This window comes from Xenopus laevis, chromosome 9_10S (assembly GCF_017654675.1).
Source record: "Xenopus laevis strain J_2021 chromosome 9_10S, Xenopus_laevis_v10.1, whole genome shotgun sequence".
NCBI lineage: Eukaryota > Metazoa > Chordata > Amphibia > Anura > Pipidae > Xenopus > Xenopus laevis.
Genome location: NC_054388.1, coordinates 48,990,157 through 49,042,053, shown reverse-complemented (window position 1 = coordinate 49,042,053; position 51,897 = coordinate 48,990,157). Strand labels below are relative to the sequence as shown.

The window sequence follows — 51,897 nt, the reverse complement described above, 5'->3', positions numbered from 1 at the left end:
AGTGGTGCAGTTATAATCTAATTGCATTTCCTTGTAAGGATGTACCAAGGTGTTGGAGCAAATCAGATCATATCTGGCTCTAATGGATGAACAAGCTCTGGATGAAATAATATTAACTGGGAAAATGATGCGCAGCTCTGAGGACACAATAGGACTCCGACTGAAAGCAAGCGACAGAGCAATGCTGAGCAGAGCTGTGGTGTGTAATCAATAATGCAGACTATTATATAGCAAGAGGTTCAGCACTTAGAGATATTAGTGTCGTGCTCGTGGGCCGGGGGGGGGCTCTGCTATGGAGACTCCAGAGCACATTTCATTTCATGCTTCAGTTAATGCCTGCAGACAAATGAGCTGCCCCCCTCCCCTGATGCGATGTGGCGACGAGTAACCACTGGAAATGAGCCATAAATTTATCAACGTCCAACAAATATTGGAATAAAAGGAAGCGGAATGTTAATATGGAAAATAAAAACACAAATGACTGACTTTCTATAACAGCATTGGAACGGTCATGTTGGAGCTGAGCGGCTCTTGGGGTAATAGACAAATAACTGTCTCAATATTAACATGTATTAAGAAGGTAATCAACCATTTTACCACTGTTTAGACAACCTGCTAGGCTGCTACTATTGCTACAATAACTATTGTGTTATAGGAAAACAATACCCCTCAAACAATGTACAGTAGGTCTCTATAAAAGATATTGCATAAAACAGATTATTTGTAAAACCCTGCTTCATGTATATAAACCAATTTCATAATAATATACGTTTTCAGTAGTAAGTGCCATTGGGTAATCATAAATAGAAAACTGCCATTTTAAAAAATAAGGCCCGCCCCCTGGGATTCTATGATTCACGGTGCACACAAATATACCAAACAAACTACACTTATTAGGTCACATGGGCCAATCAACAGACAGAGTTCTGTCTTTTGCTTCCCCACTTCTTCCTGTTACAGTTAGAGTTGTAGTATTTCTGGTCAGGTGATCTCTAAAGGCAGCACACAGACCATCACAAAATGGTGGTAGCTTTTCTTTAAAAAAAAAAAAATGAAACGATAACTTTACTCAAAATCTTTTTTTTACTAATAACAGAAAATGTGATCCTAAGCAATTTTCCAAAATACATTAGATCCGGAGCTGTATTTAATTTTTTTCCCACACTCTTAACATGTAACAAAAGGTTGGTCCTTTTAGAGGGTGTGGATTTGGGTGTGCTCTGTGATCTTTTTGAATGGTATGCCCCCAGCTTCTCGATAGCAGCAATGATCCAGGACTTCAAACAGGGGGTCACCATCTTGGAAAGTGTCTGTGACACATGCTCAGTAGGCTCGGAGCAACTGTTGAGATGCTAAGCTTAGGTCATTGTAAATTATCAAGCAGAAAATGAGGTTGGTCTGTAATATAAATTGATGCTACAAGATTGACTATTAAATGCTAGTTGCACTGGTTTCTGTGCTCCCATGTAGTAATTGTCTGTATTAATTACTAATCAGCCTTATACTGCGACATTTCTATTTGTACTGTAGCACAGAGCATGTGCAGTGAATCAACAGAAAAGAAGATGGGGAGCTACTGGGGTATCTTTGGAGGCACAAATCTTCCCTGCTAAAGGGTTGTGGTTGCCTTGGGCTGGTACAGAAGCCCATAACATAATGTACAACATTAAAGCCTACTTCTTTAGTTAAGCTTCAGTTCTCCCTTAACAGACAGCAATAAAGAAAATTGGCATTGGTTACATTCTCAGTGCATTTACCTTTTAATACCTTTGGGGATAGGGCCAAGTTTAAAACATAAGAAACTTATGTTTGTGACCCAAGATTCTGTTTCATATAATTAATTGTCTTAATTATTACTGTCTAATGAAGGAAAAACTTTGCCTTTATTAAAACTGATTCATCATCACCCCCTCTGCCCGTGGCACACAGTGTAGAGCTCCCATTGACTTCCCAGATTATAATACAGAGAATCAGATTCACTGTGCCCCACTAGGAGTTGCTCTGTCTCCATGCTGAGCTCATGTATTGCTGAGATATCTCCATACAAAGAAGAGAAATGACACCAAGGCAGCGGTGCAGGCAGGAAATTTATATCTTGAGTTACACTCTGAAGGTGACGGCTAATGCAGCCCCATGTTATCCTGCTGTGGAGCCAGACTCTGGAACACAGATATTAATAGCACTCGCATCTATGGCAAGCATCGTGGCCCAGTATCAGGCTTAAATATAACCAGAACCTGATTTTCATCTCCTTATCACAAGGATAAGGGGGATTTGTAGGGACATTGATTTTATCTATATTCCTTTTATTTCAGTTCAGAAGTTATTCCCTGTATTTCAGTTTAGTAGCAGTTACTGTCCTAATGATATACTGGGGGAGACAGGCTGGCGGGTATACTTGGGGAGAGAGGGGCTGGTGGGTAATACACTTGGGGGAGACAGGGTCTGGTGGGTCACACTCTGGAGAAACAGGGGCTGTGGGTCACACACTGAGGGAGACAGGGCTGGTAACAAACTGGTGGAGACAGGGGCTGGTAGGTAATACACTTGGGGGAGACAGGGGCTGGTGCGTCACACTCTGGAGAAACAGTGGCTGGTGGATAATAAACTTGGGGGAGACAGGGTCTGGTGGGTCACACTCTGGAGAAACAGGGGCTGTGGGTCACACACTGAGGGAGACAGGGCTGGTAACAAACTGGTGGAGACAGGGGCTGGTAGGTAATACACTTGGGGGAGACAGGGGCTGGTGCGTCACACTCTGGAGAAACAGTGGCTGGTGGATAATAAACTTGGGGGAGACAGGGTCTGGTGGGTCACACTCTGGAGAAACAGTGGCTGGTGGGTAATAAACTTGGGGGAGACAGGGTCTGGTGGGTCACACTCTGGAGAAACAGTTGCTGGTGGGTAATAAACTTGGGGGAGACAGGGTCTGGTGGGTCACACTCTGGAGAAACAGTGGCTGGTGGGTAATAAACATCGGGGAGACAGGGTCTGGTGGTTCACAATCTGGAGAAACAGTGGCTGGTGGGTAATAAACTTGGGGGAGACAGGGTCTGGTGCATCACACTCTGGAGAAACAGTGGCTGGTGGGTAATAAACTTGGGGGAGACAGGGTCTGGTGGGTCACACTCTGGAGAAACAGGGGCTGGTGGGTCACACTCTGAGGGAGGCAGGGCTGGTAACACACTGGGGGAGACAGGGGCTGGTGGGTAAAACACTAGGGGGAGACAGGGTCTGGTGCGTCACACTCTGGAGAAACAGTGGCTGGTGGGTAATAAACTTGGGGGAGACAGGGTCTGGTGGGTCACACTCTGGAGAAACAGTGGCTGGTGGGTAATAAACTTGGGGGAGACAGGGTCTGGTGGGTCACACTCTGGAGAAACAGTGGCTGGTGGGTAATAAACATCGGGGAGACAGGGTCTGGTGGTTCACAATCTGGAGAAACAGTGGCTGGTGGGTAATAAACTTGGGGGAGACAGGGTCTGGTGCATCACACTCTGGAGAAACAGTGGCTGGTGGGTAATAAACTTGGGGGAGACAGGGTCTGGTGGGTCACACTCTGGAGAAACAGGGGCTGGTGGGTCACACTCTGAGGGAGGCAGGGCTGGTAACACACTGGGGGAGACAGGGGCTGGTGGGTAAAACACTAGGGGGAGACAGGGTCTGGTGCGTCACACTCTGGAGAAACAGTGGCTGGTGGTAATAAACTTGGGGGAGACAGGGTCTGGTGGGTCACACTCTGGAGAAACAGTGGCTGGTGGGTAATAAACTTGGGGGAGACAGGGTCTGGTGGGTCACACTCTGGAGAAACAGGGGCTGGTGGGTCACACTCTGAGGGAGACAGGGCTGGTAACACACTGGGGGAGACAGGGGCTGGTGGGTAATACACTAGGGGGAGACAGGGTCTGGTGCGTCACACTCTGGAGAAACAGTGGCTGGTGGATAATAAACTTGGGGGAGACAGGGTCTGGTGGGTCACACTCTGGAGAAACAGTGGCTGGTGGGTAATAAACTTGGGGGAGACAGGGTCTGGTGGGTCACACTCTGGAGAAACAGTGGCTGGTGGGTAATAAACATCGGGGAGACAGGGTCTGGTGGGTCACAATCTGGAGAAACAGTGGCTGGTGGGTAATAAACTTGGGGGAGACAGGGTCTGGTGCATCACACTCTGGAGAAACAGTGGTGGTGGTATAACTTGGGGGAGACAGGGTCTGGTGGGTCACACTCTGGAGAAACAGGGGCTGTGGGTCACACTCTGAGGAGACAGGGCTGGTAACACACTGGGGGAGACAGGGGCTGGTGGGTAAAAACACTAGGGGGAACAGGGTCTGGTGCGTCACACTCTGGAGAAACAGTGGCTGGTGGGTAATAAACTTGGGGGAGACAGGGTCTGGTGGGTCACACTCTGGAGAAACAGTGGCTGGTGGGTAATAAACTTGGGGGAGACAGGGTCTGGTGGGTCACACTCTGGAGAAACAGTGGCTGGTGGGTAATACACTTGGGGGAGACAGGGTCTGGCGTCACACTCTGGAGAACAGTGGCTGGTGGGTAATACACTTGGGGGAGACAGGGTCTGGTGGGTCACACTCTGGAGAAACAGTGGCTGGTGGGTAATAAACTTGGGGAGACAGGGTCTGGTGGGTCACACTCTGGAGAAACAGTGGCTGGTGGGTAATAAACTGGGGAGACAGGGTCTGGTGGGTCACAATCTGGAGAACAGTGGCTGGTGGGTAATAAACTGGGGAGACAGGGTCTGGTGCTCACATCTGGAGAAACAGTGGCTGTGGGTAATAAACTTGGGGGAGACAGGGTCTGGTGGTCACACTCTGGAGAAACAGGGGCTGGTGGGTTCACAACTTGGGGAGCAGGGCTGGTAACACCTGGGGGAACAGGGGCTGGTGGGTAACTCTGGGGAGACAGGGTCTTGCGTAACACTCTGGGAAACAGTGGCTGGTGGGTAAAAACTTGGGGGAGACAGGGTCTGGTGGGTCACACTCTGAGAAACAGGGCTGTGGGTAAAACTTGGGGAGACAGGGTGGTCAACTTGGAGACAGGGGCTGGTAGGTAATAACTTGGGGGAGACAGGGGCTGGTGGTCACACTCTGGAGAAACAGTGGCTGGTGGTAATACACTTGGGGGAGACAGGGTCTGGTGGGTCACACTCTGGAGAAACAGTGGCTGGTGGGTAATAAACTTGGGGGAGACAGGGTCTGGTGGGTCACACTCTGGAGAAACAGTGGCTGGTGGGTAATAAACTTGGGGGAGACAGGGTCTGGTGGGTCACACTCTGGAGAAACAGTGGCTGGTGGGTAATAAACATCGGGGAGACAGGGTCTGGTGGTTCACAATCTGGAGAAACAGTGGCTGGTGGGTAATAAACTTGGGGAGACAGGGTCTGGTGCATCACACTCTGGAGAAACAGTGGCTGGTGGGTAATAAACTTGGGGAGACAGGGTCTGGTGGGTCACACTCTGGAGAAACAGGGGCTGGTGGGTCACACTCTGAGGGAGGCAGGGCTGGTAACACACTGGGGGGACAGGGGCTGGTGGGTAAAACACTAGGGGGAGACAGGGTCTGGTGCGTCACACTCTGGAGAAACAGTGGCTGGTGGGTAATAAACTTGGGGGAGACAGGGTCTGGTGGGTCACACTCTGGAGAAACAGTGGCTGGTGGGTAATAAACTTGGGGAGACAGGGCTGGTGGGTCACACTCTGGAGAAACAGGGGCTGGTGGGTCACACTCTGAGGGAGACAGGGCTGGTAACACACTGGGAACAGGGCTGGTGGTAATACACTTGGGGGAGACAGGGTCTGGTGCGTCACACTCTGGAGAAACAGTGGCTGGTGGGATAATAAACTTGGGGGAGACAGGGTCTGGTGGGTCACACTCTGGAGAAACAGTGGCTGGTGGGTAATAAACTTGGGGAGACGGGTCTGGTGGTACACTCTGGAGAAACAGTGGCTGGTGGGTAAAAACTGGGGAGACAGGTCTGGTGGTTCACTCTGAGACAGTGGTGGGGTAATAACACTGGGGAGACAGGGTCTGGTGCGTCACACTCTGGAGAAACAGTGGCTGGTGGGTAATAAACTTGGGGGAGACAGGGTCTGGTGGGTCACACTCTGGAGAAACAGGGCTGGTGGTAATAAACTTGGGGAGACAGGTCTGGTGGGTCACACTCTGGAGGAAACAGTGGCTGGTGGGTAAACACTTGGGGGAGACAGGGTCTGGTGGCGTCACACTCTGGAGAAACAGGGGCTGGTGGGTAATCAACTTGAGGGAGACAGGGTCTGGTGGTACACACTGGGAGAGAACAGGTGGCTGGTGGGTAATACACTAGGGGGAGACAGGGTCTGGTGCGTCACACTCTGGAGAAACAGTGGCTGGTGGTAATAAACTTGGGGAGACAGGGTCTGTGGTCACACTCTGGAGAAACAGTGGCTGGGGGTAATAACTTGGGGGAGACAGGGTCTGGTGCGTCACACTCTGGAGAAACAGTGGCTGGTGGATAATAAACTTGGGGGAGACAGGGTCTGGTGGCTCACACTCTGGAGAAACAGTGGCTGGTGGGTAATAAACTTGGGGGAGACAGGGTCTGGTGGGTCACACTCTGGAGAAACAGTGGCTGGTGGGTAATAAACTTGGGGGAGACAGGGTCTGGTGGGTTACACTCTGGAGAAACAGTGGCTGGTGGGTAATAAACATCGGGGAGACAGGGTCTGGTGGGTCACAATCTGGAGAAACAGTGGCTGGTGGGTAATAAACTTGGGGGAGACAGGGTCTGGTGCATCACACTCTGGAGAAACAGTGGCTGGTGGGTAATAAACTTGGGGGAGACAGGGTCTGGTGGGTCACACTCTGGAGAAACAGTGGCTGTGGGTAATACACTTGGGGAGACAGGGTCTGGTGCGTCACACTCTGGAGAAACAGTGGCTGGTGGGTAATAAACTTGGGGGAGACAGGGGCTGGTGCGTCACACTCTGGAGAAACAGTGGCTGGTGGATAATAAACTTGGGGGAGACAGGGTCTGGTGGGTCACACTCTGGAGAAACAGTGGCTGGTGGGTAATAAACTTGGGGGAGACAGGGTCTGGTGGGTCACACTCTGGAGAAACAGTGGCTGGTGGGTAATAAACTTGGGGGAGACAGGGTCTGGTGGGTCACACTCTGGAGAAACAGTGGCTGGTGGGTAATAAACATCGGGGAGACAGGGTCTGGTGGTTCACAATCTGGAGAAACAGTGGCTGTGGGTAATAAACTTGGGGAGACCAGGGTCTGGTGGCATCACACTCTGGAGAAACAGTGGCTGGTGGGTAATAAACTTGGGGAGACAGGGTCTGGTGGGTCACACTCTGGAGAAACAGGGGCTGGTGGGTCACACTCTGAGGGAGCAGGGCTGGTAACACACTGGGGGAGACAGGGGCTGGTGGGTAAACACTAGGGGAGACAGGGTCTGGTGCGTCACACTCTGGAGAAACAGTGGCTGGTGGGTATAAACCTTGGGGGAGACAGGGTCTGGTGGGTCACACTCTGGAGAAACAGTGGCCTGGTGGGTAATAAACTTGGGGGAGACAAGGGATCTGGTGGGTCCCACACTCTGGAGAAAACAGGGGCTGGTGGGGTCACAACTCTGAGGGAGAACAGGGCTGGTAACACACTGGGGGAGACAGGGGGGCTGGTGGGGTAATACACTAGGGGGAGACAGGGTCTGGTGCGTCACACCTTAGGAACAATTTCCAGGGGGGTAACATACTGGTGGATACGGTCTGGTGTGTAAAACATTTGGGGAGACAGGCTGGTGGGTAATATACTGGGGGATAGGATCTGGTGTGTAAAAAACTTGGGGATACTGGCTACTGGGTAATTCACTTGGGGAGACTGGCTAGTAGGTAATACACTCGGGGAGATGAGCTAGTGAGTAATAAACTTGGGGGAGATGTGCTGGTGGGTAACACACATTGGAGAGACATGCTGATGGATAACACACTGGGGATGGATAACGCACTGGGGGACACAGGGCTGGTGGGTAACATACTGGGAGAGACAGAGGCTGGTGGATAACACACTGGGGGAGACAGGGCTAGTGGGTCTATCAATCTTGCAATTAATATTGTGCAAACAGAAGAACTTCCATTAATCGTGTAATATTTAATTACAAATGATAATGAACTAATGAGTATTGCTCAGGAGTACACAAAATACGGCTTCCCGCAGCTCATTTTCGAGCAGAGTAACTATAATAAAACTGTGAAAGGAAAACACACGAAAGGAATAAAAAGCCGATTAAAAAGGACTTTCCAGACATGAATCAAGGTCAGGTTGATAATCAGCCTCAGAACATGCTAATTTGTCCTGCCAGCTAATTGTCAGCCTTTTTATTTTGCACAGGAGACAGATAACGTACGACACACACTACAGCAAAGTTATCACAAGGAATGGAACATCTTGCAGAGAAACATCAAATAGGCTCCATTAACCCACTCACTGCCAGAATGAGAGGCATGCTGGGAAATGATTATGATCTGAAAGGGCAAAAATATTATCTCCAACCAAAGGTGCGGGCTAATAGAGCTTGCACTCCGTTTGGGGGTAACAGTAGTTTTTTGTTGTTTTTTTTTTAATTTGCCCTTCACTAGGACTGTGGCTGTCATTGTGGTCATACTTATACTGTGCATACTTCCTGGTATCTTAAAAGTGAAAGCTTACTGTTGTGTAATGCCTGCATGACTCTGCTAATAAAGCATACTTACAAGTTATACTCTACTCATCCTCGGCTACCCAAAACATAACAAGGACACTCGCACGGGAGGGAGTTCCCAGTGCGAATGCTCATGTTGTGTATAGTGCATGCAAATAATCTGCTTCTGATGTCACACGCATGCAGGGGCGGACTGGGGGGCCCGGGGCCCACCGGGACTACTGTCAAGGGCCCCCTCCGACCACCCAAACGTGATGCGCACTGCGGGCCTGCGTGACCGCGCGGCTCGACGCTCCTGCTTGAAAGTCGCCGCTCAGGGCTCTGTATGAATGTTGCTGCGCGCATGCGCAGATGGCGCAGCGCGGCGCCTAAAGAAATCTTTTTTTATGGGTCGGAAGAGGGGTCCCTGCCTGGCAGGCGCCCAATGAGGGTCGGGGCCCACCGAGTTTTTTCCCGGTTTCCCGCCGGGCCAGTCCGACACTGCACGCATGGGCATAATTTGCTCGTTATGCGCATGTGTGTGCCCCAACATAGCCGCTTGTACAGGGGGCAGTTTAAAAATATTCTTGCCCAACAGGTGTCCTTTAATAACACACTGAGAATCAGTAATCATGGGAGACTGATGCGTGCAAGAAGGGGGGATGTCGGACTGGGGTGTCATGAAATGTAGCAAAATCATGTATTGACCATTAGGATACACAAAACAAATTCTAGCATTTCCCAACAACCGCTTATTCTTTACCTGCAGCATCTCTGCTTAGTCTTTAAACCCCACCACCAGGTATTTGTAGTCTACATAAGCCTGATATTCAGAGGATCACCAAAGATTATTTGAATTTCCATTTACCCACTTCTGGAATTGCCCCAGGGTGCACTGTAACTGCAATGGGTTTCAAACTGGGGCTCTGCAAGGAAAGCCAAACAACTGGGTGAGTAAATGTTCATAAAGGAAATGGTTACTATTATACACACCAAAGAAGGGCAGCAGAAGCCACCATGAAAATCTTCCTTGTTTCATTTAATATTTCATGTTCCTTGGTTAGAAGCATCATTTAGAGATTTAGATGCTTTGGGGGCAGCAGGCACATTCCCTGGATGTTGGTGTCAACATTGCAGGATTGCTCAGGTATTCAATGCTACAATTTAAATAATAAATAGCGAAGTACTTGTGTGCATGAGGGTTAATATACTGAGAAAGGAGCATCTTACTTCGAATTGGTGCCCTGTCAGACCTTTATTCCCCCCATATGTGATTACAATACTGTGATTATAAAGAACTAAAGCCTAAAAAGATTATCCGATATTAGATATTCAGTATTTTCTATACCAAGGTCAGAGGTGCAGCAGCCCTATAACAGTAATGACCCATAGCTTTTATATTTGCCTCCGGCAGCTCCCCATCTTTTGATCTTATTAGGCGATTATTTGGGCGTCAGTTGCACTGAATATGCAAAGTTTGATACAGGGCTAATTATGAATCAATTCTGATACGCTGGGGATTATGGGTAGAAGAAATGTTTAAAAGGTCATTTTCTTCACACTGTTTGTAACTTGCACCAGAGGAAGGACCCTAGAGGTCCGAAACATGTAGTGCTTGAATTAATAAAATCCATTCACATTTGAAGACTCTCCGGTTTCTGTTATACAGTACTTCAGCTGATGCAGACTGCACTGACTTCTATGTTGCCATCAGGGGCGTAACTATAGAGGAAGCAGACCCTGCGGCTGCAGGGGGGCCCAGGAGGTATAGGGGCCCCACGAGGCCCTAATTCATATACAATTTCAATAAATATTGGAGAAACAAGTCAACCTCTAAACATGAAAAATAATTTGCTGTGGGGCCCAGTAATATCTAGTTACGCCACTGGCTGCCATGTTTGTGTTAACTGTTTTTGTTAGCACAAAAGAGATCAGCAACACTGGGATTTTGCAACAATCAAAAGTGAGTACATACAGATAAAGCTGGCCATAGATGTTAAGATTTTTAAAAGATCCAATCATTATCGTGAGACCACGAATATTTTGAAACAATCATTTAGATGTACGATGTGTCCATCAACTAAAAAGACCATTTCAGGCGATATTGCCAGCAAAACTAAAGCGTACCTGCCTGCTTGGCCCTGCACATATAGAAAGATTGCACTGGGACCGATAAAGATTTTTTAACCTGGCCGATCCATTTTCTGACAGATGTCGGCAAAAGAAAAATCTTTGCGTCTATGGGGAGCTTTACGTAACGTTTTGGTCCCTATTGGTGGGACAGTTCAGTTGCTTAATCGAAAACTGTCCCTGAGCTCTCATAACTGATAGTTGCCCATGCGCTATGCAATAGGAGTCCATGCCCCTAGCCCAATCTTGATGCAGAAAGCTTTACCTCTAGTCCTAAAAGGAGGCTGCAGGTAAGTGATTCAATTGATAACATTGATTGATAAAGTTATGATCTGCAACATTTTGTGTTCTTGATTTCTTTGTTGTTCAGAGAGTTGGGAGGCAGCAGGTGTTTGCAAGAGAGGAAAGTCTGTTACCCCCCCCCCCCACCCACACACACACACACTGCAGTAGAGGGGTGCATGCAATCTGTCAGATCCCTGTCTTGGTCTAAGATGATCAGAGACGCAGACAAGATGAGTGATCATTAGTTTGGCATTCTCTCTCTCCCTGCAGCAAGTACAGGGTTCAGTCATGTTCTGTGTCAGGATGAAGAAACATATCACCTTGATGGTTATAAAGCTCAGGCAGAGCTGCTCCATGAGCTCAGCGTGAGAACAAGGGAAACCCCTGCAAATATATCTCTTCACAAACCACAATTATCAGCCGGATATTTAACTCTCTCTGCTAGCTGGAAAACACTAGATGGCCGGATATGTCCCAAATGCTGATGGTGGTTCCTGCTACATTGTACTGTATATAAGTGACAGACAGTCACTTTTTATTGGGCTGGTGGCTGGCTGTTTGGGCCTAGCTATGTGTATTTGAAATTTGACAAGGTATCTCTCTGTATAGGCTATAAGCAAGCTCCTGCTGAATTGTGCTTAGTACAGAGGAATATTAAAGCAGTTGTGGTTTTATGGTATCCCTTTGTGCAAACAATAACCAATCTTAGGGGGTTGTTCCTATTAAATGTGCTTAGTACAGGGGAATAGCCATGCTGGCATCGGTTTATGGTATGAAATCTCTCTGTATAGGTTATAAGCAAACTAAGGACCCTTACACACAGGTGTTCTTTTATGCCTTTTTCAAACACATGCTGAGCCAGAAAAAACCTGCAAATATTGAGTTTATATGCATGCATGTTTTTTTTTTAATGCAGCTATGTACGTTCTTGCCAGATTCAAACACAACCCTCTATTCTGGTTTCTGAATGTGCCTCAGGTGCAAGAAAATGCTGCAAGTTGTGTGTAATCAAACTCCAATGGAATGTGAGTAAAATGCAGTACATTAGAACAACCATGCAGAATATAAAGGAATCAATTAGCAGATTAGCTCAAACCTGCGTCTCAACGTGTGCCAAACACATAATTAAAAGGCCCATCTGTATTAGGTTGTTCCTGCTGAATTGAGCTTAGTACAGGGGAATATCTCTGCTGGCCTGGCATAGCTGGTATCTCTCTGCATAGGCTCTGAGCAAACATAAGGGGGTGATCCTGCTGAATTGTGCTTAGTATGATGGGGTTACTATGCTGATATAGTTTGTGGTATCTCTATGTACAAGCTATAAACAAATAAAAATGCCATCTGTATGTAAGGCCACACCCAGCAATGTCTTTTTTTGAGGGGATATGGCACTACAGAAAGACTATGGGATGGGAGAGAAAAGAAGAATGTGCCCAGAGCAACTTAGAACTAAAGAGGCCTATGCAAGACTGAAACTGCAGTCAGTGAATGCAAAGGAAAAAGCAAGCAGAATATAATTCTTACTATTTATATTTCTGGAGTGAATGAAGGAATATATAACCTTTAGAACTCTTCATATTGGAGACTTTTACCTCAGTGACAGTGGCGTAACTACCGGGGGAGCAGGGGGTGCAATTGGGCCAGGGCCCGCACCCCCGCAGGGCCCCCCGGCAGTCACGCTGGCTGGAGTCGGCTGCAGAACCGCACGGACGAGGGTGGGGGGCGGGGCCTGGCTGCACGGCCCGCACCAGGGCCCGTCCCCACCTAGTTCCGCAACTTCGGGCAATTATAGAAAACGCATAGCTGTGTGTGCATTAGCGCAGGTGACTTTTCATTGTAGCCTCTGGGGAAAAACGCTGAGGCAGTTTGGGGATATACTCGCTCAAAAGACAAGGCGATTAGTCACCAGGTGACAAAATCTCCCCGAATCTCCTCATGTGGACTAGCCCTAAATGTATGATTTGTCCATCAACTAAAAAGACCATTTCAAGCAATGTTGTCTAGTTGAAGCCAGGAAAACTGAGGGTAGCTGCCTGCTTGGCCCTGCAAACAATTGGACAACAGACAATGAAAATTTTCTAACCTGGCCAATCAATTTTCTGACCTATGTCGGACAAAAAATCGTTAGATGTGCAATCGTTTGATTCCCACTAACCTCACGATAATTTGACAGATTGGTTGGATTGAACTAAAATCAGTCGTTCATCAAAGAAAAATCTTTGCGTCTATGGGGACCTTAAGATTCAGGATAAGATCTCTTGTTTGCTAAGGTAAATGACCTGTTGCCAAATAATGAGAGTCACACTGTCACTCATTGGTGCCCGCAGGCTCTTATTTTTTTTTTTTATTAATAACATTGGGTTCAATCATAATTTTTACCAGTCAGGCCGGTAAAATACTGGCCAGATGGCAACCCTAGACTGCATATATAGTAGGGATAGATGGTGCCTATAGTAGCAGTGGGATAATAGCCCCTGGCAAGGGACTGTGGCTGTGGGATAGCAGGTATAGTAGGGAGAGATGGTGCCTTTAGTAACAGTGGGATAATAGTCTCTGGGAAGGGACTGGGGCTGTGGGATAGCAGGTATAGTAGGAAGAGATGGTGCCTATAGTAGCAGTGGGATAATAGTCTCTGGGAAGGGAATGTGGCTGTGGGATAGCAGGTATAGTAGGGAGAGATGGTGCCTATAGTAGCAGTGCGGATAATAGTCTCTGGGAAGGGACTGTGACTGTGGGATAGAAGGTATAGTAGGGAGAGATGGTGCCTATAGTAGCAGTGGGATAATAGTCTCTGGGAAGGGACTGTGGCTGTGGGATAGCAGGTATAGTAGGGAGAGATGGTGCCAGTAGTAGCAGTGGGGATAACAGTCTCTGGGAAAGGACTGAGGCTGTGAATTCCACATTCCTGTATATTACTATTGCCCATGCAACACTAGAGATGGCCCTGATTATGCCACTTTTACTACATATTCCCAGCAGCAATATCATATCAAGAAAAATCCTTAAAAACATAACTCAGCCTTAAAAAAATGACTATTTTACTATGCCAGAGATCTTGCATTTAACAGCAGTGCTTACACATTACAGTGGCTCCTGATTTACTAACAAAGCCTGTTAAAAGTTAACTGTTTTTGGATTGCAGCTCAGTGCAATAAGTGTAAATCCTTTAGCATCTCCCCACAAGCCATAAAGCGAACGCCTCGATGATCGATAGAACAAGCAGAATAAAATCTCACTAAAGCACCAACTGATTAAGTAACGATGGAGAGAGACATGTCTATAAAACTTGGCAAAATAGATGCAGTTCCCTGACGCTCGACTCCTGGATGTCATTAGGGAGGCAGAAGGGAGAGAGGCTGCAGCTCAATCACAAAGGCACAGGCCTCTGGCAGCAGCGAAAGTTAAGATGGGAAATCAATAGAGGGCAGATAAACTAAACTGGCTCCATCGCACTTGAGGAATTCGAAAATATAAGCAAAACCCAAAAATATGGGCAATGCCTTGCCCAACATTCCGAGCATAACCTGTAAAAAAATTTTTCCTATCGCACATGCCCTTAAAGAGACTATAGGGAAAGTCAAGATGCCCCTTTTATAGAGTATACAATATAATAATTTACAATACTAAACACATTTGCCATATACATTTAGTAAAGATTTTCAGTGGTTTTCATGTTATTTTGTTTGTAACTTACTGAAAGTGTTATGTATATATGTATATTCTCTACACTGCTGGAGCAATGCAGCCAAAGTCAGATAATTAACAGACCTGCAGGATACCTGACTTCTGCTACATTGTTTCAAGAGTCAGACCCACAGAACAGAAAGGGACACTGGTATCACTAGGGAAATAGAGATAGAGAGAGAGGATCTGGTTTTTGCAAACACGCAATCCAAAAGCGTTGAATGAGGAATTTCCTGTAATTCCTGTGTATTAATTATAATTATGTTTCCCTTTTAGATAAGCAATCTGCCGTGCTATGCCTCAGGGAAAGGTTCTCTTCTCTCCATATATGTAGGGTAAGATAGAAGTGAATTGTTATTAATAAATAGTTGCATTTTTTTATATATTCTATTGTTAAGATGTAATTGTGTGGTTGATTAAAAACCTATTATGCTGTCAATTTCTATACATTTTGTACTAGCAACGAAATCTTAGTATTTATTGTTACTTAGTATTCTTTGAAAAGTAATTTTATGTAATTTATGGAGAATGATACATTGTATATGCACTTTGGTACAACACATTTTTTACACTGATTGGACACTTTTAACTCATTTGGAAAGATAACGTATGAAACATACTATTGTGCTGGACTTTTTCACTTTTTTAAGTAATGTATATGAATTTATTTTTCTAATGCCAGATTGGAGTAATTTGAAATTAATTATGCATCACCGCACGGACACTTTACCTTTATTAGTGGTTGAAGGACATTTCACAACTTTGGACAATTTTTTCGTTCGATGGAACAATATATTTCGTTTGCTGATATTATTTACCTTTGAACTATGGCCTTTTTTTCCACTTTTTTCATTTTTGAACTCTTTCAAGTTTTCTAAGTAATCATGTTTGCTAATTAGAGCCTAATTTGTAATCCTTTGAATACTCTGTTCATTAACATCCGGTATGCTTGACAAAGGGGTTACGCCCCGAAACGTTGCATCTGCAATAAATGAGCAAGGGTTTTCCCTGCTAGAAGTAACCCAAGTTGTGCCAGTGATTTCTTGCCTTTCACACTGGTATCACTAGCCATTCCATTTACAAATAACTTTAAAACCATTGAACATTTTTAATTATGAATGCTAGACAGTTGCTTAAAGACTGTTTTTTTGCACCAGGGGTGCCAGGGCCACAATCAGGAGGTGCATCAGTCAGGTCAGGGGCCATTTTGTAGAGGGGGTTTTAAGAGTCAAGTGTGTGACAAACGGGGCAGTGCTTTTAGTGTAGGCTCAGGTATGGGCATATTGCAGACAGGATTGAGAATGGAGTGTGGCTGGGATGGATCAGGGACATGGCTGTGTGTTTATCATTGGGGGCACCATTTTACTTGTTGACACAGCCCTCTTTCCAGTTGTCCCAGTTGACCACTCCTGACTACCTCAGTAGTATGGTGTCAGAGGATTCCTAATGGCAGCTCTGCCTGGTCCAATTATACATTAGATAAACTATACTATAAAGAGTCACAACTAGACCAGATGTGGAATATCTTCATATGACATGCCCATTGCTCCAACAAATCAGTGGGATGCAACCCTACAATGTCATACAATGATGTTATATTGATGCTAACTCAGTGGCGGAACTACCGGGGGTGTGGGAGTTGTGCAGTAAGTACGCAAGCAAATCCGCTGTGAGAATTGCTTTTGGAGGGGATTGGGGGGGGGGGCTGGCTGCATGGCTGCACCCGGGCCCCATGGAAGGTAGTTATGTTCCTGTGCTAACTCCATGCAACATAAAGTTGTTTTGAACTATGAATTTCAACATGAACACCATATTGGGGACACGGGCCTTTGGATTTCACGACAAAACCAATTTATGTCATCCATGTAATTTGGCGCCAAAAATAGGTCACCTTTTTCAGATATTCTGATAAAGTATTTGACTGCTGGGACATTATAATACCATCCCACAACAAAAGTCTAGAGCAGAAACTCACCAATTAATATAAATAAGCCTCTAGGCAATTTAGAAATAGTTTTGGGGAGAAATATTTCTTTATTGGTCTAGATATCAATGGAAGTATGGCTGAATGTATCTGAAACCTTATTATAAACGTAGGTGGCCCTGATCACAAGTTGGAGCATGAAAATTAAAAAAAAAAAACAAAAACCTGTGAAACGAAGAAACAAAAATGCCTGTAAGAAGGAAAGGTTAAAACTAAGTAAGCCTTATCTGAAAGGTCCATCTAAATATACGAGTAAACCCCCAAAGTAGTGCTGCTCTGTCAAAAGAAACACAGTATTTCTTTCCTTCTATTGTGTACACATGGGCTTCTGTATCAGACTTCCTGCCTTCAGCTTAGGCTAAGGCCACACTAGGCGATAGCGCCGCGATTTGACTCGCGGCGACTTTTCGCCGCGACTTTTAAGCCGCAATCGCTGGGGAAACTTTTGCGCTGGCGTCTATGGGGAATCGCGTAAAATCGCCAGCGTAAAAACACACGCGGCGATCTTTTTTCTATTTTCGCTCGAAATCGCCTAGCGAGGCAATTTCGAGCGACAGTAGAGAAAAGATCGTCGCGTGTGTTTTTACGCTGGCGATTTTACGCGATTCCCCATAGACGCCAGCGCAAAAGTTTCCCCAGCGATTGCTTAAAAGTCGCGGCGAAAAGTCGCGGCGAAAAGTCGCCGCGAGACAAATCGCGGCGCTATCGCCTAGTGTGGCCTTAGCCTTAAACCTACTTGCCCCGGGCGTGAGCATGTTCAGTTTGCTCCCCCCCCCTTCTCTGCTGTAATCTGAGCCCAGACCTATAAATGAGCAGGGAGAGACTCAGGTGATTTCACACCAAGCTAATACTGCAGCTGCTATCCTAAACAAACAGAGAGTTTCTAGAGCTTTTTACTGGTAAAACATTCTACAGAATAAATATAGCATTCTAGCTTGCACTATTGCAGCTAATCTATTGGCAATAAAATGCCTCCGTAGCTTTCCTTCTCCTTTAAATGCCAACACAGAAAAGCACGATCCTGCTGCTTGGCAGATAATACACTTCCCCCTTAAAAAAAGGCAGCATTTGTCTGACTTCTGATATTAATAAGTGTTTTATTGTTTTTTTATTTGTGGATGCCATAAGTACAGCATATTTGTTACTGTATTTCCCAGCCTTTAAGTGAAAAGTCTTTCTCATTTATTAATAAATGTGTTGAAAAACTCACAGCCTACACAGGATTATGCTTCCAGTCATATCACTCTGCTGAATATTTTGCCTCTGCAACATTAACAGCTATATAACAAAGAGGTAATGTGGGGTTAATGAGCCAGCTGCGGAGGTGGCACCTACAGTAGGGACTTTGTTGTGAGCTTGGGGGAAGTCTCACAGATCATTATAGAATTACACATCCCTATGATACTTCACAGGGAACGTTACTGTGGCAATAGTGTAAAAAGAAGGAGCTTCCGAGAACTTGCACCTTGTCTCTCAGCACAAAACCAATCTGCAAACACAGAGATAATCTTAGAGGAGATAACGCTGCCTGAGAAACAGATGGAAGATCCAGCATTTTTATAATCTTTTGTTTATATGTATTCCACAGCACATTACAGAGATTATACAGTGCTTGCAAGTTTGTGAACCCTTTAAAATTGTCTATATTGCTATATGAATGTGATCTAAAACATCAAACAAGTTTTAACAGCAGATGATGAAAAACTATTTCAACAAATGAAACAAAAAGTATTAAATTGGTCATGTATTTATTGAAAAAAAAAATGATCCAATAACATTTCTGCGTGTGGCAAAAGTAAGTGAATCAGTATTCACTTCACTCGGACTACTAGATGCTTTGCAGTTATCTTTGATGGTTGAACACCTCTGAGAAGAGTAACAATGGTTTTGAATTTCCTATATTTGTACACAATCAATCTGTCTGACTGTTGGAGTGGTGGAGTCCAAATACTTTAGAGATAGTCTTGTAACCTTTTATGGGCACTTCATGTGCCAACCTCTCCTTCTTCCCTATGGATCAAGCTCCCTTTCTCTCTATATGATAATTGTTCTCTCCTTATGTGTCAATCTCCCTCTCTGTATTTCCCAATTTACCCTTCTTTTACCTTATGCTCATGGGCAGAAGGAAAGGCACAACCAAACAACTAACCAATCTTATCACAAATGCCGGTCACGTGCACAAAAAAAAAGAAATTATTCGAAACTTTAGCAGTTGCACAAATATCATTCTAAGGAGTGAAGGGATCATTGCAACTTATGCATGGATAATGAAGGCTCATATGGCACATGTGAAGCTGAACAAATCACTCCAAAAAGATCTACTCTGTCCCTTTCTATTCTGTATCTTACAACAATGTAACCTAGGTCTCCTCCAGGTCTTTTAATTAGATGGCTTGCTAAAACGTTTTTGGAGTCACAACCAGAAGTGTACAGAATAACAGCAACATAGATAATGCTTTCAATGGCAATTATATTAATTCCCATATTAATATTTATTTTTAATTAATGTATATTGGAAAGTTTCTTAAAACCACATTTTCATTGTGCAAAATACAGTTACTTGGGTGGAGGACCCCTCAGTTTAAAAGGCTAGCCATCCTAGTCACATGGCACTGAAACATATCTAAGCATATCTCCAGTGCTGTAGTGGAGTTTTTGTACAGTTCCATCCCAATATTAACAACTCAGTTACCTGACGAGACAGGAGGAGCTGTGAGCATGGATGCAGAGTTTGTCCAATCACAGTTGTCATTACTGCTATTACACTGTAAGTTACTGACATATCTACACTCACCACTAAAGTTAATGGCAGTGGACAGTGAGGAGAGAGGAGTACATGTTTGGTTGGGCTGCTGCCAGGTGGCTGGGAGTGTGTTTGGTGGCACTGCTGCTAGGTGGGAGTGTGTTAGTGGTGCTGCTTTTGGGTGGGTGGGAATGTATTAGTGGTACTGCTGGGTGGGTGGGATTGTGGTTTGTGGAGCTGCTGCTATGTGTGGGAGTGACTTTGGTGGTGGTGCTGCTGGTAGGTGGATATGAGTGTACAGGTTTTGCGCCAATCTTTGATTTAGCTCAGTAAGGGGCAGTTTCTAAGATGTTACACAGGCACTTAAACAATTACACAGTAAAGGGCAGGTACTACACTTGGTATCCCTGGAATTGCTTTGTAAAGGGGAGGGTATGGGTATAGGTCCCTAGCTCACTGTGGATTTCATGTGTATTTGGTTTTAAGGGGATGAGGTGGCAACCCTAGCCTAGTACCAATGGGGATTTCACTGACAGCTGGCACCAACCTGTGTACCACTCTCTCCCTTCTGCACAGATGTCACAAAGGCAAAGCGGCTCATCGACCATCTAACTTCCCTAGCGTTGCGCTAATAATACATCATAATACTCCTGCCTGCCTGAGTTAGAGAGCTCTACGTTATATTGAAAGCAACAGGGTAGTGTGGTTACTGTACAAAGTAAAGTTTAAAGGAGATTGCGGGCACCAGAGCTGAGAGCAAAGTTGCTACTATACCAACCAGGCTTCTGCTTCAAACTCTTGTACGTCGCTTACATGTTGATTAAACTAATACTTTAATGCGTACAGTATTTTTGCCACAGATAAGTACAGAGAATAAAGCAGTGTACCGGGATTGTGCAGTGACTGTCAATGTAACAATATATGTCAAGATATATTAAAGGGGAGGGGCTCACCTTTAAATTAACATTTAGTATGTTAATGAGTTGCTAAATTTAAGCAACTTTTAAAGGAGAAGGAAACCTACCGAAGCAGTTTATTGCCAATAGATTAGCCACAATAGTGCAAGCTAGAACACTATATTTTTCTGTAGAATGCTTTACCATACCTGAATAAACAGCTCTAGAAGCTCCCTGTTTGTTTAGAATGGCAGCTGCCATATTAGCTTGGTGTGACATCACTTCCTGCCCGAGTCACATGTAAGTATTTATTAGTGATGTTGGTGAAATTGCTGGAAGTGGCCACTAATTAGAAATGCCAAGGAAGACAAAAAGAGACAAAAGAGATCCTCTATTATCCTAGACATGAGTCCACTTAAAACAAATATATAGATGTATAGAAAAGTTCACTCTTATAAATTTGCAGATCAACGATCATTCACCTGGAAGAAATTTTGCCTAGCGAAATGGTGCTAAACTTCTCTTGTGCTGAGCTTTTTTTGCTAGTTAATTGTCTTACAATCCCTTAAGTAAATAGTAGGGATGCTTTGAATCCACTATTTTGGATTCGGACGAACCCCCGAATCCTTCGCAAAAGATTTGGCCGAATATCGAACCGAATCGGAATCCTTATTTCCATATGCAGATTAGGGATGGGAATCTTTTACTTTCTTGTTTTGTGACAAAAAGTTGCGCGGTTTCCCTCCCCGTACCTAATTTGCATATGCAAATGGAGTATGGAAGAGCAGCAATGAACTTTAAAGGAGTTGTTCATGTTTGAGTAAACTTTTAGTAGGATGTAGAGGGTGATAGTCTGAGACAATTTGCAATTGATTTTCATTTTTTATTATTTGCGTTTTTTTTTGGTTATTTAGCCTTCTATTCAGCAGCTCTCCATTTTGCAATTTCTGCCATCTGGTTGCTATGGTCCAAATTCCCCTAGCAACCATGCATTGATTTGAATGACAGACTGGAACATGAATAGGAGAGGCCTAAATAGAAAGATAAGTAATAAAAAGTAGCAATAAGAATGTTTTTTAGATGGAGGTCAGTGAAATAATTCAAACACTATAACAATTAATTAATGAAGATCCATATAAAAGTTGCTTAGAATTGGCCATTCTATAACATACTAAAAGTTAACTTAAAGGTGAACCACCCCGGCTTTAATGAGCATACAATAAAATGAGCATACAAAAAAAAGATGCGCTGAGGCAGTTCGGGGAGATTGTCGCCCAGTAGAAGAGGCGACAAAATCTCCCTGAATCTGGAGTATGCAGTGCAGTTTTGGACTCCAGTCCTTAAGAGGGATATAAATGAGCTGGAGAGAGTGCAGAGACTAAGTGCAACTAAACTGGTTAGAGGGATGGAAGACTTAAATTATGAGGGTATAATGTCAAGGTTGGGGTTGTTTTCTCTGGATAAAAGGCGCTTGCGAGGGGACATGATTACACTTTACATTAGAGGACATTATAGACAAATAGCAGGGGACCTTTTTACCCATAAAGTGGATCCCCGTACCAGAGGCCACCCCTTCAGACTAGAGGAAAAGAACTTTCATTTGAAGCAACGTAGGGGGTTCTTCACAGTCAGGACAGTGAGGTTGTGGAATGCACTGCCGGGTGATGTTGTGATGGCTGATTCAGTTAATGCCTTTAAGAATCGCCTTGGATGATTTTTTGGACAGACATAATATCAAAGGTTATTGTGATACTAAACTCTATAGTTAGTATAGGTATGGGTATATAGAATTTAATTAAAAGTATGGAGGGGTGTATGTATGGATGCTGGGTTTTCATTTGGAGGAGTTGAACTTGATGGACTTTGTCTTTTTTCAACCCAATTTAACTATGTAACAAAGAAATTGGTGAAATATGTGTAATGGTGTAATAGGAAAGGATACAGATACTAATAAATCAGAAGGGGTGGGATCCTGGTGCTGACACACAAGATTAAGCATTGGGAAAGAGGCCCTGGTCAGGAGAGACATTTGGGCACTCGCAGGGGGACCCAGGGACAGGAGAAATACTGAGACCCTGGTTTGAGAGCTACATTAGTGGAGCTGCAGAATAAACACCACCACTGACTCAAGCACAAGGAATGTTGTTGATATTGTGGTTGTGACGTCACACCGTGCGGGACGAGAACAAGGCCGGATGTTATGAGCGCGTGATTGATAGTTCCGGGCCGGGGGACCCGGTGGTGCGTGAAGCTATGGGGCTCGAGTGGAGTAGCCCCGGGGAGAGGCAGCCGTTATTGTTCCCTGGTGGTCCCCGCTCTCCCCGTGTGTTCGGGCGGCGCTGGTTGGTGCTGCTTCTGTTCTCGTTACTGGCCTTTTTACAGGGCCTGGTGTGGAATAGCTGGGGACCCATTCAGAATTCGGCCAGGGCCGCCTACAACTTTTCTGGATTGGATATCGCTTTGCTTGTGCTATGGGGCCCCATCGGCTTCCTGCCCTGTTTCTTCTTCATGTGGCTCATGGACAACAGAGGTAAGTACTGCTTTGTTGGGTGGGTTCCATGGCATCAGAGAGAATTTCCTTATCTGGGGAAGTTGGGCAAAGATTCTGGGAGATTTATTTGCACAGTGACAAATCGCCTCTTCTTCGGGCGACGAATGTCCCTGAAAAGCCTTCCCGCCTGCTAAAATCTAAATTGCTGGTGGGATGGCACTCGGAGCGATTTGTTTTCCAAAGTCGCCCAAAGTTTCCTTGTGAGGCGACTTCGGAAAACGAATCGCTCCAAGCGCCATCCCGCTGGCAATTTAGATTGGTGCCGGGGGGAAGGCTTTTCGGGGAGATTAGTCGCCCGAAGAAGAGGCGATTTGCCACTGCGCAAATTTCTCGGAACCTTGGCGTGTCACTTGAGCGGTAAAATCGGTAACACTCCTGGCACCTGTGACTTTTCTGGTGTTACTGTGTTTTACTAATTGGGCCAGTGTATTTTGGGGGGGGAAGGACAATTACTGCTGCTTAACTTACAGGGACACTTGTGTTGGGTGGGTACTTGTACAAAAATGGGAGGTTGTGGGTGCACACCTGAGGCCACTTTCAAAACGTTTAGAGCCCTGTCTAAATGATTCAAGTAAAAATGCAAGTGCATGTAATTTTGAAACAGGGTTTTTTTTGTTACAAAGTTATGATCATAATATTGATAAGCCACCATACCACGTCAAGGTAAAACCCCACATGGTGGTCCCTAACTTATTAACCTCTAATCATAGTAAAAAAGGAATTTTACCTCTGTTTAGTAACAATTCTTTATGTAAACACCTCCTGTGCCTTGGTTTCAAACTGTGTGCTAAATCCTCCCCCACGAACTGCTGAGCGGCTTTTAAGAGGGAGAGACTGCCTAAAGGTGGGTACTTGTACGTGAGTGATTGTTATATCTCACAGGGGCAGTTTTATTTGGGATATGTTACTTCAGGGGTTATTTCTGGTTATTACCTAGTAGGGTCGTGTTATGGATCAAGGATCATGATTCTTCTCAAATTGGCAATATTAGTTGTGGGTGGGTAGCGTGTCAATTAATGGATATTAACCTAGAATTTCCATCACAGGGTGGTTGCTGGTTCCAGAGCTTATTATTTGTATTTAGGACTAAGCTTCCTGGCCTTGGGTTAGATTTTTGTTTTAGGGTGTGTTATAAACATGGCTTTTCTGCCACTGGGGCTTTTCTGTATAGAGTGGAAATCTGAGACAATATAGTCTTACTCCCTCCCGGGCAGTTGTGCTGTGTGGTGAGACAGTTTATCTAGTCTTGAGTAGGGTAATGCTCGCTCTCTCTTGGGGTTCCAGAGTCTAATGGTAGTTCTTTGTTCTTACCCCCACAGGGGCTGTTCTGTAGTGAAGACCCCCACATAACCAGGTTAATTAGTGGCTGTTTGTCTGGAAGAGTCATTAAGGGTAGGGATACACTGGGCGATTTGGGGAGTTTTAGTCGCCTGGCGACTAATCGCCGCGACTTTTCTCCCCGAATGCCTCCCCTCGCTCTGCGCCTGGCTAAAATGAAAAATCGCCTGCGATAATCACACGCGGCGATTCGTTTTCCGAAATCGCCCGAAGTTGCCTCACGAGGAAACTTCGGGCGACTTCGGAAAACGAATCGCCGCGTGTGATTAGCGCAGGCGATTTTTCATTTTAGCCAGGCGCAGAGCGAGGGGAGGCATTCGGGGAGAAAAGTCGCGGCGATTAGTCGCCAGGCGACTAAAACTCCCCAAATCGCCCAGTGTGTCCCTACCCTAAGAGTAGCACCACAAATAAAAATTATTTTATGCAGTGTGATTTTATTCCCACCATGTACAAACTGGGTATGTATAACTATTTATATAGGCTGTCAGTACATAATGTAGAAAGGTTAAAACAGTGAGATAAACATTGCAATAAATATACAGAGATTACATGCATTGTGGTGTGAACATAGAAGGAGCTCCTTGACCCTTAAGGTGGCCATAGACACACAGATCCGATCGTAGGAGTCGTACGATTTTCGGATTGTGTGTGGCGTGTGCCAACATCTTTCGTCCGGCGGAGATTGGTCGTTTGGTCGATCGGTCAGGTTTGATTTTGACCCGACCGATCCCGCCGGAGCTCATGGCACATCTTAATCTGATCGTTCGGCCATACGGCCGAACAATCAGATTACCCCGGATATAGCCATGCCTGTTAATGGCATATCGGGGAAAGATCCGCTCGTTTGGCAACATCGCCAAACGAGCGGATCTTTGCATCTTTGGCCACCTTTAGAGAGGGGCCGTGGTACTGTATTTTATTGCTGTATATTTGCCCTGCTTTGTTTTCTCTTAACAACCCCCCACCCAGTCTATTGTGTGCACTTCCAAGACAATCTGCCTTCCCAGATCATTTTTAGTGGGGGATTGTACAATTTGCCTGGGCCTAAAGCTGGCCATAGATGCGAATCCTCGAACAATCGGACTTCCCCATCTCCAGACCTGCCACTAACCTTTCAGATCAACTAAAGTAGAAAAAAACAGATCAGCCGATGTTCTTCCCCTGACAGCAATTGTACGAAAGTTATGTCCGACAAAAGCTAGTGACACTGAAAATCCGCCGATCGGCAATACATGCAGAGATATTATCGTTAGCCGACAGAAATCTTTTAACCTGTCCAACTGACCGAACGACCGATCTCCATGGGACGAAAAATGTCGGTCCTAAATCGAGGATTCGTACGATCGTATCTTTGCGTCTATGGCCAGCTTTATACGTCTGCAGCTTACAGACTTTTAGTGGCTGCTTTGGAGAGGACAATGCCTCTTGTGCCTGCTAATGGATAACAAGGTTAATAAGTATATTTTTCACTTGTCCCTCCTCAGTGACAACCAGTCTAGTGCATCTTTTGTTGGTCTCTTGGTACACTGCTGCATGTAGGTTCTGTTCAGGGGGATGGTGAGAATGTGGCGACAGTTGCCGATAAGCCAGTAGTATGATGCTGCCTATAAGAGGTTTATGGCCAATGTATTCACTCTGTATTGGTATGAACTGCTTAGCAAAAACAAATAGTTACTGGGGTGGGAGCAGTGCTTTGTGTTATTATGCCTCATGGACACCAAGGTTAATAATTAGGTGGTCCCTGGAATTGGACCCTTGGTTATTGTAGACTAGTCGATGTGTAGAAAGAGCGGCAAACGCCTAATATAGAAACACTCACCCTTGTTGTGACAACAGATAGGAACTCTAATAACATGCCATGCAAAACTACTAAGTCTGCCATGCCATGTCTGCTTAGGCCATGCCATGCCATCATGCTTAGGCCATGCCATCATGCATAGGCCTACATATACATGCTGGGCAGGCCCAGATATGTTAAATTTTGAGTACCATAGTTCTAGGAAGAGAGATTTGGCAGGAGATTTAGCAGGGATACAGTCAAAAGGACCCACTTGACCAGTGTTTGACTCCTATGGCTAGAGGAGGAGACCTCAGTGACTGTGAGAGTGGGGAATAGTAAGTGCATGTTTTGTAGGAGATGCAATGGGTAAAGTGGTGTGTAATGCAAAATACTGGCACAATTAGACAACTTTTGCCTTCTGAAAACTGCAGCACAATTTAACCCTCTTCAGTTAAGTGTAAAATTTTGCTCCAGAGGCTCAAAGATTAGCAAGTACGTTTAAACACCTTCAGCTGAGTCCCCTGACCTGCACCAACCTATATGTGCATTCCTTATGTTGCAGTGTTCATACATTACTGCCATGTGAGCAAAGCAAATGTGTGGCTGCATAACCGTTGCAGAAACTAGTTCAATGCATATCAAAATGCATCTTTGAATAAAGTGGTGAACAATGTCACATGGTTCTGCCTGGAGGATGCATCAGACTTGATTTCTTTTTCCCCTTTGGCAAGTTCTGAGTTCTCTCTCACAGGGGTTCATTAATTTGGCATGGGTAGTAATAGTACGGAACTGTAAAATGACTTTTTCGGGACCCACTTGCCCTTCAGGGTCCCGTGTTCTGGGTTTTGCTGCCATAGCACTTCCCTGTATCAAAGCTTGCATTACAATTTTAGTACCTAAGGCTCAGCGAGATTGACTTTCCTAGTCTAGGTGTCAAAAAGAATATATTTAGTTGACTTGATGTGCTGTTTGGGAAGCATTAAATCTCTCCCAACCCTTCCTACTGTATTCTAATCTTTGCAAAATCGAAAAAGCTGAAGAAAACAGCGGCTGTGGGGTTAATTTAATGGCTAATGAAATGAATGGAAGTGTCTTTGCTGTATATAAGGCGTACGTTGCATTGAGTGTATTACAGCAAGGGGCTTTATGTTGCATTGCAATCACCTCTTTCTACTATTGAATATAGTGAGATTTCTATGTATTGAAAGAGAGAATTATATTTGTCTAGAATAGGAGGCTGTTTATAATGAATTGTGTTTAGTTTGAGGATGACTAGCATATACCTTGCTATATTATTATTATTACTTTGCTATTATTATTATTATTATTAGAAATATAACAATGCTGCAATGAGACTAAACAAAGGCTGGAGCAGAGTAGTGAAGGCTTGGGCCGGGCTAGATCTGCTGGGTGGGGCCGAGACAATAAAACCTTTATAGAAGATAGAGGCAAACAAATTAAACAAGAAACCATTATATGATTATTCCTTTATATTTCTAATAGGCAAAATTCAAGGAGATTAAAAACAAGATGATTGTGTCCTCATAGCCGCTGCTGTTGGGGCCAGTGTCGGAAGGAACTTTTCTAATCATGGTTATATTTCCTTATCATTCAGACTGGGGGGAATAATATAACCCTAACCTCCCAGATTGTAAACCTTTGTGGGTAGAACCCATAAGCCAGCTGTATCAGTTTGTTTATATGTTAGTTATTATATGCCCTTATGCACAGTGCTGCTTTATAAATAATTATATGAGTAATATAATTCCGGTATTGATTTCTATGTTAATAAGTGTGCCAGTATCAGCAGGAAATCAATGTTTCTGTATTTAATTGTCCACCCAGGCTGTAATTTTTGGCAAATGGTGTGCGATCCGTATGCCTTTTGAATTAAAACATGAGCACCTGCTAAAAACTTTGTGAAACAATCGTATCATTATTGTGTCTCTCAGATGTTAAAAGCAAGTCTCTTCTACGTTGAGAGGAAGTCTTCAATTAGTGATTGTTAATATTGTAACATTTCTAGATATGAATGAAACAGTGTTATCTTAATCCCCCCGCCTGGAGATTGTTGTGAATTGTTGTGAAAACAGTGGATAAATCAATAAAAGTACACTTTGAATGCTTTCAGCTTGTTTGTGATACGCAACTCTCGTAAATGATTTGATATGTCTTTTACTGTTCGCATACGGAAGAAGAGTTGTATGCAATCTCGTAGCGAAAGTCAGTTGCTATAAGTTATAGTGTGTAGTACAAAGAAAGTTATAATCTATGTTTTGACAAGGAATGAAATATAAACAGAGTCTGAGGTGGTTAATCCTCCCAGCGCAACTATTTACTATTTGCTGTTAACGCTGGTTCATAGATTATGCAAAAGTATTGTATCGGGTCACCGATCTCTTATAATGGGTTATAAAAAATATATATGTCCACTCAGTATTAACCTCCCCGTGGGACAGATGATTCTTACGTGCATCAGTGAATTGCCATATTAGGCCAAAAGCATTATCAGTATTCAATTCATCACGTTATCCATTGGCAAGGAAAACACGGTTTCTAGAGCAAGAAAAAATATATAAAATAATTGAAAAAGCGTAGAACTGGGCAAAGTGCAATTTAAAAAAAAACATAATAAAAAATAAAAAAAAATGAATTAAGGAATACGTTCCCTAGAGTAAACCATGGTAACCCTCAACTGTTCTTATTGGATGAGGCTGGATAGTGACGATCTGTTGTTCTACTATGTAAACAGTCAATGGACACTAACTTCCACTATGTCTCATCTTAGACGAAGTCGCTGTAACTTCTATCGCCCTTGCTCCATGTATTGGAATCAGTGTCCGTCAGGAAATCTGAGGCTAGACCCTGTTAAATTACAGGTCTAAATTATATCATGAGAGACTGGTTTGTCATTGTGGTCTCGGAATCCAATCATGTGTGATCCAATTTCAACTCCGGCATTCCTATTATGTCCTGCGGCCGTTCACTGTAACTCACTACGGTCCCATATTGCTCAATGATGTTAATTGGTCAGTCAAAACAGATAACTGTGGGGGTCACTCGGCTTTCGCGCCATATCTTGTATTTAGTTTGATGGTTGTTCTTCCGGGTTACTTTGAAAAAGGCTGGTGTATCAGCCGAAACGTCAGTTTTTCTTCACTTGCAATAAAGCATTTTTTGTCCACTATAAGTCCTGCGAGTGCGGCTGCCTTCTTGGATGATTCACACGATTTGTGGAATTACACCCAAGCAGAAAAGACAACTTTTTCATGAGTGCCGCTATCTCAATCACTATATATATATATATATATATATATATATATATATATATATAATATATATCCCAGAAGTATCCATCATAGCTAACAATTCCACTATCACCCCCTCTCCCCAGGTCCGGTGCCTTGGGGTTATCCTAGATTCTGTCCTGTCATTCACTCTTCATATCCAGTCACTTATTAAATCATGTCACTTCCACCTGAGGAACATATCCAAAATACGATCATTTATCACCCAAGATGCTGCCAAAATTCTTATTCACTCTCTCATCATATCACTTCTAGACTACTGTAACTCTCTTTTAATTGGCCTTCCCCTCCAGAGACTGTCACCTCTCCAGTCCATAATGAACACTGCTGTGAGGCTCATACACCTCAGAAACCGCTCCTCCTCTGCCACGCCATTCTGTCAATCCCTGCACTGGCTTCCGCTACCTTTCAGAATCAAATTCAAATTAATGACCCTGACATTCAAAGCACTTCATAACTCTGCCCCACCCTACATCTCTGAACTCATCTCTATATACTCACCCATCCGCTTACTACGCTCCTATACTGACCTGCTACTCAACTCTTCTCTCATTACCTCCCTACATGCTTGCATTCAAGACTTTGCAAGGGCTGCACCCCTCCTCTGGAACTCTCTCCCACGGTCTGTCCAACTTTCTCCCAACTTTTCTGCTTTCAAGAAATCTCTTAAAACGCACTTCTTTCGAGAAGCCTACCCTCACTCTGCTTAACTACCAAACGCAACACCACATACAATACCACATTCCTCACCCACTTAATTCGATCTTGCCCACTCCCACACCTTGTGTATCACTCCCTTCCCTTTAGAGTGTATTCTCTTTTGCATAGGGCTTTCCTCACCTTTTGTACCGGTATTAATTGTGATGTATGTAACTCCATATGTTCTATGTATATAATTCATGTGATTTAGTTGTATAATCACATTTACTTTACAGTGCTATGCAATATGTTGGCGCTATATAAATACATGTTAATAATAATTAAGTAACCAAGTAAACACAGCCAGTGATATGTGGTGAGTACGTGCTTGTGATTTGTCATGTGAACCTGCAGTGTGCTAATGATGCACTGGCTGTGTTATGGACAATGCAATCCCGACTGTATTCTCTTGCTTCCAGGAGCCAGATTTGGGGATGGTAGTGATCATTTATTAAAATCTGCCTGTCCTTTGTTTCTCCCCAAAAAGGAACAGTTCAATGTAAAAATAAAAACTGGGTAAATACATATCCTGTGCAAAAAAAAAAATTTTTTCTAATATAGTAGTAGAAGTAGTGTTCTGTTATAAATCCAGTCTCTCCAGCCTTAATACACTACAATTTTGGCTAGCTAACTATATTAGAATTTTTTTTATTTCGAACAACCAGTTTTTATTTTTATACTGAACAATTCCTTTACGAAAATCACATCTAAGCTATCCTAGAAAAAGCAGGCAGTACCCTTGCCTGCACTTCTAGACCTGTTTTTCTTGGGAAGTTTAGCTGCTGTGTATATTCCCTTATTTAAAGGAACAGTAACACCAAAAAATGAAAGCGGTTGATAGTAATGAAAATATTATGTACTGTACTGGTACAACTGGTGCTTGCATCAGAAACTCTGCAATAGTTTATATTCAAAGCTGAATTGTGAGAAAAGGCACAGGATACACAGCAGATACGGTCTATAGTATACAATTGGATTCTAAAAGTATTTTATTTACTGTGTATCCTGTGCTTGAATGGCTGCCTCCGTGGCTACACAGCAGCGTGTTTGCTATAGGAGCACAACTATAGTTTATATACAAAAGCTGCTGTGTAGCCATGGGGGTAACCATTCAAGCACAGGATAACAGTAGATAGCAGATACGTTCTGAAGAATCCTATTGTATACTGTAGAGCTTATCTGTTATCTACTGTGTATCCTGTACCTTTTCTCCAGTTTGTGCACAGCGTATTAATGATTGGCTTTGTGTGGGTCCATCTGAAGGTTGCTTTGGCCAAGTAAGTTTTTTAGGACTGGCACTGATGATCAATCTATAGAAAATCTGTGAGTAACATGTCAGTGCAAGATAAATAAAGGTGATTCTTGCATTTGGAACACTAAAAACACATAAACTTCCTATTATGCCGTAAGAGCACCAGACTATAGATGGAGGAATATGATTTAAAGGCTTCAACGATAACTAATTTCGCTAGGAAGGCAATAAAGTGAGCGCTGATTAGGTGATGCCGGCACTGAGCTCAGATGAACACATTGCAGAACAGGAGTGTCAGCACAAATAGAAAGCTTTCGGCTGCCTTAGTTCCATGCTCAAATGTAGCAGTGCGGGTGCCACTTCCCTATTAGAGAGCAATATAACCTATTTTTTATCACTCTCACATTATTGGAGAAAGCTTGTTAAAGGAACAGTATCTCCAAAACATTAAAGTGTTTTAAAGGTATGAAAATATAACGTACTGTTGCGCTGCACTGGTAAAACTGATGTGTTTGTTTCAGAAACACTACTACAGATCATATAACCAAGCTGCTGAATAGCAATGGCAGAAATTGAAAAAAAGGCTATATGGCACAGGTTAAATAGTGGATAACAGATAACGCCATTATGTTCTACAGAGCTTATCTGCTATCTGTTGTGTAAACTGAGCCTTTTCTCCTTTGAATGGCTGCCCCCATGGCTACAAAGCAGCTTATTTATATAAACAATAGTAGTGTTTCTGAAGCAAACTCATCCAGTTAAATTCTCAGTTTAATTCTCCCAGTCTTTACTTAAAGGAACAGTAACACCAAAAAATGTAAGTGTTTTAAAATAATGAAAATATCATGTAGTGTTGCCCTGCACTGGTAAAACTGATCTGGTTGCTTCAGAAACACTACTATAGTTCATATAAACAAGCTGCTGTGGAGCAATGGCGGAAATTGAAAAATGGCTATATGGCACAGGTTAACTAATGGATAACACCAATATTCAGACAGATCTTATCTTCTATCTGCTGTGTAACTTGAGCTTTTTCTCCTTTGAATGGCTGCCCCCATTGCCACACAGCAGCTTATTTATATAAACAATAGTAGTGTTTCTGAAGCAAACACAGCAGTTTTACCAGTGCAGGGAAACACTGCATATATTTTTATTACTTTAAAACACTTTTGTTTTTTGACGTTACTGTTCCTTTAAGGGTTTAAGCAATAAGGCTTCCAGTTGACCTCTATCTGACAATATTTCACATAATTATTGCTGTTTGTCTCAAACCTGAAGTCCAGAACATTCCCTTTAATTATGTTTAGAAAATTAAAACCTATAGACGTAGCTGGGCAGATATTCATGTGATTTTTGTCTGTGGCTGAAACCTGCAATTGTGAAGCATGTTGTTATCTGTACCCAAATTCACATGACTAAGCTGACTGGACAGTAATTGTGCTTGGAACAGGGAACTGTTCTATGGCATGTGGTGAGCCAAGGAGAAGAGCAATGTACTGACTGGCAGGGTACTTGGCATTGTATATAGCTATTATTTCAGTGCAGCACTGACTAAATAAGTTAAGAGAACACTACACAAATGGGTGTGGCATCGACCTATTTATTTTATGTATATATTTTTTTTTTTTACAGGACTGGCATAGGCACATACATTGTAAACTTTGACTTACAATAGTTACTGTAAAGTGTATGCTGCCCAAGCAATAGTGTTGCATGACCTGGCTTGAAAGCCTTGGTATGGGCAGGTTGTGACTGAGTTTTTACTTTTTGTGCAGGTGGTGGACCCATGATCCTCCCAGTTGAACCATAAATGCCCTCTCTGTTAAGCTTTCCTTGTCGGTCCACTTCCCCCCATCTCATGATGTCAGAGATGGGTGGGCTGAGTACAGGTCTATAAGTAATGATACCAGTTAAACAAATGTTCAGTGCTAAAACGTGATCTTCTCAATTAAATGTCCAATATCCAATTAGTGACTTTGCAGCTTCCTGAATCATCCCCTCTTGTGCAGGAGTCCCAAATCTGATAGAAGTTGTTCTACTACTTGTATAAGTAATGATACATGCCTGTTTGGGAGCAGAGTAAAAATGGCACCACCACGCTGCCCAGTGGAGCACTTCCAAAAAAACCATTTCTTGACACAGGCGTGTAAACGTGTAGCCTATAATCAAGTCTCTGTGGAGATACGAAACGCATAAGGACTGAATAAATATACTCTTTTAGTTTACACGTCTGTGTGGAGGAATGTTTTTTTTTTTTGGGAGTACATCTATAATACGGTTTGGATCTGCTCCTTCAGCTGAATGTACAGGACAGTGCACCTGAACCTCCTCCTAAACTTGGTGTTAAAGGAACAGTAACACCAAAGTGTTTTAAAATAATGAAAATATCATGTACTGTTGCCCTGCACTGGTAAAACTGATCTATTTGCGTCACAAACACTACTATAGTTCATAGAAACAAGCTGTTGTGGAATGTTGGAAATTGAAAAAAGACTATATGGTACAGGTTAAATAGTGGATAACAGATAACATTATGTTCTATAGACCTTATTTACTATCTGCTGTGTAACCTGAGCCTTTTCTCCTTTGTATGACTGCCCCCGTTGCTACACAGCAGCTTATTTATATACCGTAAACAATATTAGTGTTTCTGAAGCAAACACATCAGTTTTACCAGTGCAGGGCAACACTGCATTATGTTTTTATTAGGGATGCACTGAATCCAGTATTTGGAATTCAGCCATATCCCCGAATCCATTGTGAAAGATTTGGCCGAATAACAAACCGAATCTGAATCATAATTTGCATATGCAAATTATAGGTGGGAAAGGAAAAATAATATTTTATTTCCTTGTTTTGAGACAAAAAGTCACTTGATTTCCCTTCCCACACCTAATTTACATATGCAAATTAGGATTCGGATTCGGTTCTGCCACACACAAGGATTCGGCTGAATCCTGCTGATGTTACTGTTTCTTTGATAACTTTGGCCCTGCTTCCTTTGATGTACTCTTTAGGGAATTGGCACATCCCACTGTTTTTTGATAGAACAAAGCCCAATAAAGCCATATTCAACCCTCTATGAGAACTGGTTGATATTATTTAAAAACATGTTTTTGGGACAATGCTGAGGCAAGTCCACCTTACCTGTGACTAGGGGAGTTTTCCTCCATTGTGTTTGTTTCTTATACCTCTTGTCAGTGAATGAGAGTATGTTTGTATGTCGCTGCTTGATATGTAGAAGTTACTTTTTCCTTAAACAGTGTAAATTGGTTACGTTTAGTAAGAGGGGCACGTCTGTCTACTCTGGGGGGACCTGTACTCTCTGCTAGAAATCCTTTCTATCCTGACAGCTCTTTTGTAGTTCATTTGACATTGCCTATGAAACCAATTTTCTGTTTTTAGAAAGTGCCAATCCTTTCTTTATATGCTTATCTGTCAAGCAATACTGCCACACTAAACTGTAAGTGATGTTTGCAGAGTATTAGTGGCACTGTTTTTTCATTTACCCTACTCCTTGTGGAGAGGCTTTGAAGCAAAGATAAACGATAAGAAAGCATGACATCTTTCCATTTTCATTTCCTTCTCAATTGCACCTTGCCGAGATGTTCTACCTTTTGAGTCGGCACCCTGGGGTAATGATAGAACCACAGAGACCGCCCCCTGCAGCGCCTCTCTTCTTACCCAAGGGACAGATAACTTCTGGCTTCTGCAAATAAATCAGATTTCTCATAATTATGCCAGAGATATAGCGAATGAGTGTTCCGACTACTGAAAAGTGTCACAACCAATTCCTGTGTGTGACAGACACCTTTATATTAAAATCCATAAACAGAATTTATAGTCTCAAAGGAAATTACCCCCTCCATCTCTCATAGCAATGATTTCCTTCCATCGAAGAAATGTCAGTCTTGATGGGGGGGGGGGGAAAAGCACATTTCCCCCCCTCTTCTGTTTATATAAAGAGTCTGACAGGTGATGGCAATAGCAATGAATTACCAATACTCTCTAAATGGTGCGTCTCACATAAAAAGCTGACATTTTGTTGTAGGTAGGTGAGCACAGGGGACTTGTGGGGTACACCCTGGGTCTGTTCCATTATTCAGGAAACACTTGTCCTCTGGGAATCTGTGTGACTCATGAAGCCTTAATTATTTCTTTGCTGACAGTGGGAATGTGCTGGTGTGGAACAGACTAAAGTCCTGCGCGGAACCAATTTCTAAGACCCGCAACCCGCATATTTACCCACTTTGATCCGCTACCTGACCCGGGCCCGTAACTGCCTTATTGGCAACCCAACCCGCCGACCACCATCGAACAGGAAGTGATATCATCATCATTCATTTATATAGCGCTGTCAAGATACACAGTGCTTTACTGCAGTTATAGCAGTGACATCATCAAAATTGGGCAGGGACAGAAACAAGTTTTGTAAAACTTTAAAAGGAGTAAAACATAGACAATAGTACATAACATAAGAAATGTACATGCCACCCGCAGACCGGCATTTATACCTGCACCTGAAAATCCTCCCCTCATTCCGCGGGTACCCGGTCTTCTGATTAGCGCTCTATACACACAACATTTCCACAGGCACTTTGGTTTTGGGGCTGTTTGTTACATTGGCCCTCCTTTTGACATGTGCAGTGGGAATAATCCATTCCCGGGATCAGAACTCCTTTTGTGATATCTTTATTTTTTGTTCGTTTTTGTATTATAAACACGTTATACAGAGGCCCCATATTTCAGTACTTCTACTTTCTAGCAAGGGCTGAAATTTTGGACTAAAGGGAGTTCTGGTCCCAGAATTGATCCTTACAAAATGACAATATACTTACTTTTTAATCAGATTGAGTTTTCAGTCTAAGGTCCCTCACATTCACACACTACAGTCTGTATATCAGGAGCAACTTAACCGATTTGTCTTTTGGGCGTGAGAGAAGCTGTACAGGTATGGGATCTGTTATCCGGAAACCTGTTATCCAGAAAGCTCAGAATTATGGAAAAGGCCGCCTCCCATAGACTCATTTTTATCCAAATAATGACAATTTTTAAAATGTATTTTCTTTTTGTATTTAATGAAACATTACCTTTTACTTGATCCAAACTAAGTTCTAATTAATCCTTATTGGAAGCAGAACCTGACTATTGGGGTTATTTAATGTTTACACGATTTTCTAGTAGACTTAAGGTATGAAGATCCAAATTATGGAAAGATCCATTATCTGGAAAACACCAGGTTCCAAGCATTCTGAACAAGAGGTCCCATACCTGTATTTGGAGGAAATCCGCATAAACTCATGGAGCAGATGGCTCTGGCGAGAATTGAACCTGGAACCCCACTGTAATAGGGCTAATCATTGCAGCACAATGCCGAGAGCTAAGATGCCAGAGGCCTGGGGGGTTTGGTTACCCTGCTGGGACACTGTTGATGCAGGAGGGCACCCATAATAGGAAAAAGCAGGATTACCTGTATTTATGTAGAGGTATTTATGCACACTGCATTGTACAGAAGAACAGGAGTCATTGATTAGGTGGTCTGGACATGTTCTCTTATAGCATTACATTAATGGCACAAATGTCCAATATCTGTTTCTTCAGGTCTACGAATCACTGTGCTTCTCACTGCGCTCCTTATGGTTCTTGGTGCTGGACTGAGATGTGTTCCTGTGGAGGATTTAGCAATCAGGAGAAAGTAAGTTCAGAACCTAGTGTAGTGATATATGTGTTATGTGCCATCCACTGGCAGCCTCTCCAGAGAGATACCGCTACAACACTGGCAGCAGGGGTATTCCCTTCAGTACAGCAGGAATGGCCCCTACGTTTCCTCAATGTCAGTTCAGAGAGATGTCATAATACTATGGCAGCATAGATATTCCCCTGTATTAAACACAATTCAGCAATATTTGTGTTGTTTGTGACTGTGTGTTTGAATTTCAGGCTGATACATGGAGGACAACTGCTAAACGGTTTTGCTGGTCCAACAGTGATGAATGCCGCCCCTTTCTTATCTACCACCTGGTTCTCGCCAGATGAACGCACTACTGCCACGGCCATTGCATCAATGTTAAGTTACCTGGGCAGAGCCTGCGCGTTTTTGGTTGGACCTCTGGTTGTTCCTGCTCCCAACTCCACCTCAGGCCTTCTCTTGTATTCTGGGAGCACTGGTGTAATCAAAGATCGTATTGAAGCGGTCATGTATGCAGGTACTGGCAAGTTTCAAAGTGTAGTACAGGTATGGGATCCGTTATCCAGAAAGCTCAGAATTACTGAGACATAGACCCCATTATTATCAAATAATGCAAATTTTTAAAAATCACTTATTTTTTCTCTGTAATAATAAAACAGCAGCTTGTACATGATCCCAACTAAGATATAATAAATCCTCATTGGAAACAGTTTGGGTTTATTTCATGTTTACAGGATTTTATTGTAGACTTAAGTTATGAAAACCCAAATTACAGAAAGATCCATTATCCAGAAAAAAAGAAGGTCCTGGGCATTCTGAATAAAGGGTCCCCTACCTGTACACTGTATTATAGAGTTAAAAATAAGGGTTACTGAGAACACTATAGGAGAAATCAGTCAAGTCTATCAAAAAAAGCTGTTTCTGATGGGAACCACCATGGCAGCTGTTAGAAAAGCCAAGTATATTAGGTATTTTATATCTGACACAATTCTTTTGCTTGGAACAATGCCATTAGTGCAGAATTGCGCACAAATGATCAGTGGGCCTCAGGCCTGTATTTAGGTCAGCCTTTTCCTTATTGAACCGTGCTACTGTATTGCATATGCACCGGTTGTAAAAATATATTCATATTCAATATCCATCTTTGTTTTTGTAGAGTTTGGAATAATCTTTGTGGTATTTGCTGCCATACTGGCCTACTTTCCTGCTCGCCCACCTGTACCCCCGAGTGTTGCTGCTGCCAGTCGCCGTCTCGGCTACAGGACCAGCATCTGTAGACTGCTAAGGTAAGTGTGGCCTTGAGGAAAATCATTTTATATCATTTAACCAGCTGACTAGCTCTAGTACCCAGTGCTCACTACCCTCCATTCTTTTAAGGTTTCTGCCTGGTTTTGCTGGAATTAAAAAAAAAAAAAATAAAATCCAACAAGGAAGTCATTGCTGAGGCCATTCCATATGCAAAAGGCCAGTGATATAACTAGAGGGTCCCTGGTGCAAATTATGCAGTGCATCACTCCATGTCTGAAATTCATTACCACAGCGCCCAGTACAGTTGCAGTGACCTCTATTAATGCATTGTCTTAATACAAATGCTGCCTGACACAAACATTGATTTGGGATATTCGTCGTACAGACACAATCCAAAGCTGAACCACAATGCACATTGTACTGGCCAAGGCTTTGAAGAATAGAGCCAGGGTTAAGTTGCCCTTTGCACAGACAGAAAGATGAATGCGAGCGCTCACAGTCGTTCTACAAAAGCCGCCGTAAATTTGTTAATGCATAAAGGCAAATGAATCCATTTATGAAATTGACATGCGGGATTAATTTAATTGAGAGTTCTGGCTGCGTGTAAAGGAAGGAACCTTCAGGTCGGGCTGATTTATTTCTTCTTCTGATTTACTGCTGAATATTCCCTTTCCTCTTCCCATCCGCTGTACATTCAACACTAATAGAACTCTCCACTTGGGGCGATCCACTTCCAGAAAGTTGCTTTTTCTTGGACGTCTCTCTGGCACCTTTTAGCAAAAGCGAAGAAAAAGTCACTGCTCCTCGCCATGTGTGATGAATTCATTTGCTCCCTGGTGACGTGCCAGCCAAGGGACCTGTGTCAAATTAGGAAAATTAGTGATGGCTTTGAGTCTAAGCAGAGACGGGAGCCAGCCAGTATACCAGCCAGGTTTCCTGGATACGTGAGACATTCACTCCAAGCCCTGTCTTGCTTTATTGCCTGGATTCTAGACATTGCCATCCATATCAGAGCATCCCTTTATCTAAGAGGCTCATTTATATTCATAGTGCTGCTTGCTGGAGAGATTGGGATAATTAGAACGCTTAGTAGGAGCAGAGCAAACAGAACCACTGGACTTTAAAACTGTGTAAATATATATATTCTCGTAACCCATTCACTTCTATTTGGGCAATGCATATTGCTTTGCACTGTGTTTGAAGGGGTTAAACACATTCCTGACACCACATGTAATATTGTGCCCTCTCTTGCAGCAAAATGCATTTCCTACTGATTGCGCTGGTGTACGCCATACCACTAGGATTCTACGCAGGATGGTCTGGGGTCCTGGACTTGATTTTAACTCCTGTTCATGTCACACAGGTGAGATATTTTTAATTGCGTTGTTAATTAAGCCTGCCAGGGTGTGGGATTTGCATACTCTTGGAATGTTGGCATGATGCACTCTGTAACATTCAAGTTTGTGTTGGGCTTCCCCTTTAAGTTTTCCTTTTTTCAGCCTGAATCTTCTCTTTTTATGCTTGGAATGAACAAATCGGAAGGAATTAAAGTGCTTGGGGAATAAAAACCATCAATAGTCAAATGACTTTACAGTCAATATTCTAATGAGGCTTATATTGTGTCACACAGCGGCATTATAAATCACATCTTATAGGGGGAAACATTGCCACACTCAGCTCCCAGAATGTTGTCACAGTCTGCAGCTGCCATTGCTGTTCTTCCCAGGGTCTGACTAGGCCAAAGAGGGTATATCTACCACCGTCCAGATCCTCATGCAGCTCAGCTGGTTTCTCATTGGACAAGACAATTGGGGATTTCAATTCTGCATTCCACACCTCTGCACTTCTGGAAGTGCCACTTTCATCCTATCTCATGTGTCAATTGGTGTTTCCATCTAATAATACTGCAGCAGATCCTTATCTTCTGGAGACAACAGAAAAGCTAAATGCAGTGTTTACTTCACATGGAGAAGTTCTGGGGTTTGTAGAGTTCTGCATAGATTCACAGTCCCCCTACATGTACTACAGGTGCTTTATTCATATTGTTATGCTCTGTGCAGCTAAGAAAGCATTCTGCCACTGGGTGGTAGTGTCTTATTATAGTCTGTGAAAGGTATTTGTTCTGTACTCAGCAGAGCAACTTGCAGTTCTGGGAATCAATGCAAATCAGGGTTTTTTTTTTAATTTATTTTCCCTTTATAAGACTGAAAAGAACATCCTCAGGAGACATTTAAAAATTCTCCATAAAATATGATTCTGCAGCCTGTGCTGTTAGTTTATACTAGGACCAAAGTCCCCTTGGAATCCCTTGTTCCTGACCAAGTGTCACACATGTACAGATGGATGTTTCTTTGGTTTCTCACAGTTAAATGGGTGGGGCTGCATATAGTTTAGTTTATGTATGCATGTCCTGCAGGAACCGTGCTGCTCCATCTTTATGTTCAGTATTGGGAATAACTGCAATCTTATCTTTTTCAGGTCGATGCTGGCTGGGTGGGATTCTGGTCGATTGTGGGTGGCTGTGTGGTTGGCATCTCAGTGGGAAGGTGAGAGAAAGTTGCTTATTTATTGGTAACCATACAACAACCAGCTACTACTACCTTTTCCCAGTAATGCTATGTTAGTTACCATTGTATGAGCCTTATCCCAATTAGCGTGTGAGTGATGTTGTTGGCTGACAAATTGGTTTAGAATTAATTATGCAGTTCAGTCAATACTATTGTCTATAGGTAGAATTTCCTATCACAGTTATCCACCCTTAACCAAATGGGGAATCCTACATGAAAAACACCTGTCTTAAACCTTAAAGGGATACTGTCGTGGGAAAAAATGTTTTTTTCAAAACGCATCAGTTCATAGCGCTGCTCCAGCAGAATTCAGCACTGAAATCCATTTCTTAAAAGAGCACATTTTTTTTATTTAATTTTGAAATCTGACATGGGGCTAGATATATTTTCAGTTTCCCAGCTGCCCCCAGTCATGTGACTCTGATAAACTTCAGTCACTCTTTACTGCTGTACTGCAAGTTGGAGTGATATCACCCCCCTCCCTTTCCTCCCCAGCAGCCTAACAACAGAATAATGGGAAGGTAACCAGAGAGCAGCTCCCTAAGGGTTCAAGCACACAGGCAGATTCGGGGAGATTTAGTCGCCTGGTGACTAATCGCCTCTTCTGCGGGACGACAATCTCCCCGAACTGCCTTCCCTCTGCCTGCCTCCTGCTATAATGACAAAACACCAGAGCCAATGCACTCGCAGCACTTCGATTTCTGAAGTTGCCTCACGAGGAAACTTCGGGCAAGTTCGGAAATTGAAGCGCGAAGCACACGCTCAGATTCGGGGAGATTTAGTCGTCTGGCGACTAATCACCTCTTATGCATGGCGACAATCTCTCCCCGAATCTGCGTGTGTGCTTAAACCCTAACAACAACTGCCTGGTAGATATAAGAACAGTACTCAGTAGTAAAAATTCCTGTTCCACTTCGACTCCTTCAGTTACATTGAGTAGGAGAAACAACAGCCTGCCAGAAAGCAGTTCCATCCTAAAGTGCTGGCTCTGTCTGAAAGCACATGATCAGGCAAAATGACCTGAAATTGCTGCCTACACACCAATATTACAACTAAAAGAAATAGTGCAGTGTAACAGTGTAATTTAGAAATATAAACTGTCATAAAAATCATGACAGAATCCCTTTAAACCATTCACTTCCGATTGTCTTCCTAAACGAGAGATCTGAGATTTTTTTTTTTGTCTGTGAGGACAATATTGTCTTTATTATACAGCTTCCAATAAAAAGAGGTTAATTTGGGTTTGATAAGTTAAGTAAAAGGTTAAAAATGAACCCGCCGGCGTGTTCTTTGTGACCCCTGTGCTTAATGCCGGCTAAGTGCCAATGCTGATTTCCAGGCTCCGGCACCTACAGCTAGGATGCCCTTCTCTCACATCACAGCATGCCCTCTGCTATTTAATCAGTATGCGCTCTGCTTTTATACTGTGAAATTCTTAATGTCCTTTTAACTGCCCAAAAGGAATTGATTGGGAAAATAGCAGTTTTAAGGCAGAGTTCAGAGCCTCCCTTTTTAGTTAATGTAATTGCGCTAATGGGCTGTCTCCGAATCTGCCTTATTGTGATTGCAGAACATTGGCAGTATTATTATATGTGCAGAAGGCAAGAAGGATTTGCTCAGGGCCGAAGGATCACCTGGGGGGGTGCATTGTAAATGAGAGCACAGCGGACATTGTATAATTCTTACTGCAAGGTTGTAGTTCACTAGTTTTCCCCATTTCTGTTCTGTTTTGGTTGTGCTACATTTTATGAATCATTGTAATATGTTATCAAACATAACATCCAATCAACTGAAGTAGGTTAATAAATATTTGGGGTTTTTTTTGGAATTAGGGCTAAGAGGTTGCAATTTCGCCCAGTAGTGCCCTAACCTGACTTAAGGTGGCCATACACGGGCTGATAAAAGCTGGCAACAGCCCGAGTCGGCAGTTTATTGGCCTGTGTATGGGGCCCTCCGACGGGCTTCCCCAGTCAATATCTGGCCGAAAGTCGGGCAGATGTCGATCGGACGGGACTAAAAATCCCGTTGAATCGCGGCCGCATCTTGTTAGTTGATGCGGTCCCGTGATCCGACTACCCGTTACCCATCGTTAGGACGTGTATGGTCACCTTTAATCTGCCATGATATCTTCACTTTTATTGCCACACCTGGTGTTAATATAGTGAATAAAGTACCCCCTCTTGTAAATTATAAGGATATTATAAGTCACAGAGGAGTTCCGTGACCATATAAAAGCTGAAGGCCTAAGGTGGAGTGCTTTTATACAAGTCACGGAATTCCGAGGTTACTTCTAATATCCTCATATTTTCCAAGCGCTACTTTATTAATTATAATACCCAAGTTTTAGTGAGTAGTGTGACAAAAATGGCTTCACTACTTACCGTTTATAAATGATGACATCAGTACTCACCTTTTATAAGGATATAATTTACAAAATATTCATGGCTGTAGTGTAGAAGACTGCTGGAGGGGCTGCCACGTGGTCAAATGGCAAGCCGTCTGCAACCCAAAAAGAGAAATGTTGTTCTGGCCAAACCCACAACACCTCCTACCCTGGACATACACTGCAGTTTGGGTACATGTTGCTTTTAGGATCAGAGCATCACATTTAGCCATTCCCCCCTTTGTAACAGCCTTTTGTCTTTGTTTATTGCGCTGCAGAATGAAGAAATGGAGACACTATAATTTGTTTAGAAATGCCCTAACTGTGATTTTTTTTCAGTTCTGCCATGTAGCATGGATGTGAATATGAGAGTCACTTGTCATTTTCCCAAAAAGACAGATAAATAAACTGATTCTTTGAATGACCTCACACACTCACACTCTCATACACGCAGGTACTTCTAACGTACTTCCTGGTCAGGCTGTTTGTTATACTATACACCCTATTTCTAGCACAATGTGAGCAGTAAGGCTTTGCTCACCTTCTTCCTTTGTCAGATTTGCAGATTCTATCAGAGGGGTGCTGAAGCCAATTCTCCTGCTGCTGTTTTCGGGGGCAACTCTCTCAGCAACATGGTTCACACTCACCTTTTTGAGCAATTTCACTCACCTGCCTTTAACCACAGGTAAGTCTCTAGGGCATCAATCCCCAACCAGTGGCTCTTGAGCACCATGTTGCTCACCAACCCAAACAGAGCCTCCTGTAGGCTGTCAGTTCACATAGAGACTACCAATTAGCCAATCACAACCCTTTTTAGGCACCCTCAGGAACTTTTTCCATGATTGGTTGATTTTCAACTAATGTGACTCATGAGTAAAAAAGGTTTTACCTCTACTCCCCAACTATCTATGTGTCTTTGACTTGAGCGAAATACAAAAAATTTCTGGCTTTGATTCTGGGGAGGTGGGGGGGACTTTTACTCGTCTTTCTCATAGCCTGGGGTCAAATTCTTCCTTCTCAGATGGCCAATAAAACTGGTTTTGCTTTCTCCTGTTCTGCCAAATGGAGAAGATGTTTGTTGCTATGACCCTCTTACATTGCTTTACTGTGGTGGCTTGGGTTCTGTGAACCCAGTGTAAATTCCATTTGGGTCCTAGTGTTTGTATAAGTAATAGCTTCCCATCCTTGCAAAATTCACTCAGCTTGATTTGTATGGGTTTCTCCGAGCAGTGCTGCCCTTTAGCAGTGGCTCCTGGGACTTTGTGGCTGGCTACAAACTTCCAATGTAAGATCAGCAAGGAGACTATGAATTAATAAACAGCTTGCCACTCTTTTTGGCAGTGGGAAAGGCAACGATTTTATTGGAAGATATCGATGGAGCGCTTCACCATTTCCTAAGTGTCTGGACACACAGGGGTTGTTTATTTGCATCCCATTCATCAAATATAGATGTGCGGCCTGGGCTTCGCTCAGCACTTCATTACTGTGTTGTGTGGATAATAATAAATGCACCATTGATATGCAGCTGTAAGTAGATTATTACAGGCTGGGGGTTTAAAGTGACCTCGGCTGTTTATATCTGTGCCTCCATACAGTAAACTCTGGCCATGTACTGCTGCTCAGTCTTTGCTTGCAGTGAGGGATATCAGCGATGCCATGTAATATGCATCTATACTAGGCCTTTGGCATTAAATGGGAACAAGAATTATAAGTTGCCTAATAAAGAATATGAATAAACTGGGTGCAAAGGTGCTCACTAAATCCTCTTACCCCTGAACTTCAGTCATAGAGGGAGGAAAGGAAAAGTAAACAGGTACTTTTTTTTTTGTTACCCTCGTTTACTTTTATTTACCCTGGGGTCGGTGGTTGACTGACTATGAGAAAAAGATCAGCACAGGAGTAGGAAGTACAGAAACTCTGAGCTCGCCCCCTGATTATAAGGGAAGGGAAACTGGATTCATTTACCCTGGGAGAGGTTGTTAGCTGACCATGGGGAAAGAGAGCTACCCAGGGTCAGAGAATCCGAGTTTTGTACCCAGGTAAGAACTAGATTAATTTATTAAAGGGCAGGTTCCTGTATGACCATGGGAGTAGTTCTAGAGCAGGAAGTACAGAGCATCAGAGCTGTGTATCTGGCGTATTAATGGGGGCAACTTCATTTACTTAGCCTGGGGGGAGGTTCCTAGTAGGGCTGATAGGATCAGCTTCTACTCTATTGATATGCTCCTTGTAGCTGAGGGCCAAGTTAAAGTTATTCTGCTTCCTGGCAGATCACGTGTGTGTGTGTGTGTGTGTGTGTGTGTGTGTGTGGGGGGGGGGGCTATGAATGGCTAATAACTAGTAAATCATGCTGATTGAATGCACATCTGAGAAACTGCTGGGTCAGCGCCATAGATCCATTCATCTCTCTCCCCATTGTTCTATAATAGGCACGCATTGTCTCCTGCCATCTTACCCACTGTTTAAAGCTGGTCAATGACAGGTGTTATATATGGGGAAATGCTGGAAATGGCAGCACTTTGGTTGCACAAAATAAGAGCTAAGTAGCCACTGATTTATAGGTAATGACACTGCTTTATGGACACTAAAGGTGGCCATACACGGATAGATCCGCTCGTTTGGCGATGTCGCCAAACGAGCGGATCTCCCTCCGATATGCCCACCTTGAGGTGGGCAATATCGGGCTGATCCGATCGTGGGCCCTAGGGCCCAACGATCGGATCCTAGCGTTCACCAAACGGGCGGTCGGATCGCGGGACCGCATCAACGAACAGATGCGGCCGCGATCCGACGGGATTTTTAATCCCATCCGATCGAGATCTGGCCGACTTTCGGCCAGATCTCGATCGGGGAAGCCCGTCGGGGGCCCCCATACATGGGCCAATAAGCTGCCGACACGGTCTGTCGGCAGCTTTTATCGGCCCGTGTATGGCCACCTTAAGAGCATCAGTAACCTCATGCAGCTTTGCAGTGCCCTGTTCCTGTACCACTTTCCAACCATAAACAGCTTAATTAAAGGGGTGGTTCACCTTTAACTACACTTTTAATATGTTATAGACTTTTCAATCTGTCTTCATTATTTTTTTTTATTTTTTTTTATAGTTTTGTAATTATTTGCCTTTTTCTGACTCTTTCCAGCTCTCAAATGGGGGGTCACTGATCCCATCTAAAAAACAAATGCTCTGTAAGGCTACACATTTATTGTTATTGTTACTTTTTATTACTCATCTTTCTATTCAGGCCTCTCCTATTAATATGCCAGTGTCTTATTCAAATCAGTGCATGGTTGCTAGGGGGATTTGGACCCTAGCTACCAGATTGCTGAAACTGCAAACTGGAGAGCTGCTGAATAAAAAGCTAAATAAGTAAAAAGCCACAAAGAATAAAAAATGAAAACCAAAATGCAAATTGCCTCAGATTATCACTCTCTACATTATACTAAAAGTTTATTTAAATGTTTAAATACAATCTGTATGCTTGTATGTATACATACAAAATGGATTCCATTTCCCTTTTACAGCAACACTGTACACCTCTTGCATCCTGATTGGTGTCTTTTTAAACGGCACCGTTCCTATATTCTTCGAGCTGTTTGTGGAGACTGTATACCCCATTCCAGAAGGGATTACATGTGGAGTCGTCACTTTTCTAAGCAACATATTTATGGGAGCCCTGTTGCTGTTCCTCACGATGTACCATACAGGTGAGTTGGGGAACTGCCTGTCTGTGATACTATCCTGGGTACCCCTGGACTGTCACCCCAATGTTTCTATATACTGTATACTGTAACTTTGTTATGAGCTAAGGGAGCCCAGCCTGAAGGCCAGTTAGGGTGAGATTTGGGGTGAGTTATTATTTGTGCCAAGTTATTATTTGTGCCCTGTGTACCCCTGGAGCTAGAGCAGGGTGACTGTTACCCCACTGTCTCTATATATCTGTAACCTTGTTATGAGCTAACGGGGCCCAGCCTGAAGGTCAGTTAGGTTGAGTCTTGGGGTGAGTGCTTATTTGTGCCCTGGAACTATAGCTGTTACCTCAATGTTTCTACGATATATATCTGTAACCTTTTTTATGCACTAAGCTGGAATAGGAACTGCCACAGGAAAGTCACTGCTTAGCAGCACTGTTGGACTTTCTCAGGCGCCTCATTTCAGTGTGAATGCTATTATGTCTGTTGATCCCAGTAACCCTCAGACAGAGAGCAAAGTTCCCCTTTTTTCAGACACTGGAGATATATGTTTAAAATATTAATGTGATGAGACCTCTAAATGGTCTCATGTTGCCCTGAAGGCCTTCATTAACTGCTGGGGATTTATGCCATGGAAGTGGTAGCAGTTTATTAAGACATAAAAAGGACTATGTGTATGGGTGATGCTGTAAGAAGCCTCCTACCATCTTCCCTTTCAGCCCTTATATTCCAGTTCTTATATCTCATTAGTAACCCACTGGGTAAGGTGCTCTTTATTCTGTTGTCAGGGGAGCTGTCATATTATTACAGACTGTTCCTATTCTCCTTGAAGGCATCAGTAGTGCCCAGGTCCAATTTGACATCAAGAGCCCTTACTTATAAATGTCAGTAGCATCTGGCAGCGCTGCTGGATCCGTGTATATTCATAAATCCTCCTTATTACTTGCATTCTTTCCTTTCTTTCATTCTTTCCTTCCTGTGAAAGTTGCATCACCCTATAGGGTACCGTGCCCAGGGAGATTTGTTTCTAAAGATGATTGGTCTTCATTTTTTCTATTCTAATAATTTAAGCAATGGTTGGACTGGTTACATAGCACTCCATGGGCAAAACTAGACCTCTGGTGCATTATGAGCAGTTGGGGAGGTAACTCTGAAGATGTGTGCTGAGCTTACTGTACCAGCCCAGACGTTCAGCATCTCTAGAACAGTTATACTCTCCAACCAGTGGCTCACAAGCAACATCCCATTGGCTGTTGCTCCCAGTGCCCTTAAAGGGCAAATCTAAATATAATAAAACCTGGGTAAATAGATAAGCTGTGCAAAATAAAAAAATGTTTCTAGTATAGTTAGTTAGCCAAAAATGTAATGTATAAAGGCTGGAGTGACTGGATATATAAGAGAAGAGAACACTACTTCCTGCTTTGCAGTTCTTTAACTCTGAGTTAGTCAGTGACTTTAAGAGGGGGCACATGGGACAAAACAGTTCAGTGAGTTTGCAATTGTTCCTTAGCATGCAACAGATATGACCCATGTCCCCCCCACTAAGGTCACTGATTGGTTACTGCCTGGTAACCAATCAGTGAAAGCAAGAGAGCTGCAAAACAGGAAGTAGTGTTCTGGCTATTATGTTAGACATCCAGTCACTCCAGACTTTATACATTATATATTAGATACATTTTTTATTTTGCACAGCCTATCTATTTAACTAGTTTTTATTTTTATACTGAACAATTCCTTTAAAGCAGGTGCTTATTTCCTTCCTTCTGTAGGCTCATCAGCCTTGTACTGTAAAGATTCTATTGTATTTATACCGTATATTGTCAGCCCCTAAGCTCAGGTAAGTGACAGCAGCTCAGAGCATGTGGTGGGAATAAAGTGTTCTTTAGTTCTCCTTTAGATTAGTGGCCTCTAAACATGGCTTTGCTGTGGAAACTTCAGGTGATGGCTCCGGCCTGTTGGTGTAAAAGCAGAAAATATATCAATTGCAGCCCAGTGAGTGCAGACCCCTAGGGGTGACGTGTAAGTCCACGTAGTTGAACAGAACAGCAGCCATTTGTATAGTGATAAGTAAGTAAAAAGGAACTGTGTTCCCTTCTCATCTGTTGTATTTGTGCAGCATTGTCATGGGTGACTGGCCACCTAAACCACCTTGTGCCCCCTTGATGGCTATGCTTATTATCTGCTGGCAGACCCTTAACCATTCTTGCTGCGTCTAATTCTTATTGTTCTTTCTCATTCCCAGACCTGTCCTGGCTCAACTGGTGCCTGACCGGCTCGTGCTTCCTCAGCCTCCTCTTCATCGTCTGTTTCAGGGAATCCTATGACAGGCTCTACCTTGATGTCTTTGTCTCCGTGTAGCAGTGCTGGACTGGGCTGCATAACTCCTTCTACATTTGCACAATGGGTTGGGGGGCGGTGGGGACTCTACGCACACCCCATGCGTCTCCTGCCGGGAAACTCCCAACTTTGTTCTGAGTGTTTTCTATGAACTGAAATTGATGTTCCGTAGGTGTTATAATGATAATTGTATCATTGTGGGATTAATGATGTGCTCGTTTTAATTAAGATTTATTTTAACTTGGTCAGGGGTGGTGGAGAATCTCTGGTTGGGTCAAAAGGCATTTTTGGTCTTCAGCATTTAAGTATTTTTATATGATTTCCCCCTCAGTGGGACTTACTGCTGCCTGAAGGCATATTGGCTGCAAAGCTAGATTTATATTTGTATTCCTTCTGACATTCAGCCAAATTTCTAGTTGGTAAGGTTAGGAAGCCTTTTCGCAAAATGTCAGCAAAAAAAAGCTTTAAAGTTTTTCATGTTGCCTTAGAATCTTATTTTCTGCAGTATACAAAATGTAATACTGACTTCCCCTTTAAAGTGCTTTAAAAAAAAATCTAAGTTAAGCAACTCCTCAATATACAGCCATTGCACATTTGCAGTTGCTCCTTCTTCACAGACCTGTTAATCACAGGACATGAACAGCATTGTGGGAGCTGAGGTCTTGGCTCCAGTAGAACTCGCTACTGCTGCTGCGTTTCATTGGTGCTTGTAGTCAGAACCAGCAATGCAAAGAAGAGCAAAGGAACGACAACTTTAAACCCAATAAGAATGGGGAATGAATGGATATTGGGAAATTCCTTCAAATTATATTCTCTTTAACCAGGCAAAAAAAAAGTTTGGGGTTTAATATCCACTTTAGTGGAAGTATATATTTGTACTAGAGCTTTACTTGTTGCCTACTACTTACTGAGAAAATGCCAATGGCAGGTGGCAATGAGGAGGCATGAAATCCTTAAGCAAAAGCAAGCCTTTCTGATTGGCTGTCCCTGTGTTAAAGGACCAGGCCTCCCAGTAATCAGAATGATCCTGAAAAACAAAATCAGCAGTCTCTTCTCATCCCAGGTGGGCCCGTATTTTATCTTGCTGCTTAAACCTCCGTATAATGTCAGCAATTTACTAATACATTTTTGTATCCCTGAGATATAACTGGTTAGATGTGAAATGTTAGCAATTGCTGACTTCATTGAGCCCCCTTTTCTACCCAATTGATGACATTTGTTACTTCTTATTCTCTCTGCAGATACAGGGGCAGATTTATTTATCAGACTTGGGAGAAAAGGCCCAGAATGCACAGGGTCGGGGGTTGGTGATTCGTGTAGATATTGCTCACTGATTAAATTGTGTTACTGGCAAGCACAGGCACCCATGAGCACAACATTTAAAGGAGATGGAAAGTAATTTTATACTTAGGGGTGCCAAAAGTTAGACACCCCCAAGTTATTGTAATTACTTACCAGACACTCTGGGAAGGTGCTTCTATCAGCAGAAAAACTGCTCCGGCCCGGGGTTCTTCCATTGAGCAGCACTGAGCGATCCTCTTGCTGCGTTTTCTTTCTTCAAGCGGGTGAGCAAAAATCCGAACTCTAAGTTATTTCATTCTACTGCGCATGCGTCTGCCCCAGGAAATTTGAAGAGCGAAGAAGCAGGAAGAGGAGCGATCCGTGGTGCTCGCTGGAATAACCCCGGGTTGCTGCAGTTTCTGCTGATAGGAGCACCATCCTAGGGTGTCAGGTAAGTAAATACAATCGATCAATTGGGGGTGCCTAACTTTTGGCACCCCCAAGTATAAAATTACTTTCCTTCTTTAATCCATATTGGGAATGTCACTTTGGGTGCCTGCTGCAGCCGGAGCCAGACATGTACCTCCCCTGATAGGGGGAATTAACCTGTGCCCAGTTGTATGGAATGGGATTGGAACCCTGGGATTGGCAGGTCATTTTAATCAATGCCAAGTTCTTTCTAGTATTGTGTTATTGTCACTTTAACCCTTTAGCCAATGAGACTGATTCACTGTACAATATTCTGTCTGCGGGTGCCACTTAATGGATTCATAGTTTACCAAAATGTCACATGTATCCCCTGCCACTTGGATGAAACCTTTGTGGGGTTGGAGGATCCAGCAGGTACTTAAGCTCATGGGTTGTGTGTGTGTGTGTGTGTGGGGGGGGGGGGGCTGTTGTGCCCACATATTAATGCTGCTTATAACCTGGGGGTAAGTGTCTCTTACACTGTGTGTATGTTGTACATAGATGGCACAAGCCATTCCCTGGTGTCTGTTTAACCCTTTTCCTTTGTTTTGTACCAACTTTTTTTATCTTTTATTTTCCAGTGAAATAAAATAAATTGAAAACATTTGTGCCAGTTCTGTTCTTAAAGGAAAAGTTGTCCCAAGGCCTTTCACTGGGCCATTTCATTAGATCCAGCCTGTATGTTGGTTAATGCATTACTGACGTTTCACACAGCCGGGCCCTTATCCTTAGCCTAGTTTGATTCCCTAAAAGAACTTCACTTTATTTTAGGAGTATGAAATTGTTCATAGAGATCAGTGCAATGTGAACTCCCATGACCAGCTTGCCACAACCCTACACTCTGTACACATCCATTACCACAGGGCGGACATTTGACCATGGGAAAGAGAGCAGCCCATGAGCAGAAAGTACA

General features: G+C 43.3%; 1 protein-coding gene across 1 annotated transcript; it reads left to right on the top strand.

Moving 5' to 3' along the window:
• The first annotated feature begins 22,457 nt into the window (after positions 1-22,457).
• slc49a4.S (solute carrier family 49 member 4 S homeolog) lies at positions 22,458-51,588 on the top strand. Its single transcript, XM_018238665.2, has 9 exons — positions 22,458-22,925; positions 36,925-37,018; positions 37,264-37,529; positions 38,169-38,298; positions 39,515-39,623; positions 40,739-40,806; positions 43,768-43,895; positions 46,731-46,913; positions 49,141-51,588. Exons 1-9 carry the CDS (start codon positions 22,649-22,651, stop codon positions 49,254-49,256), a joined length of 1,371 nt encoding a protein of 456 aa, XP_018094154.1. The 5' UTR covers positions 22,458-22,648; the 3' UTR covers positions 49,257-51,588.
• The last annotated feature ends 309 nt before the right edge of the window (positions 51,589-51,897 follow it).

Coding starts and splice junctions, on each gene's coding strand:
- slc49a4.S (XM_018238665.2), top strand. CDS start 22,649: ATGGGGCTCGAGTGGAGTAGCCCCGGGGAGAGGCAGCCGTTATTGTTC. Junction 37,019..37,263: donor GATTTAGCAATCAGGAGAAA/GTAAGTTCAGAA, acceptor TTTGAATTTCAG/GCTGATACATGGAGGACAAC. Junction 40,807..43,767: donor GTTGGCATCTCAGTGGGAAG/GTGAGAGAAAGT, acceptor TTCCTTTGTCAG/ATTTGCAGATTCTATCAGAG.